Source organism: Carcharodon carcharias (genome assembly GCF_017639515.1).
Source record: "Carcharodon carcharias isolate sCarCar2 chromosome 37 unlocalized genomic scaffold, sCarCar2.pri SUPER_37_unloc_1, whole genome shotgun sequence".
NCBI classification, from domain to species: Eukaryota; Metazoa; Chordata; class Chondrichthyes; order Lamniformes; family Lamnidae; genus Carcharodon; species Carcharodon carcharias.
In genome coordinates this window covers 6,104,401-6,176,489 of record NW_024470758.1, presented here as the reverse complement: position 1 = coordinate 6,176,489, position 72,089 = coordinate 6,104,401, and the positions used below count along the sequence as shown (strand labels likewise).

Below are 72,089 nucleotides of genomic sequence, written 5' to 3'. Positions count from 1 at the left end.
TTGGGAAACAGGGCGCGCAAATGGTGGCTTAATTTTTTGGCAGAGAAGGGTGAAGTGATTCATTTTGGTCAGAAGAACACGGGGAGAAAAGAGAAAATAAAATTTACAATTCCAAAGAGGGTGCAGCACCAGAGGGGCATGATGTACACTGGCATAAATCATTGAAGATGGCAGGGCACATTCAAAGATCTGTTAATGAAGCATACAATATCCTGGGCTTCATGAATGGGAGAATAGATTACAAGAGCAAAGTGGTTATTTTGCAGTTGTAAAAGACAATAGTTCGGTCTCATCTGGATTATTGTGCCCAGTTCTGTGTATCACACTTTAGGAAAGATGTGAAGGCATTGGTAAGCATTCAATAAAGTTTCACGAGAATATTTTGCGGTTGAGGAACTTAAACTACGTCGATTGATTGGAGAAGTTGGGAGTATTTACCTTGGAGAATGGAAAGATGACTGGAGATTTCATAGAGTTCTTCACAGATCTGGGAGGCCTGGGGAGAAGATGGGTGATGTATTTGGACATCGGCTGCTTCAGTATCTAAGGAGTCCTGAATGGTGCTGAACAGTGCGCAATCATCAGTGAGCATCCCAATTCTGCTGGAAGGAAGGTCATTGATGAAGTAGCTGATGACGGTTGGGTTAGGACCTCACCTCGAGGAACTGCTGCAGTGATATGATGGAACTGAGATGATTGACTTCCAACAACCACAGCCATCTTCCTATGTACTAGGTATGACTCCAATCAGCAAAGACCTTTCCCTCAGATTCCCATTGACTCCAGTTTGCATGAGGCTGCTTGATGCAACACTCAGTCAAATGCTGTCTTGATGTCAAGGGCAGTCACTGTCACTTCTCCTCTGGAGTTAGGTCTTTGCTGGGGGACTGTGAGGAGGAAGTCGTTTTGTCTGCCCACCTAAGCTGAATGTATTGGTATTGAGGGTGGCAATCAGATTCTGAGGAGAGGGTGACAATCTTCCATTGAGTTTCAACGCTGCAGATAAGACCTTGCTGCTGTGTTCCCAAGAAGCGGTGATCTCATTCTTCGAGCAAAATGCTTAGATCGAAGACAAGTTGCTCCATTTAAAATCAAATGAAGATGTGGGTTGTTCAACACTGATTGACATTTATTAATTTCTGAGTCCTAGAATAAGAAAGTGGTTTGTAGCTGCAAATTAAAAAAACAAGTGGAATTCAGAAGACTCAGGCCAGGAGCTTCACAGTTTCCACTATTACATCCCTCAACATCATTAGGTGCATTCCACCCTGCCTGAGTGACGTTAAGAGTGGCCAAATTTCCTAGTGTATCTTCTTTAATACGGTTTATATGTTAAAAAAAGGTCATTTGCTAATTCCCAATAGAGGAATTAAGCACTTTTATTGAAGAGGGTTTAAAGGAGGGGAGCGAAGCATTTGTAATAAAGAAGTAGAATTAGTGAAAATAAAAGTAACAATAAATGGATTGGAGGGGTGGAGCTAATTTATGGACTAATTGGAGAATTCCAATAGCTTTATAAAAAGAACTCGGATAGGTGCGATTCAAGGAATTATAATGTTGTGATATAGCGTATTTGATCTTGGTGAGGGCTCGGTAAAATCGTTAATGAGAACGCCAAGACCTTAGAGGGCATGCAGCGGAAATTTACTGGAATGGGATCTGTGTTGAGGGAATCGGTATTCGAATGGGCTGGAAGGTAAAAACTGGAAATGCTCTTCTCATCGTGGAGAATGTTAAGGGAATATTTAGTACAGGTATTAAGATCAGCCCAGATTTATACTTCTTATACACATTAAATAATATTTTTTCCCAATGATGGAATGTTCGAAAACCAATAAACAGCTAAAAAAAATCTGCATGAATCTGCTTTTGTCCTCAAATTAATTCGTCAAGAAATGTTTCACACTGCTCCATTCTAAACAGTCCCTAATTGATGTGATAGAATTTATTCATTTATTTATATTATTTTTCTTACAGGAACTGCATTTCCAACATTGCACATTTGGCTACTCTTTCAAAACCGCCTTGCCAACTCGTCACAGCTGAAAGAAAGAACATAAGAACATGACTTAAAGCTTAGTTCGGAGCTGATGGGAGGATAAGATGAGGGATTGTGAAGCCGTTGTGTTTTACACACCTTGATTCGAATCACATTATTGTTGCTAGATATTGGATACATTTTTGTTAATTGCTTCTTCCTGTTTGGTTGCATTTTGCATAAAACAGGCCTGGAATCCGATGCTTGTCAATATCTCAGTGGAGATTCTTGAATTGTTCAGACTTCATCAAAAGTAATACTGAGCTATTACACTTCTTTACCCAGATTTTATTGGAATGATGATCAAATAGGATTCAGGAACGGCAGGTACATTTTTCCTTCCCTTCCATTTTTCGGATTTACACTGGCAGAAAGAGGAACAGGAAACGTTAATGGCGATGGAGCAGAAAAATACCATTGTTCTTATGGAACACATTTAGTTTGGCATTTTCTTGATAAGTCCAGCGAGTGAGCAAGTTTTAGTAAATTAATTTCAACGTGAAGGGCAATCGAATTAAACCTATGAAAGATAGACAAGATGGTTTATTTTTGTGGTGAGATGGTAGAAACTTTTGAGGAGCAGAGAGGTACAGAAATAATTAAAAACTAATGGACATGAATCTAGAAGTAATGTCACAAGGCTAATAGGATATGGAATAATGGGAATCATACTATAGTTATATAAAACTGTGCTCAGTTGATGATAACAGCCTCAGGAAGATGAGGCTTTGGAGTGGGAGCAGCAGAATTTCATCAAAGTGATTAGAGATTCGAATGGCGAGGACAGATTGCAATGACTAGCCCTGCAATGCCTTGAATATCAGAGATTAAACGGTGATCTCACTGAGATATGTTTGATGATTAAATTATTTGACAGGGTAGATAGAGAGAAACTACTACCTCTGTTGGGGAGTGAGGGGTATGTTGCCAGTGCTGGGGGTGGGGGAGTCCTCACCAAGGGGGCATATCTTTACAGTTAGAATGAAGCTTTCCAGGGGTGATTTCAGGAAGCACTTCTTCACAGAAAGGATGGTGGCAATATTGAACATTCTCCCTCAAGCAGCTGTTAAAGCTGGGGATCAACTGAAAATTTGCAAACTCAACCAGATTGCTCTTGTTTGTTAAGCGTATTAGGGATTACGAAACGAGGAGGTATAGATAGATCTAAATTACAGAGCAGTCATGAGTTCGTTAAGTTGCAGAACAGACTTGAGGGAAGATTAGTTTACTTCTGTTCCTAAATCCCGATCTTCATAATCCTGGACTGAGCACGTTTTCATATTATCACCTAGTCTGTACATGTTGCCTTTTAAGGTAATTCCTCCACCCCCTCTCCATAGAGAAAAAAAAAAACTAAACCTGGAAGGAACTGAAACGAGGTGTTAGCTTTTGTTGGTCCTATTATTCTCTTAGTATTAACAACCTCTAGTGCTAAATTACAATTTCACCACAATGCAGCTCCCAGAAAATCCTGCAGGGAATAAAATATATCCTCTCCAGCCTGCATTTATCAGATTTTACAAGCTGCCAACCCTTTGATAATCTCGTGTACTTTAAATCCTCACAAATCGGTCAATTGACAACTTCCATGGTGATTTTGGGAATAGTCAGCAGGGGAGCGGAATTAGAAACCAATTGTTTTCCCCCATGTTAATATTCTCTCAATGTCTACATCCCTCACTGACTGGATAGAGAAGTGAGCTTGTATTAATCATGTGATGGACAAACCTACTCCATGTTTCAAACTTTTTCGGTGTGTTTTTTTTTTATTTCAAATGGGAATGTTCCATTGAAACATGGGAAATGGTGTTCAAACTGCTCCCAGGTACTTCTATTAGCTGTGAAACAAGACAATTCTGATTCCCGCACAAAACAAAGCCAGGCAGAGGAGATACCTGTATCTCAATGATCACATATTGGAGCTGATGAAGGGTGTTTTATGAAGATTAATGTGTTCATGTGTGAATCTGGAAAGGGATTTTGGCTTTCTACATTAAACTTTGACACTTCAGTTCGTTCTTTGTGTGCAGGTGCTTCTGGTGATGTTACTGAGTCAAGAATGTTGCTCAGGAAAGCAGGAGGATTCACAGCACTTCTTTCAATAGTGCTGAGAAACCTTTTAACTCTTTAAAAACCTGCTGTCAGTTACTGATCAGGATTATGCTGAGCTGGGATAGAGAGGTTATTTAATTAATGGAATCATCACTTTTTACTGAAAGGTCCCTGACATGAATGCATAAACATTTTCATATATATTTTTTTTCTGATTCATTATGAAGTGATTTTTTGGGGTAAGTATAGTTGGGTCTATCTCCGTGCAATGTAATTACATTTGGAATCAAGTAGACTGATAGGGTTAACTCATTAAAATAACTTAGGTGCTTGGCCTGCTAATGGGTAAACATGGATGATGCTTAGTATGTAAGGAGTAAAGAGAATATACATTTTTAGATAAATGAAGAGATATTTGGATTTCAAAGGAATTTCAGTCTGTTTACAGCTAGCCAGATAAGCAAGGCTGAAGATAGTATATATTTTTCCCAAAGGTTATTATGCAGATTGTGGCAACATGATTTTTTATTATGGATTATGAGGAAGAGACAGTTTCAAAGACATGTAGGGCAATATGATTTACATATTAAAAATAGAGAAACATATATAAAGGAGAATGGAAGTTATCGTGGAAGAAGGCCATGTAATATCTAACAGGAGTGTGTGAAATAGCCGTATTGAAGCCTCGAGCATTTGTGCCTAAGTCTGCTGTCGAACTAAATGGGAGTTGGAGAAAAACCATATGGAATTCCACTGTCCAGGGTATTGTGAGCCTGCTGAGTCTTGCTGAGTCTGCTTTAAATCTAAAATGTATTTTGGACCGTTGCCATAAAGGAAGTAGAAGTCAGGTTAACTCGGAAATTGAGGAGTTAATATAGTAGTAATTGTAGCCTTTTGTATGTGCTTGACATCCTTTAGCTTCAAAAATATTTTAATTTATTTTTTAAAATCTCTAAAGGTCCTGGTGGACTTATTACTTCTGAATTCAGTGCACACATCTCATAATAAATACAAATTTCAAAACCGCTGTGATAGCGCAACCAATCATTATTCGTGGATTTGGTCCAATTGGAACAGATCAAATGCTACATCATAACAGCCCCTCACACACTCTGATGTATTAACGCCTATGCCCTTTATTGCTGAGGGACTTGTTGTAATTTTGAGTCCTCCCTGAGTTGAGATTTAAGTTGGATATCATGCTTTTAGGAGCCATACTGAAACTTGCTCAGAGTCAACGAACAGGCATATTCTGTCAGAAAGAGGTACAAGAAACACCCACAAATAACAGTGTGAGCACGTTTTGGGCTGATGATTGAGGGATAAATATCGGCCAGCAGTCGGGGAGATAACTCGACTGCTTGTGCGTCTTCAGCACAGCGCCATGGGATCACTTATGACAAAATGAGAGGGGACAGGGTCTCCATTTAACATCACTTTTTAAGGAGCGCAGCTCCAACGGTGCAGCTGTCCCTCGGTACTGTAGTGGAGCATCAACCTTCCTTGTTACAGATACATTTTGGCTTGGAATTTTAAGGCACACGCTTGTCTTTCAAAGCCAAGTGCGACCAGGTCAGCCCCAGTGAAAGTGTTTAAGACATCGTCCAATCCACAGTTCCATGACTGGGGCAATTATGAGGTCATCCCCTAGCAGGTCACGTGCCAGATGTGACCACAATGCATCACAACCAGATTTGTGACTTGATTCAAACCCAAAATCCTGTCACAATATCTTTTTTCAAATAAATCCGTCTGCTTGACAACACAGCTGTAAAGGTTTGTGCATGACCATGAGGAGCGCCAGGGAGACATGTACAAATCCTTATGCTTCAATGAAATAGATCAACAATCATTTAGAATGAAATCCTGTGAGGAATAGTCGAGTTATTACTGAGAAATCTGCTGAGAGGACATCATTGGACAACAGAGAAATCAGATGAAGGATCCGAATTATTCGACACCAGTGAACAAGTCAACATCAAAATTGAATTGGCTCTTGTGATGATGCATGAGTAAAAGCTGAGAGCTCTGTGCATTATCAGTTCATCAAGAAGAGATATTGGCTGGATAAAGCATTCCGTTTAGAACAGGATTTATTGAACATAGTGGAATAGACACGTCATTGAAGAACATGTCAGTCATCTCTCGATTTTTCTTTGAAAACTTCCAGTTTGCTGAAACATGGAATTGAACTAACTTATAATTACAGAACAAATGAGTTGGTAATTCAAACACAAACGGTACCTTCAGATAAATTAAGTGGAACAAATAAATTACAAATAAGAACTCGAGTGACCTGCTGCGAGCTGAAATACAGAGAGAGTGAATTGCAGAGCGAAGAGTTTAAAATGTGGATTCGGTGAGAGTAGGGATAAAGTGCAGAGGGGGACTGAGCTGCTGTGTAATCTTAACCGAGAGACAACAGCGAAGGTACAACCGGGAAGGAGCGGAATACTCAAAATAACGAGATTTTAAATTAAATAGACAGCTCATTTTAGTGAAATATTAGGACAGCTGAGAGATGTTGCTTGCACATCCTGTGCTCTGTGGGGAATCCAAATCAGGCTGATGATAAATTCAGTACTACATCAGAGAACCAAGCAGAATACAGAAAGTGCAGAGGAGAGCTGAAAAAGGAACTTAGGTCAGCAGAGAGAGTGCATGAGAAGAAAAATAGCACGGTAACACGTTGTTATTACTTGAATATTACCAACAAATGGCCAGTTACTGAAAGGGATGCTGATCAGGAGAGCCTGTTGAGGCAGAGAGGATGGCTGAATTACGACATGGCAGGAGGGATTAAATGACGAAAGAATTGGTGCTGCAAGGCAAAAGGGACAGGTAAAGGAACAAGTAACAAAAAGCTTAGATGTGTCTAAAGGAGTGTGAATGGAAGAATGATGAACAGCTGCTATCTGAAAGCAAAAGCAAAATGAGATTAAATCCAAATGTGCAAGGAGAAAGGAATCAAAATTGAGGGGGCTGCCGTAACAGTACTAAGGACATTAGAGTTTGGAGCAAGAGTAGGCCATTCATCCCCTAGAGCCTATTCTGCCATTAAACAAGATCATGGCTGATCTGGCTGCGGCCTCAACTCCACCTTCCTGTCTGTCTGCACTCCGTTGTAGAATCTGTCTAACTCCGACTTGAACATGTTCGTTGTTTCAGTCTCCGCTGCTCTCTGGGGAAAATAATTCAAAGACTAAGGATCCATTCCTCCTCATCTTCATCGTAAATAGGAGACCCATTTATTTTCTTTAAAATATGGCCCCTAGTTCAATTGGAAGTGTTATTCTTAGCACAACTGGGATTGTTTATTAAGTGTTGTTCAATGGTGGAATCAAAGTATGGGGAAATGAACTGTCTGGTGGAGTATATGGTAGGATTTACCCTCATGGTTCACTGTGTCCACATTGCATGGGCTACCAAAAACACAGAAAAGTGGTTTTCCTTTACAGCCTATCTCATTTCTGACTGATTTTTCACAACATGAATTGGCTAAATTGTTGAGTATTTTGCTATAGGGTTTGCATATCGATAGCAATGCCGTGTACATATGTTTGTTGTTCGATTTTGCTAGCCTTTTGATTAATGTACTACTTAAGGAAGCCATTCACATTTGCACCACACCATTATTTCATGATGATCTAGTCTCACCGCCATTGTCTGAGTCTGTATTCATCGAACATGTGAACTCAGAAACTCATGCAGTTTATTTCAGCTTTAATGACAATATCTATGCCTGAAGAGACTATGGGAACCCATGGGATCCCCTCTCAGCCGCGCTCTTGTAAACGTCTTTGCCCATTTCCACGAGAAACGTGTATTCAATGTAATAACCCCTCACCTCCTATCCTTTTCATATTTATGTTACATAGATGGCACGTTTTCTACATCTACATGTGTAGCTGCTGTCGGAATTTCCTGTGACATCTAAATGGGCTCCAACCTGCTCTATTCTCATTGAAACTGACCCGTCAAACGAGCCCCCCTTTCCTCAATGTACTAGTTGTGAAATCTGCCAATGCGTTGTCTAGTACTTTCTACTGCTAGCCCACTGCCACTGTTCAATGTACACGGTGGATACCTACAGTTCCATGAGCTGCAAGGTAGGTCTTGTGGGCAAAAACAAAGATAGGGGTCGGGACATTTTCTAATCATGCAAAATGGTGCCAAATTAGTGCCCCTCAAAGGTATCCTGCGGAATAATGGCTACATCGATAAGATAATTGCTCACTGTATATCACATAAACTCATGAATGGGACTAGTCCCGCTACTTTCTGAACTGGAAATGTGTTCAGTCCACCTCACAAAACCCTGGATGTGAACAACTAATGAAGCTCATCCGTTTCACGATGCTACTATGCAGTAGCAACACGAGTGACATTCTCCACTAACAGGATGCTGCTGTCAAGACTAAAAAATGATCTGCCAACAAGACAAATGACTAATGTAGTATATGACTTTCATTGCTGATGTGATGCGTGGTCTGTGGCCATATGCGCCAATGACTGTGAAGACTTCAGCTCTTCACAACAGGCAAGGTACTGGCCGTACACAACAAGCTCGTGCTTGAAATGCTCAGAAGCTGGCATCAAACATTGGATGTGATTTCACAGATGGACAGCACTTACTAACCATTGTGCTAAGAATTACAATAACAGCTGTCATGATCCCAGCTGATGATCATGCTACTCAAATGAAATCCCGGAGAGGCAACTCGCTGGTTAGAACAAAACACTTTTTTTTAAAGAAACCGTGGAGGAAAGTTTCTGAAGAAATTCACAGATGTCTGCTCATGAACTTTGAACACAAATAATTAAATATTTATTAAAACAAGAAAAACAAACTACATTAACCAGACAAAACAGTCAGAAAGATCTCAATACAAACAAAAGAAGGTGATTCAATTTCCCAATATTCCTTTGCCCAGCAATATCTTTACAGATGGATAAACCAGTGAAGAGTTACCACGGGCTTGTCACAAAGGCTTCTTTCTTGGGGCTGGCACACGTGCAAACTGTTTTCTTCTGGTGAATTATTGAACATTCACCTGGTCCTTCTGACTCACGCCTTTTCTCATCCAAAATAACCGTGATTTAAACTCACTATTTCAGCAACACCACTGAACTGATCACAATAGTGAATTATATAACTGACTCTGCAGTTGACTAGTGTCCCAGTAGTCTTATATTTTCTGTTCTCAAGAGCCTAAAAATCCTTATTTTAACTCTTTGAAGCACATTGAACTCGTCCTTGTCTTTTTCTTTCTAGGTGTTGCTTGAAAACTAGGTTGGAAGCAGCCCAATTTTTCTTCCATTTTGTGTTTCTTCCACCCTCCCCCAACCCTCCACCCCGCCCAAATCAATAAGCATCTAACCCCTTTACTGACCTGTTAGCCAGTGACCCACCCAGGCTTCTCAGCCCTAGAACTCATTAAAAAAACTCGTGAAGCTGGAACCACTCTGCATTCCTTACACAAAAAATACACACACATATAAATTTATATATACATATATGTATATATGCATATATGTCTATATATGTATATACATATATATATATACATCTTCATATCTAACTATGTACATAGTTACCAGCACATTTTGTGTTTCTTGTTCCCCAAAATCACGAAACATCCGACCCCTTTATTGACCTGTCAGCCAATTTCAAATGAAAGCTGTACATTGTCCCTAACACAACCAATTTAAAATTATCTGTCGTTCTCACTGTGTACCTCACATGCACATGCTAGGAGATACATACATTCACACAAAAGGCCACTAACATGACAAACAAAATGATGATGTCCACGCATTGCTCTCCCTGCAACTGATGGAAAACTTGGTGGACAATCATTCGCTGATTCATTCTAAGGGAAATGCCTGGACCAATCAGAATCGACTTGGCCAGTTTGAATTTAGACAAAAGCTTGGCAATTAACTCTCCCCTGTGGCATTGCCATGTCAATGCCTCTACCAATCAGCCTATACTTGTCAACAAATCAGCGTCCCCTTCTCATGCAATCTAAATTGTTGTTCCCTTCGAGATTTGGTAAACATGCGTCTGGCCTGAGAGTTAATATGTTCTCAATGAATGTTCTAATATTTATTAATATAATGTCAATTACATTGCTTAGGTTAAGCAATGCGGGTGAAGGGTATTATTTGTCATTGTGCACATATACATAGGGGATAGCTGGGACACTGGGTTGAGCGGCATCAGAGCTGTGGGAATAAACAAGTAAATACACTTTGTCAATAAATACAAGCTCTGTGTCTTGGTTTCGGTATCACCAACTGGTTTGGATCCTATTACACTGAAGAAGGCAAGACAAAAAAATTAAACATCATGCCTCTTTTATTCAGGAATAATCAAGTTCAGTATACCTAAGTGATGACTTCTATGAAGATCTGTTAAATTTCTAACTGTTCGTAATTTTGATGAAATCTCATGACCTGAAGCCACAGATGCTTCCTGGTCTGCTATGAATTTCCAGCATTTTCTGCGTTTAATTCAGATTTCCTGCATCCAGAATATTTTCCTTTTGTATTTCCATTATATTACATGTTGTTACCATGGGATTAATTCTATATCTGCCTGGCTGTTGCACCCTGTGTAGGATGTGAGGTGTACATGTCGGTCTCTAAAGGACATGAAAATTTAATTAAGTTTGAATGTCCATGGAAAAGGAATATTTGTGCAGACAGTTCCAGCCCTGACCCTTACAGATTCTGTCACACCAAATGAGATCATACAGACACAGGCCCTTTGCAGAGAGACAGGCAGATACTGCACAGACACGACTATCAGTCTAATTCTGGGCACCAATCCTTTGGAAATATTTCAAGTTTTTAGAAAGAATGCAAAAAAGCTTTACATGAATGGTTGTAAGGATGAAGGGTGTTAGTTACACGAATGGATTGGAGAGTCGGTAGTTAGTCTCCTTAGAGAAGAGGAAGGTGTGAGGAGATTTGCTAGAAGTATTCAAAATAATGAGTGTTCTCGACAGAGTAGATAGTGAGAAACTGTTCCTGTGGGCAGACGTCACCGATTTATGGTGGTTAGCAAAAGTACTAATGGAGGCACCAGGAAAACTCTTTTTACGCAGTAAACCAAAAGGATCTGCAATTCACTGAGAGCTTGCGAGAGACAGGAGTAAGTGGGATTGTCAGAAAGGAATTGAATTGGCACCTGAAAGGGGAACGTTTGCTGGGCTGTGAGAGAAGGGCTGGGGATCATAAGTAGCTGAGCGGCTCTGATGGAGAACGACAACAGACAAGAAGGGCTCAATAGCCTCTTGGTCTGCGGTAACAATGCTAATATTGTATTTACATAAGTGCAGGATACATTCTGTCTCACTGTCTCCCTGGTAAAGGATTTGAATGCCTGATTCATTATGTATCTGTCAGTCTGCAGGGAAGTGTTTGACTGTATGATTCACTCTGTATAGCTGTTTCTGGTACACCACGTGAATGTGGGATTCATCATGTATCTCTCAAACTCTGAAACACTTTGGAAATCTGCATTCATTTTACCCACAACATAATTCATTGGGCCATCTGGTCTAATTTATACATTATCCAACAAGGTCCTCCACCCATAATACTTCATGTAACATTGTCTGCTGATCCATTAAGTCCATTCTCCCTCCAATACTTACCTAGCTTTCCCTTAAATACAACAGTGCCAATCGCCCAACAGATCAAGACGGCAACAAGTTCCAAATACTACGGATTCCATAAGTTATATTGAATACTTTATTGGGTTTAACACTTAAATCTCTGTGTCGACCCTATTACATCCCACCATCTCTCCCTCATGTTGACCTGTTTCTGCAACGCCAACCGTTCATTTGAATTCGTTCCGCTCTGTTGCAGTTCTCTATTCTGGCCTATAGATGTCAGCACACACTGGTAGAGCGAAGTTTACAGATCAGGAAGGGACAGCAAAACTTGTTCACATTATAGTGGAAGGGAAAGGGAAGGGCTTAGAAATACTCATGGTGAATGCGGCATTTTATTATATTTTGTGATATAAACAGTAGCTATAAGGTTGTACTAAAGCCGTCAGCATGATGTGTGTGAGGGTGAGATGCATTCTTATTGGCCCTTCTCTGATCCAGTTTGTGAACGTGCGATTCATTCTGTATCTGTCACTCACTGGCACTGTGTGAAAGATATTCTGAGCCTGTCAGTCTTGATTACTGTATGTGACTGTGGATACATTCTCCGTGGGGCTCTATGTAAATGTTGAATTCATTCTGCATCTGTCAATCTCTGGTACAATATATCCGTCTCAGGTTCTACTAGCTTTCAGAGTTTTTCGAACTGATAATGAACTTGAGGTTTGAACTTGCATCTGAGATATATTTCAGGACACACGATTGGAATTAATAGTGCAAGTTATAAATCCATGATATGTGCGAATATTGTACTGGTAATTAACATGAATCTCAGTGTACATCATTGAGGTTAAGTCTGTAAGTTTGTGACTGGAAACATGTTAATATTATCTGATATTTAAACTGAAGCTAAGGCAGCACAACTGTAGGATTGACCCAGTGATAATTTGATAGCGGGTGAGAATTTCGACTGGGATTTACGGGCACCCCCGTCTGCAGGGCCGAGTTTGTGTGACATGGAGACAACATCTTTCTCTCCTACTCTGTTTTATTGATGGATGGAAAATGACTCTGGAATTATTTATGCTGTCTGAGACATTTAAAGTGATGACCTGTCTGTGTCTCTCTGCTCTGTCAGTGAAAATGTATATACTGTGTGTGGGATGGGGCTGGCGAAAGGCTTCATCCTAACTTTGCTGGAGGAAACATCACATTTATTCTTATCCCTTCCATTATTTGCCTGTTTGAAAAAAGTATATTTTTGAACTCAAGTACAGGTGAAGTAGAAGATAAAGATTCCGTAGGTTTGATCTCGCTATTAATGATTATTATGAATAGTTTGAGAGGCAATAGCCAGATTTAGCTCTGATTGGAAAGACCCTTCTCAACCCAATTATCAACTAATCAGAGAGCCAGGTGGAAGAAACTAAGTTCTGACCCGTTTACATTTTCATATTTGAAAAGCCCGCTAATTTCAGGTCATGTGAGAATAATTTATTTCCAGCTGTTTCTGGTACTGAATTTAACTGTGGGATTCGTTCTGTAACTTCTAGTTCCAGGAACTGTACATGAGTGAGATTTATCCTCTATCTCTCACTCTCCATTTTTTTCTGTGATGGTAGAATTCATTTTCTGCTTATTAATCTTGTACCAAGTGAGTGAAGGATTCACTCTGCATCTATAAGTCTCTGAATTGAATGTGTGTTGGATTTGTTTTGTGTCTGCCATTCTCTGTTTCTATATGCAAGGGCTGATATCAATCTATACCTCCCAGCCTCTGCTCTGCTCTGTGAGTGTGGTCACATTCACTGTATGTCACTGTTCTGTGTGACTGTGGGATTCAGTCCCTGATCTTAAACCCTTGGGACTCAGCAAGTGTGAGTGCAATCTGTATTTCTCCATCTCTCGTCCATTATTAGGTTAATTATGTAACTGTCATTCATTGGGGTTGTATTGTTATGGCCTTAATTCTGCTTCTGTTAGTCTCTGGTTTGGGACGTGATCGTGGGATATATTGTGTATCTGACAGACTCTGGTGCTGACTGTAACAGGTAATTTAACTTTGTATCCATCAGGCTTTATGTGAAAGAGCTTTTAATTGTGTATTTATCTGTCTGTTGGTACTGTGTGTGAGTATGAGATGAATTATGCACCTGTCAATCTATGGAACTAAAAGTAATTTAGTGATCCATTCCATCTGTCAGTCCCCAGAATTAAAAGTGAAGGTGGAGCTCATTCTGAAGCTGCCTGTTATCTGGAAGTGTGTGGGAGTTTGATGTCATCAATGCAGTCATCAGTCTTTGACGACATGTCTACTTTATCCATTCTTTATTTCCCAGTCTCGGGTCCTGTATCCAAGTGTTGATTTCTGTCTGTATCTGTCAGTTGAAGCACTGTGTATGAGTGCAGGATGAACTATATGAATGTCATTCTCTGCTACGATGTGTGTGTGACTCAATTTGCTTCAACATATCACCTGCGATTTTTTTAAAGTGTTCTATTCCGTGCTTCCTTTCAGTTTCCTGTGCAGTGTTGTAGTGTTGCATTCAATTTGTATGTGTCCATCTCTTGTGTTGGATGCGAATGTTATTCTTTCTGTATCAGTCAGTCCCAGGTAATTTACGTGAGAGTGGAATTATTTCAAACCCTAATGTCTCTGAGTATGGCGGTCAGTCTTTACTTGTCCATATCTGGAAATAATTGTGCGGCTGAAGTTGATTTTAGTTTTGTCTTCATCAATTGCTGTGTGTGAATGAGAGTTGTCTTGTGCCTGTCAGCCGGTGGCACATTAAATGACTGGTATTTGTCCATTTCTTATTGCCTTTCCCTGTGGGCAGTCCTGTGGGTTTTTTCTGCATTTCAGGGTTTGGTCCTCTGTATGAAGTGGAATTAATGCAGTATCAGTTTCTGGTGAGTGTGGAAATGCCCCTGTATTGGTTAGTCTCTCAGACAGAATATGAGTGCGCATTTATTCAGTTTTCATCAGTACCTGGCAGACAATGAGGGCGGGAATCATTCAATATCTGTCAGTTTCTGGTATTGTATGTGAATGGGCTGCTCATTCTGTGTAATTGCCTTGTAAATGGTGTGAGTGAGGAGTTTATTTGTACCTGTCACTATGCAATGCCTAATGGGATTATGAGATTCATTCTGTACTTGTCACCCTCTACTGCAATAAACAACTCTGGCCTTTGTTATACCATTGTCAGTCTCTGGTAGAGTGTGTGACAGTGGGCTACTTTCCGCATCTTTCAGTCAATGGCAATGCATATGAAAGTGCCTTTAATTCTCTATTTTTCAGACCCTGGATTGAATGTGTGTTTGGAATTCGATGTTCCTATGGCTGATTTCCATGCGAGTGGGAAATTCATTCTCTATCTATGTGTCTCTGCCATTGTATGCAAGTGTGGGATTTTTATGAATTTGTCCTTAACATGTGTATCCCGTCTTATTGTTATGGGGAATATTGGAACACAGTAAGAATCTATTGTAAGGGAATGAAATTGGTTGAACCTCCAAGCAGGCAGCGCCAGCAAGTACATAAACAGTTAATAGCCACCATATGAACCTTGTACACCCTCGGGGCCCGTGATTATCAGCAAAATCCTGGGAGCTTGGCTGCACATAGAGGAATGCAAATAAGGTAGATTGGGTGTCCTAGGAGTCAGACTGGAGACTTAGGTTAAAAAATAACTAAGATTGAGCATGATTTCAACAGATAAGGGAAGATCAGATTGTCCTGGCTTAGATAGGAGGAAAGGTCTCTGTCTGGGTGAAAACAGGGATGTACAATGCATGTTCCTGATACCAGAGATAACTGATTAATATAAACCTATATGTTGGCGAGATTGGAATCTGAACAATGTTCATTTACATGACCAGTAATGTATAAATATGCTGAATACTTGTAATTTAGCAGACAGCCACCTCAGGCTGTTTGAGGTGGATCGTTCCTTGCAATTGCTCGAATAAACGATCGTTAACCTGTACCTGGGCCTCCCGTGGTCCGTAGTCGACAGGATACTCGGATCGAATCCTCAGGACGGCTCTGCAAAGTGGGTGAGCATATTTTATTTACCACCCGTAGGTAGTGCAGTAAGCCTACGCGAGAATAGTCCGGTCGAGTATCGAAAGAACAGAGGGAGGAATCGGACAGGAGGCGCCGGGATAGGAGGCGGAGCAGCGCGGGCGGGTTACGATTTGAAATAACCATAGCCGAAGCCGCGCAGGGAAGCCAGACCCCTGCTGAAATAAATCGGCTGCACGTACCGCATGTGACTAAATTGTCAGAGCCGCGCGAACCAACCCCGCAGAGACAGACGCTGATATAAGAACAGAATGCGGTCAGGAAAACAGGGAAGCGCTATGGAATTCGATTGGGGAACCGCGGACTCCATCACCAGGTTCAAAATTACTTACCAAAATGCAAAAGGAAGGGTGGAATCCACAGGGAACGCCCGAAGAACAAACACCGTGGTGGGTGGAACAGAAAAAGGATAAAGAAAAAAAGAAGTGATGGTTATCATTACCTTGTATTTGCAGTGGTGTAGACGGATTAACACTAAGGTCCAGCAGATTAGAGAGGGAAAGGCAAAGACAGATCCAGGACAGATCAGATCAGTGGCAGCGAGGATGGAATGTTTAAATTGTGGAAAGGAGGGACACATGACCAGGGAATGCAGGAGACGGGAACGATGCCGGCGAATACGGGGTTGCGGTGTACGAACTGTAGGAAGACTGGAGACCTCCGGAATGATTGTTGGTCTCCAAGGGGTACACGGGAAGGCCAGGGCCCCAAGCAGTCCCGCGGGACTGAGGCTGACCCGGGTCAACAGCTGCTGACTGTGGCCGAGGCCTGGAGACTATTCCGAGACTTGTCAAGCCATACATAGGCAGCGCCGGCTCTCGGGATGTCCAGGGCTGGAGAAAAACGGATATTTATTGCGCTGTTCGGGTGCCGGCGGTGCAGAATGTTAATAGACACCGGGGCGTCCATTTGAATTACGGGCCTGGACCTACCAACTACTTGTGTTGCCATAATGATGACAGGAATAAGGAGGGTACATATGCGGGCGAGATAAAATGAGATTACTCCCTTAGAGATATGCGGGCTGATAGTCCCTATCCGGATTTGATTAGGTCAAACTAATGAAAGGATCATTATCGGAATGGATATTGTAAAAAGATTAGGAGTGGTAATCAGCCCACAGGATGGTTAGGTTATTATGCAAGGTCCACTTAAGAAGAATCGAGGACTGATTCTTCTGTGCAGTGTGGCTGCAGTGACAGAGTTAAACCCAGATCAATGGAAACAACATGGGCAACGGAGCATCCTGTATCGGCAAGTTGCCAGAGTCTGAGGACACAAACATGGTTGTGGTAGGTTTACAATGACCCCCTTACATAGTCCAGGGCCAGAACACCCTCCGAGGAAACAATATTTCATTAAATCAAAGACACAGAATGCCGTGTGGGAAATTATACAGAGTCTAGAGCGGGATGGGACAGTGCGGAGGACCTAGTCCACCGCCAATTCCGCTATTTGGCCCGCTAAGAAACCGGACGGGTCACATCGACTGACAATTGACTCTGCAGCTTTAAATAAGGTCACTGGGCAACACCCAAAATAGCAAGTCCCGCCACCTTATTCAACAACTTAGGATAGGGTCAAACCATGTTTTGGATGAGGAATCCCAGAAAAAATTCGTCTACACGATAGGACATTAACAATACATTTGCACTCGCTGGCCGCAGAGCTTCCACAATCGTCCGGCTATTTTTCACCGGGTAATGTCCGATACGTTGAGTCACGCAGAACTAGATGAGGGCAGCTACGTAATCCAATATGTGGACGATATTTTGATAGCCTCAGAAACGGCAAAGGGCCACATAGGGGCGCTGTTACACGCTTTGGAATTATTAGAAGCAGCCGGGTTTAAAGTCAGTGCAAAGAAAGCTCAGTTGGGGAAAATTGGAGGCGCAGTACGTGGGTAATGTGATATCGCAAGGGAAACGAGAGATTCCCCGCAGTATGAATGAAGCTGCTGAAAGAATGCCGAGACCCATAGATGTGCGAAGGCTTAGGCAAACCTTAGGGTTGTTTAATTGCTGAAGGACCTTTGTGCAGGATTCAGCGAAGTTAGCACCACCCATACAGGAGTTGATCAAAGGGGAGAAAGCATCGCAGGATTGTATAGAGTGGGCTGAAAAACAATAAATATGTTATACTGCGCTAAAACAAGCGCTCACTCGAGCGCCTGCCCTAGGGTTACCCTGTATGGGCAAAACATTTAATCTCTAGTCCCATAATGAGGGAGGGTTTTGCAGTGCGGTACTGACCCAAGAGCGCGGGATCGGATGAGACCCGTAGTGTATTTTTCAACGAAGCAGCCGCCTGTGGCTGGTGGGGTGCTTCGGTGCGTAGCAGGAGTTGACTGTGCTTCGTGGGCTGTGGGAGCCTGTGAGCCTGGGGACGTGGTATGACACGCAAGGCATACAGGAGCGGAATTAGTCAATACTAGAAAATTAAGAACGGTTTCAGATAGTAGAAGACCTGCCGGGGAGTCTATGTTGCTCCCACGAGACAAATCAATTGTAATAGTTCTGCGATTTAGGGACTAACCTAGAAGAATGGTTCCTGTCAGCAGGGAAGGAACATGTTATTGAACTGGAGCATGGTTGCTCGCGTGAGATAGATTAGGGGAATCCAAAGGCACTAAGGGAAAATGAGTTAGACGATGCAGAACTGTCCCCGTTCGTAGATGGGTCCAGTAGAAATGTGGATGCTATCCCGTGCACTGGGTGGGCAGTGGTTGATGGGGGAGGACAGAGGGTAGGGGAAATTTGATAAGTAATTTATCAGCTCAAGTAGCAGATCTAGTGGCACTGAAAGAAGCTTTGCATAAAACACAGGGTAAAAGGGTTAATAGGTAGGCCTTTGGGGCGGTAATGATTATTTGGTTGCCTGGAGCCACAGGGGTGGTGTCGCGTCGGGAGGAGGTCAAGTGCAGCATGAAGCAATAGTCAGAGACCTAGTAGAAGCCGCTAAACTATCCCTGCAAGCAGCAGTAATAACAATCAAACCTCATCGGAAGGTACCAGATTCCGTCGAACTGGACAACAAAAGCACGGACAAAGCGGCTAAAGAGGCCGCAGCTCCCAGCCCAGAGCATTCGATGGCGGTAACAGCGGCTGGGTTTGAGGAGGTGAATGTAGTGGATTTGCACCGGGATACTAAGAAAGAGGAGAGAACAGTGGAAGGGACAGGGTGCAATGGAATGCACGGATGAAGTGTGGTGGAAGGACGGGAAGATTGTAGCACCTCAATATAGCCAACAGAGTCTTATGAGAATATAACATGGGAGCTCTCGTCATGGAAGGGAAGCCACATTAGAACGGATGGGCAGATGCTGATGGTGGCGGGGAATGGGAAGAGATGTAGCTAAATATTGCCAGCAATGTCTAGTATGTGCCCAACATAAACCAGGTAAGCCCATCAAAATTTGCATGTCACACCAACATCGGCCGAGGGGCCCTTGGGAACAGTGACTTCACGGGACCCCTCCCTCTGAGCTGAGAGGAAAAAAAACTATTGCCTGGTTATTATCGATCATTTCACGAGATGGGTAGAGGTTTCCCGTGCGGGATTGCTCAGCCACAACTGTGGCCCGGATAATGTTACAGGAATTAATTCCACGCGGGGCAATACGCTTACAGATGGACTCATATCAGGGTGTGCAGTTTATGGGGTGCGTACTCAAATAAATATGTAGGTGGCTAGGAATTAAACAGATGTTTCATGTTTGCTATCATCCACAGAGCTCAGGCATCATTAAACAAATGAATAGGGCCTCATAGCGAGCATTGGCAAAGTCCATCCAGGATACGGGGCAAGGGTGGGCAGACTTGTTGCCCAGTATTCTGATGGGATTTTGGGCGATGCGTAATAGAATAACAGGGTTAACTCCATATGAGTTGATGACGGGAAGAGTGATGAGATTGCCAGGAGATGTCATAACTGGCAGTGAGGAAGTGGGGCCGATGAGGGAGAGAGTGAAGCAATTTGTCTGGGTGCTGTGTAGACAGCTTCAAGGGCTAAGGCAAGAGGCCAGGGATCAGCAGATTATAAGGGACTTGGAAGGGGAAGTCAGATCAGATCAGATCAAGCTGAAGTGCCTGGCATTGGAGAGAAAGCCAATGTTCAATTTGCCCCCGAGTAACCTGGGTTTGTACCCAAGTATGAGGTAATCTTGACCAGCGATACATGCGCTTGTGTGAACTTATGGGAAAGGGGTGCTGGAGGCACTGGTCACAATTAAAGCGTTTTCTAAACTGATTTTTATCCACAGAACCAACCTCAACAACAGACCGGTGACGTCTGGGACGGTTAACTGCTTAAGTTCACAGAATGTTAATTATAATGTCAGCACTCATTGGCATGGTGATACTGGCAACAAGGTCAGGATTGATCACTACTCATCCAGCACCACCGGAGGGACTTTGGTACAGTACGGACAGTGCCGAATGCGACACACAGCGGGGAATAATAAATGTAACAGTAGGGGAACAATTGATTTTGAATTGTAGCAAGGGTTTGCTTCAGATCGGGCGTGGAAGTGTGGAGGACATGACAGGTGCAAGCGGTTGGTGGGGGCTGTTTGCGAATGTTGGCTCTTATGTTAAATTCCCAAATCTAACTACTGTGTGTTTTAAGCATAAGGAGTGGGCAGGGCAGTTCGATTTTGTCTGTGAACTAGAAAGTCATGTTTACGTAGCGTGTTTGACAATGTACGAGACAATGGTTACTCATTCTCATGCTGGGGATTCTAAATGGAAAGTTTGTAGCCCAAACAATAACGATATACAGACTTGGGGAAACAGTGACAGAAGGTGGACGTGGGAGGTCCGCCCAAAAGAAAAAATTAGTACCACTATCCAGCCACCTCCAACAACCACCTCCACAGTCCAAGCAGAGGCAATGGAAGCCCCTCAACCCACACCAACCGACCCACCTTGTCCAGCTATGAATCCAGGTCCAGCGAATGGCCTCGTCTTGGTTAATCAGAATAAAGTGTTGTATGATAATGTACACCATGAGCTGGTACCCGTAGTCTTGAACATATCCGGTATTGCCCTGCCCCAATGGTGCTCAACCCAGACTCGAGCACTTTATACGGCTCTGATGGGCCAGTTGATGACTGAAGCAGTTCAGTTGAATGGTGGGCTGCGATCAGGTCCAGAGGGAAACCGGGATAAGCGCAGCCTGATGAATGATGCTGCCACGATATTCAACACAGGGACATCAATGGTTAATGCTATTGACCTAGCGACTGTTGACCAGAAGGTCCGTACCTTGAGCTCCAAGCTGAAGGAGATTTTAGGGCGGGGACAGGGAATTCATAACACCCAATTAAATACAGACCAGGACATGGTGCGGTTAATCCAAAACCTGGCTACCGTGCTCGAAGGTCATGCAGGGACTATCAATAAACTGATCGGGATAGGGAAAAATATTTCAGACGAAGCGAGCAGAAATGATGTTTGCAGCACCTATGGATCCTGGGCACTGGAACAAGCCCGAGAGAATTTAAGACAAATTAACGAAGGGGTAGTTCCTTTATGGGTAACTAACGAACATTTATTTAATCTTTCACGACATAAGGATCATGACTTGACTGGTTGCCAGCTCAGAGGTTTAACACATGTATATAGAATGAATGTCGAATGTATAATGAATAATAATATGTTCCTAGGCATTGTCTTAGTGATACCTGTTATACCTAAGTCAGCACCTGGCAGGACATTATATAGAGTAGAAAACATTGGGGTGATACGGGGGGATTATTATATTCGGTACCATGACATTCCACCGTATGCAGTAGACATAGAAGGGAATATAGTTAGCACCACATTAGAAGGGTGTAGTATAGAGACAACTGCAGTAGTATGCGCACATCCCATATATGAGACACAAGAAGCTAAGTGCGGATTTAAAGCAGAAGCAAATTGTACAATGGAAACAATATTGGCTGCAAAAGAACCAACCCATGTGGCATATATGGGGAATGGGAGATATTGTATTACCACGTGGCAGAAAAAGATCCAATATGGGAGCAACCGGATGTGCCCCATCCACAATCATTCAGTGTGCCTACACCCGCAGGTGCCAGCAAGGGTGGGAAAGGTGGAACTGGTCCAAATATACAAGAGAGGAACGGCTACTATTCAGGTCATGGAGAGCCTTAAGGATAACTTGACACGGTATTTGAACCAGTTCTCTTACGAAATTCCATTATTACCAGAGCACCTAGCCGTGATTCGAGGACAGTCTCAGCAGATATATAGAACTTACTACACACTGCAGCAACAGGTTGGAGCTTTAAAAGATGATATCAAGCAAATAGATTCCTCCACATGGTGGGAGGATCTGTGGAATTGGGGCTCAAACGTGCAAATACACCCCTGGATTAGAAATATCTCTCATGCCCTAGTTCTGCTTCAGCTGATATTAATTATATATCTAACATACTTGATTCATCGTACCAGAAGATCACAAAAAAGGTGGCGCTGGGGGGAGCTTTAACAGGTGGAAAAGGAATTTAGCAAGTTAGAGGTCTGAATTGAAGAGCCAGATGATCTGAACAGAATTTTTTACGTGCCAAAACTGGATACCTGGCCAGTATCAATGGGTTTCGGTATGTAAAGGGGGAGAGGACAGTACCACAATAGTTGGCTAAGTTGGGCCAGGCCAAGGGTCAAATGGGGGGACTGTTAGAGGGAATATAGGAATACAGTAAGAATCTATTTTAAGTGAATGAAATTGCTTGAATCTCCAAGCAGCGAGTGCCAGCCAGTACACAAACAGTTAAAAACCACATCCTCGAGGCCTGTGATCATCAGTACGGTCCTGGGAACCGGGCTGGACATAGAGGAATGCAAATAAGATAGATTAGGTGTCCTAGGAGTCAGACGGAAGACTTATGTTAAAAAACAGCCAAGTTTGAGCCTGTTTTCAACAGATAAGAGAAGAACAGATGGTCTGGCTTAGATAGGAGGAAAGGTCTCTGCCTGGGTGAAAACAGAGATGTACGATGCATGTTCCTGTTACCAGAGGTATCTGTTTAATGTAAACCTATATGTTGACGAGATTGAAATATGAACAATGTTCTTGTACGTGACCATTAATATATAAATTTGTATCACTGTGGAAACAAGCTGAAGTGACAACATATGCGTCGATCTGATACATGGACTGGTATGTAATTCCTGCAGTATGAAAACACTGAATTCATAGTTTAATTGTATGTTCTGGTACAACACTTAGTGAGATTTTGGAGCTAGTATTTAATGTGTAGCTCAGTCTACATTCTGGTTTGCTTATTGTAATTCATTCTGCATCTCACTGTAGGGAAAACATTGTCTGATGTAGTTAACAATTAGGATTTAATTTGTGCCCAAGGTAACATTCGCGTTTGAAGCTCTGGGTTTGTCCTATTTCGATATTCAAGTTGCTTTCATCCCCTGCAGATTGTTTGTTATTACACTGTCACTCATCCGGTTAAATTTTGACTTCCTGCAAGCTAGGATTTTAGTATTTGTTTAGATTTCACCTTTGTTTTCAACGTTGTAATTGAATTTGATTTCATCATGCTCACTTGTAATTAAATATTCCCTTTTTGTTGTATTATGAACCAAGTCCGACCCAATTGCTCAATACTAACTTTATTATGACCGACCATTTTGCCAGTCTGGAACACATGGTCCCTGGAATATATCTTGTGTTTAACCAAAACATTAACAGCTTTCTGGAGCAATGCAATCTATCAGAATATGAGTCTCGCTAAAACAACTGTATTTGTAATCTTCTAAAATCACTTAATTAGCACATTATGCCACTTCATTGCTTGTGCCAGGAGACATGTACAAAGCGATCATTTAATTTGTCGAATCATTCTGTTGCTGGTACGTTTCTAGCCATGGGATACCTGCTCATTGATTCCGACTATCTCTAATACTCCCTTTCAAACGATGCAAGACGGCTAGCCTTCTTCATTTTCCAATTGCCCCATTCTTTCCAAAGTCGTCATAACCTGGTATATTTAGCACCCACTTTTCTTTGCATGATGGAAATATTTCCACTCTTTGTATTGCTTTCATTACTCGTTTTGATACCCATGGTGATGATTTCCTAACCCCCGGAATTTTGGTCTAACCGCGACTAAGAATCAAGTAGGTCACCACTGCGATAGTCAGGGATTGAACGTGGGTTAACTGCTTAGACGGCGGCTATAATCATCAATATACCACCATCACTCACTTGTTAATCCAACGCTCAACATTTATTGAAGCACGACGCACAATATATCTTTCGTATTTTGTATTTGATTGAGAAACTGTTTTGCAATATTTCTCACCATGTTTATGTTATTTCAATCCAATACAACCTGTTCCCGAATTCAATTGCCACGTCACACGTCCCACGTGCAGCCTGCAGATCACAACAGTCTGCAATAAATTGGCCCATGCTGTTTCTCTGGACACATGAACAAGAAAGGATCTGTTGCTGCCCGGGCAGCGGGCCAGGCAAGTCGTTTTGATAGAGACAAAGATAGTGACCAACTACAACGGCGCCATGTAGATATCGACAAAGTACCGAACAATAAAAAATGTTAATTATCCTGGAAGCGATAATAACGCTCTCGCTCTGAAATAACTGCACCAACAAGTCCGTTAAGATAATTGAGTTGCTACAACTAATTCAATACCAAACGTTTAAATTTCACCCTTAGATCATTTTCAGTTCTCAGACTCACCACAGACCGCTCCCACCTTTGCAAAACATTTCGAATTCCCACTGAATATACTAAATTACAGGCCCACGATCCGATTTTCTCCCGATCTTATTCCCATCCATTTGCTTTACCTGCATGATAACTGCTTTAGAGGCTGATCTGTTTGTGATTTGTTTCTGCCTGCTCCTGACCTTCTGACCACCTTGCAGATTACAAATCTCTCTAACTCCACCTAGAAGATTACCAATTCCTAGTGCTCTCTGAGCAAGATAATTCCAACATCTAACAACCTTCTGGGGGAAGATCTTCCTCCTCATCCCCGCCTCAGTTGAGAGACTCCGTGTTTTTATGCTGTTCTAGACACACTGGCTTCACATCTACTCTGCGAACCCCCCTCAGAATCTTATATGTTTCAATAAGGTCGCCTCTCATTCTTCCAAACTCCAGCGAGGATAGGCCCAACTTGCTCAAACCATCATCATAAGGAAACCTCTTCGTCTCAGGAATCATAACAGTGACCCTTCATGGATCTGTTTCCAATGCAGATATATTCCTCTCTGATACTGTAAATATCCATGGGCACAACGATTGATTGCAATATCTGTGTATTCTATTGTAATACACTTGCCATATCTGAATCTCTTGGCTTATACATGGGGAAGTGTAATACTATGGTTTAGTGTGCTATTGATACATGGTTCATTATTGAAAGAATAAATCTCTCTCACACACATACACATTCAACCTCCCTCCCTCTCCCCCCAACTGCGCCCGTCACCCGCAGCCCACCTCCACCCTTCGGGGGCTCTCTCTGGTTGTGTTATTGTGGGTGATATGCACAAACTGATAGGAGCTGTAACACTGGCTCTGTGAACACTGCTGCCGTGTTACAGATGAGACGGTCATTGTCCCCTCTCCTCAGAAAATTCAGCTTTGACAGAGCACCTGGTTCTCTCCAATGAGAATCAAAGGGTCGTCAGAAACAGTCTGTCACTGCCAGAAAATTCACCATCAGCAAGTGCGCAACGATTATTGAACTGGCTGTCTCTGGTTATTGATGTTGTGATCTTTAGTTACACGTCATTGCAGGAGGAGAAAATAAAACAACAAAGTGCGGAGGTTCCGAGAGGAGATCATCTTCATCGTAAAGAAACATATTGATGTGTGTAATCGCAATAATAAACGAAAAACTGATCTGACTTGCTCTGGCCGTGGAATCTGTTCAACAGACGATCTGCGGGGACGAGGCCTTGGAGCGTTTAACAGTTACTGAGGAAGAAAACTACAACTAACCCCCTGGAATCTGGAGCAAAGGCAGAAACGTGGAAAAAAAATGTTCTGGAACATTTACATTTCGTAAAGGTTTTGGCCTGTGAATGTGCAGATGTGAATATTGTGTTAGAGAGAGTGTATAAAAGGGATTGGCGGGTTGATCCAATGTGTGTCCGTTCAGATCATGTGAGCACCGAGTCTCGTTTATGTAAAATAAAGAGTTTTTCCAAAAATGAATCCCCCTGTTCCCCTGCTGAGCCCCATGTTTAGATTTCAAGGCGATGTATGTTGTTAAATTGAAGCTATCAATCGAAATGTAGAGAACACGTCAACGATTGGGTGAGGGGGCGCGATCAGAGCAGCAGGAAAATGGGTTGACGTCAAAAATGGAGTCCTCAGGTCGAGTGAAATCTTTTCAACAGCAAACATGTTTGTCAGATTCAGGAAGGATGTATCCTGTGTCTCCGGAGAGCCCGAATTTCATTGGAATTGGGGAGTTTATGAGGAGAGAGAAACACAGAGAGGCTGGAGGAGCTGGGAGCTGACAGCAGGTTGTCTCTGCCCCGTCCGCTTTCTGCCTTTAAGTTGCTCTGAGCCGCCACCACTGGTTTCATTTCTGATCCAGTTCTGACTGTTAGAGAGATTTTACACAGAGTCTCGGATATGACTGATACTGCAGCCGCCGAAACAGCTCCTCCAGCCGCTGCCGCTCAAGTCAAACCTCCCAAGAAGAAGAAGGCGGCTCCCCGATCGAAGGCAGCCGGTCCCAAGTTAGGCGAACAGATCCTGAAGATTGTGGCGGGTTGCAGCGATCGCAAGGGGATGTCCCTGGCCGCGATAAAGAAAGCTTTGTCTGGCAGCGGTGTCGATGTGGGGAAGCTGGGCTCCCAGATCAGGTTAAGTATCAGGAGGAAGGTGGAGAGCGGCTCCCTGGTGCAGGTAAAGGGACAGGGCGCCTCCGGTTCCTTCAAAATCCCTAAGAAGGAATCCCAGGGGAAATTGGGAAAGAAGGAGAAGAAACCAACAGCCAAGAAATCTTTAGTAAAGAAACCAGCGGCCAAGAAGGTGAAAACAAAGAAACCAGCAGCCAAGAAATCTCCAGCCAGTAAAGTAGCAGCCAAGAAACCCCCAGCGAAGAAAGCAACAGTCAAGAAAGCAGCACCAGCAAAAAAGGCGGCGAAAGCAGCGGCTGGGAAAACGGCGGCGGTGAAGAAACCCAAGAGGCACAAGAAGGTGAATAAACCGTGGGCCAAGACCAAGTCTAAACCAGCAAAGAAAGCAGCGGCCAAACAGAAATAAAGTTTAATTGTAAACCTCGGAACCCAAAGGTTCTTCTGAGAGCCACCATGTCTCTCTGAACAGAGCTGATCCCGCAATAAAATGATTCCTGTCTCGCGGCAGCGCGCATTCTCAAAACAGATAATTACATATTCATGCAAAAGCAAAATCCGCAGATGCTGAATTTCAGCTGAATATTAGATTTATTAAATATCCACTTTCTCTCCCAATGCAGATGTTTGGTAGATTCAGTGTGAGACGTTAACACTGTTGGGTAAAGATCGCTTTATAACATCAATCTGAACACAGGATATTCCCCCAAACAGTTACAATAATGTGTTTGTAAACTGCTGGATCTCTGTGTGTATGAGTTTGATGATGTTACTCGAGGAGATTCTTGTTATAGAATAGACTGTGTTTACGTCGGAATATAACGAGAGCATATTTGAAAGCTCCGGGTTTGCGGAAACTCCTGACTGAAGCCCGGGACTGTAAGGGTTTGTGTGGAGTTTGTAAGAGTTTGTAAGACTGTAAGGGTTTGTGTGGAGTTTGTAAGAGTTTGTAAGACTGTAAGGGTTTGTGTGGAGTTTGTAAGAGTTTGTAAGACTGTAAGGGTTTGTGTGAAGTTTGTAAGAGTTTGTAAGACTGTAAGAGTTTGTGTGGAGTTTGTAACAGTTTGTAAGACTGTAAGGGTTTGTGTGAAGCTTGTAAGAGTTTGTAAGACTGTAAGAGTTTGTGTGGAGTTTGTAAGACTGTAAGGGTTTGTGTGGAGTTTGTAAGAGTTTGTAAGACTGTAAGGGTTTGTGTGAAGTTTGTAAGAGTTTGTAAGACTGTAAGAGTTTGTGTGGAGGGCTGGATTTCTGGTCCATTGGTAATAAACGGGTTGAAATTGGCGGTTGCAGAAACTGGAGGAGGAGCTGACAGATCAGGGGCTGTTCTCTGTCTGTCACTCCGGCTCTCTCCTCCCTCCCGCTCTCTGTGTGACTTTCACCCAGGTTCCTCCCCTCCCTGCTCGCACACCGCCCTTCTCAGTCAGGTTGGGGTGGGCTGCGTAGAATTCGAAAACAAATCAATTCTAATAGGCAGGGGGCGGACCTGGATTCCTCTGTTCTGTCCGTCACTCCGGCTCCTCCGCGCCCCGCATTTCAATCTCTGTTTCGTTCTCAGTCAGGTCGGGGCGGGGTCTGTAAAAGAGGAACGTGAAGCAGCTCATCTCTCATATTCTGCAGCGATCTGAGTGAAGAATCATCATGTCTGGCAGAGGGAAAGGAGGCAAAGGACTGGAGAAAGGTGGAGCAAAGCGGCACCGCAAAGTAGTTCGTGATAATATCCAGGGCATCACCAAACCATCAATCCGCCGCCTGGCTCGCCGTGGCGGTGTCAAGCGGATCTCGGGTTTGATCTATGAGGAGACTCGCGGGGTGGTGAAGGTTTTCCTGGAGAATGTGATCAGGGATGAGGTCACCTACACTGAACACACCAAGCGCAAGACGGTCACTGCCATGGATGTGATGTATGCTCTGAAACGCCAGGGCCGCACTCTCTATGGATTCGGCGGCTAAACAACTCGACCCTTTCTGCCAAGCACACATCAAAGGCTCTTTTCAGAGCCACCCACCGCCTCACAGAGAGAGCAGAGACCTGGGAACGGGAGCTGGGATGGGCTGTGATCGAGAATGTTAGTGCCTGATTTGTTCTGACGGGGAATGTGCTGAGAATCTCAGTTTGCTCGTTGTTTATTTACCCGGATGGCACATTCTGTACTGACAGTGAAAAGTCTCTCCACTGCTTCATGTTTACCAAAGGTTTTGTTTTAGATGAAAAATTAGTCAGGTAGTAATGACAGGACCCGGCAGTTCCTCTGACATCAGCCGTTCAATCCGCCAGTGGAGTTGAGGTTACCATCAGATCAGCCATGATCTCACTGAATGGCGGAGCAGGCTCGATGGGCTGAGTGGCCTCCTCCTGCTCCTAATTCCTATTCGCACGTATGTTCGTGAAGTTACTGACAGGTTTTGGGAAACTGAGCAGTTTCAGCTCAGTCACTCGGCGACCTGGAATTCCCGCAATCTGAGCGGCTGCAGCCAGACTCTGGCTCTGATTGGTCACCCTCTTCTTCGTCGAATTCTTAACCAATCGCAGAGTCATTAACAATAAATTGAAAGTTATAATTGGTTTACTTTCTTCCAATGTGAAAAGCCCGCCAATTACAATTTGAAAAATGCCAGAAAACCCATAACCTTAATTTTCAGGCACCATATGTTATTTTCTCACTTTATGATCTGTTATATTGTATCTCCTGTCACAAAATCCTTGTGCTATTTTAGGAACTGTTGGAATTTGTCAACCTCTTTTCAGGAATCGGAGTCTGTCAGACCAGGACCAGCGGGGAATTCGAGAAGCTCCCTTTCTCCGCTTTTTATCGACACGAACAGCCCAGAATGAGGGCAACGGGAAGGAGGCTGAATCCCCCTGCACCGGTTCCATTTTACCACCAACTCCAGACCTGTAAGCGTGCGGCGATGTTTAGGGTTAGTTGTGCTGTAGGGAGCCATGGCCAATCCTTCAATTGTTGCCTGGGAAATTCAGCACCGACTTTACACTGTTCAACAACAGTCCCTGTCCCAAAATCATCAGTTTCACCAGGATGATGCCGGTTTGAAAATTGTCGGGACAGGTTACATGTACTGGAATTTCATTGGGGTTAGGAAATAGTGAGTGAGAGTGAAAATGATATTTTTAATTTTAAAAAAAGGGGAAAACAAAGACTTCCTTTGTCGAGATGGAAAAGGGCTACCACAAATTGGTGGGTTTTTGAAATGGCCAATTAAAAATAACTGGAACTGAAACTGCGTTTCCTGGGGTTAATTCATTGATTAGATTTTGGATAAAACACTGCCTGGGCGAAAGACAGCAGCTATTTACTGTTCAGGGCGGTTCCTCACAGAGTTTAAAAAGGCGGATTGTAGAGCGGACTGCATTAATAGTCCTTGTATCTGGAATTGTGGTGAATCTGTTGAGAAAATGGCCAGGACCAAGCAGACAGCGCGCAAATCCACCGGAGGGAAAGCTCCCCGCAAACAGCTGGCTACCAAAGCGGCCCGGAAGAGCGCTCCAGCCACGGGCGGAGTGAAGAACCCTCATCGCTGCAGACCCGGCACTGTGGCTCTGAGGGAGATCCGCCGCTACCAGAAATCCACCGAGCTGCTCATCCGCAAACTGCCCTTCCAGCGCCTGGTGCGAGAGATCGCTCAGGACTTCAAGACAGACCTGCGCTTCCAGAGCTCGGCCGTCATGGCCCTGCAGGAGGCCAGCGAGGCTTACCTGGTGGGGCTCTTTGAGGACACCAACCTGTGCGCCATCCACGCCAAGCGAGTCACCATCATGCCCAAAGACATCCAGCTGGCCCGCCGCATCCGCGGGGAACGCGCCTAAAACCCGGCTTCAGCACCAAGTACAACAACGGCTCTTTTAAGAGCCATTAAATCGACAGATGAAAGAGCTGCGATCGCCTGTTAACCACTCCTTCACTTCGACATCGCGAAGACACACTTTACTCCCCTTTGCATCTGCTCTTTTTGGTCGACATTCTTGTAGAATTGTGAGATTACAGATGATGCCTTTGTCAACTGTAGGGTAAATTATACATTTTCAACGCAAATTTACTAGAACTGCGAACATCTTGATGCTAAATGTTTTTTTTTACAATGAATTGCGGCATTTACAATACGTGCAGATAAATTCCGTTCCCAGAGTGAGCTGCTCTTTATTAACGCAACGCTATGAGCAAACAGCGTGTCCTTTAAGAAACCCTGTCATGCAGATAGAATTGATGGCTGATTAGAATCACTTCCCTATTAAATAGTGGTGCACAATAACTTTCTAATTTAGCACGCAGCGGACAGACAATAGGCCACACTTTTACAGATAAAGTGGATGGCTCTGAAATGAGCCTTTATAAAAGAGCCACTCAGACACCCTGGCCTTCAATTCTTCACTTAACCAAAGCGGGAGATGTGTGAGGAAAGAAACAGCGCAATGCAAAGGGGGAACTGAAAATACATTAAAAAAATTCAAGAACAGATTACTTCACTATTACAATAATTAGTTGCCCTTTCTCAGGAGCCTGTGAACACGGCCCTCCGGGAACTGCAGTCCAGCCCGGGAGGAGCGAGACTTGGCCCTGGACTGAGCTTCACCGCCGGTCTTTCCTCTTCCAGACATTTCCACAATCTCACAAACACTTCCACAAAGAATGAGGAAATTATCTCACGTTCCTTTCTCTTATAACTTCGGGAGGAATGGTGCTGCAGGCATTGCTGATTGGTTAATTTGTGTGGCGTGTCATAACGTTGTTCAAATTACCAATCAGATATGTACTGAACTCACCAATACGGAGACTCAACGCAGTGAGGGTGGAAAATAACGGCGCCAAATTCCAACAGATTTTTGTTCAAATTTTAAAATCCCGCCAAATTTTCAAAAAAACCGACGGAACATTGTGTTAATTGGAAATAGGTAATTCAGGATTGAGTATACGAATGTTAGATATACTTAATCTCGCTCTCTCGTTCTCTGTTCTACGATTCAGCTCTATTTGTCTGTTTCTGATTTTCAGTCTGGGTTTATCTGAACCTGAAAACAAGCCGAAAATAACGGCTTGAAATTTACACTTTTCGAAATCGAAAAGGCGGCCGATAGATTTATGCAACAGGAAATGCATTTCATATAGGAAATCCCATTAGCAGTTGACATGGTCTGACGGCAAAGTTTGAAAATTGTCCGTCTCTGATGGGATTATTTCACGTTATATCCCAAGTTCCAGATTCGGTTTTATCATACGGAATCCACACAGGGTTAATCTCTTTCTTTAATGAAGCCCTTAAACCAGCCTGCAGACTCATTTGCATCTTTTTACAAACGGACGGTATATTGTAGATATTTCTGAGTCAAAAGCGGACATTTATGGTGTAAATTTGCCAGCGTTGATACTGAAGGTTCCTACAAAACCGGGGCTAATAGGAAATTAACTGATCGATTATTGAGACCAAACTTGACCAGAACTGGAAACTGACGCATTTGCGTTCAGTTCTCTCTCTTTCTCTTTCCCTCTCTTTTAAAAGGCAGGCAAAGAGGCCGAATAAATGCGTCTGAGACAAAACGCAGAGGGCGAGCGGACGGACATTCATTTATGGGGCGTTATTATATGGGTCCAAGAATTGAGCGACTGATATATCTACAGTAGCCCGAACATATTTATGTGAAATAAGATGAAAAGAACATAGCTCAAAATCTTTCGAATTTGAAATATGGCAAAATAAACATTGAGGTGATACAGCTTTTTCAAGGAGATTGTGGGTGGCTCTTAAAAGAGCCGTTGTGTTTTGAATGTTTTTTCAGTCCATTGTGGGGTTTTACTTGGAGCTGGTGTACTTGGTCACCGCCTTTGTCCCTTCCGACACGGCGTGCTTGGCCAGTTCCCCGGGCAGCAGCAGGCGCACGGCGGTCTGGATCTCCCGGGAGCTGATGGTGCTGCGTTTGTTGTAATGGGCCAGGCGGGAAGCCTCACCCGCGATGCGCTCGAAAATATCGCTCACGAACGAGTTCATGATGCTCATGGCCTTGGAGGAGATGCCGGTGTCGGGGTGAACCTGCTTCATCACTTTGTAGATGTAGATGGCGTAACTCTCCTTCCTCGACTTTCGCCGCTTCTTGCCGCCCTTTGCTACCGGTTTCTTAAAGGCTTTCTTGCCTCCCTTCTTGGGAGCTGGTTTCTTCTCATCAACCATCTTCCGTTTCAGACACAGAAATAAACCAAACCCCTTCCGAGCGCTGATTAATTAGGCAGTCTCCCAGATCTATGCTAATGAAGGTTTGGAAAACAGTGATTCTGATTGGACATTTTTAAAAACAATAACAGCCTCTTCTTTGATATTTTCCTGATTGCTGTCTATAAATATCCAATCAGATTTCGATTTCTCCACAAGTCATTTGTCCTTTTACTACAGCCACGCAATATATTTTACAAGGCTTCTCGCCAGCCAGTTTCTCACTGTGTAAAGATATACCGGGAAATGTTGCCTGGCCGTCGATGTGAGGGACCCTTCTACACAATGATTCCTTCTGTTACTCTGACGCCGGAATCCTTCTGGTAATCTGACGCTGTGCGAACATGAGCGACTTACTCAGTCGGATGCCGTGTGAGGTCAGGTCGAGGCATCGAATCAATGGGTGCATTCTGTTCTTGAAGCTGTGGTACAGTGTGTGTTTTGGATTTATTCTGTACCTGTCAGTTTATGGAACTAGAAATTAGAATCACCCTGTGTTTCTCAGTTTCGGGCACTGTGAATCAGTGTGCCATTGATCGTGTATCTTTCAGTCTGTGCTGCTATCCGAGTGTGCAATTCGCATTCACTCCCAGAACCCAATAATATTTTTGAGCTTAATGCTGGACATGCCAACATCTGATCCGCAATCAGAGTCTAGAATTCAGTCTGTATCTGTCAGTTTCTGGTAGTGAATGGGAAAGTGAGAGTCATAGACAATATCTGGGAATCTTTCAAACATATTCTACATTTGTTTATCTTCACTGCTGTATGTGAAGATTAATTTGGTTAATTCTGGTACTAACATAGTCAGGAACATAATAACCAGGAGCACTACTCCTCACAGACTGGCCAAAGACTGATTCGTATATCTTTTTAGCTGTTATTTCTGGACTCACTTCTCATTTTTAATCTGTGTATATGTGTGTTACATTTTTATTTATTTTTCTTGCAATTTAGTAACTAATAAACTCGCTCTTTCTTTAACTAAAAAAGATAAATAATTAAATAACCAGGAGCAGGAGTCGGCCCCTCAGTCACTCGAGCCTGCTCCGTCATTCAATGAGATCATGGCGAAGGGATAGACTGTGGCAGATATTTAAAGGGATATCTCAGAATTCATGGAATTTTTCGCTCTGATTGGAATGCGTATGTGCTCAGGGGAGGGCCCGCCGTCCATGATTTACTGAGAAAATTAGAGACAGAATCAAACTTCAAGGAAAATCGCAAAATTATGCAAAGATGGTTGGCAGGTCAGAAGATTGGAAATAATATAAAGAAAAGCAAGGAGTGACAAAAATATACATGAGGAGGGAAAATTAGAGTACGAGAGAAAGCTATCTAGTAATATAAAAAAGGATAGGAAGAATTTCTACAGATATTTAAATAAGAAAAAACCTAACAAAGTGAGCTTTGGTCCTATGGAAAGTGCGTCGGCAGAATTGAAAATAGAAAGTAGGGTAATGGCGGATGAATGGAACAGTTATTTTGCTTCGGTCTTCACTATAGACGACAAAAGTAATCTCCTGGAAAGAGCTGTAAATCAGGAAATGGAGGAAATTCCTGTAAATCAGGAAAAGGACGAACTCGGGGAAAATTATCTGGGAAGTGGTATTGAGGAAATTGGAAGAAGTGGCTAGTGAGATAGTTGATGCATCTGCTTTAATTTTCCATAATTCCCCAGAATTGGGGAAGCTTCAATTATATTGGAAAAAAGCAAATGTAACTCTTTTATTCAAAAACGGAGGGAGACAGAAAGCAGAAAACTAGAGGCCAGTTAGCCTAACTTCTGTCATCGGGAAAATATTAGAAGCTATCATTAAAAAAGTTATAGAAGTGCACTTAGAAACAAATCAAGGCAACCTGGCAGAGTTAGCATTGTTTTTTGAAAGGAAAATTATGTTTAACCAATTGGAGTTCTTTGAAGGGGTCACATGTTCTGCGGATAAAGGGTAACAGATGGATATACCGTACTTAGATTTCCAGAAGGCATTTGATAAATTACCACATCAAAGGTTACTGCGGAAAATAAAACCTCAAGGAGTAGGGGCTAACATATTGGCATGGATAGAAGATTGGTGAGCTAACAGGAAGTAGAGAGTTGGCATAAATTGGTCCTTTTTTGGTTAGCAGGATGTGACGAGTGGTGTGCCAGAGGGATCAGTGCTGGGCCCGCAACATTTTACAATTTCTGTAAATTACTTCGATGAAAGGACTGAAGCAATGGCTAATAAATTTGCTGATGACACAAAGATAGGTAGGAAATTAAATTATGAACAGGGCCTAAGGAGGCTACAAAGGGATATAGATATATTAAGTGATTAGGCAAAGCTCTGGCAAACGGAGTATAATGTGGGATAGCCTGAAATTGTTCATTTTGGCAGGAAGATAAAGAAAGAAGCTTATTATCTAAATGGTGAGAAATGACATAGCTCTGAGGTTCAGAGGGAATGGGTGTCCTCGTGCATGAACCAGAAAATGTTAGTATGCAGGTACAGTGGGTAATTCGGAGAGCTAATAGAATGTTATCATTTAACGTGAGGGAATTTTTTTTTACAAAAATAGGGAGCTTCTGCATCAGCTGTACAGGCCACTGGTGAGACCACATCTGGAGTCCTGTGTACAGGACTGTTCTCCTTATTTAAGGAAAGATTTAAATGTGCTAGAAGTAGTTCAGAGAAGGTTTACTAGACTAATACCAGGAATGGGCGAGTTGTGTTATGAAGAAAGATTGGATGTGTAGCCTATCTGTGTGACTAGAATTTAGAAGAGTAAGAGGCGATTAGATTGAAAACCTTCAAGATCCTGAGGGGTCTTAACAGGGCGAATATGGAGAGGATGTTTCCTCTTGTAGGAAAATCTAAAACTCGAGGCTCACTGTTTATAAATAAGGGGCAGCTCATTTATGACAGGGATGAGGAGATTTTGTTTTTTCTCTGGGCGCAGTGAATTTGGGCATTCTCTTCCTCAAAAGGCGGTGGAAGCAGAGTATTTGAATATTTTGAAGGTAGAACTAGATGTATGCTTGATTATTGAGGGGATGAAAGGCTATCGGGGGCAGACAGGAATATGGGGTTGAGGTTTACTTTTGCGAGATCTTCTTTCATGCCCTCAATTAAGTTTAAAATATTTGTCATGGATGCATTCGTTTCTCCCTCAAAATGAGTGTAAAATTCAATCACATTATGAACGCTGCTACCTAGGGGTGCCTACACTATGAGGGTATCAATTAATCCTGTCTCGTTGCTCAATACCAGGTCTAGTATAGCTTGCTCCCTGGTTGGCTCCAGAATGAGCTGTCCTAAGAACCTATCCCGAAAACATTCTATGAACTCCTCACCTACACTACTTTTGCCCATATGATTTTTCCAGTTTATATGTCGATTAAGATCCTCCATTATTATAGCTGTACCTGCCTGACAAGCTTCCAAGATCCATTCTGTTATCATCTCTCCTACCGTGTAGTTATATAGGAACCTGTTCATCACGTCCACAAGTGACTTCTTGCCTTTATCATTTCTCATCTCAACCCAAACCACTTCTATATCCCTGGCTTCTTGAACTTAGGTCATCCCTCTATAATGTGCCAGTACCATCATTAATTAACCTCTATCTCTTTTCCTAACTTTGTGTCATTCCTAAGTGTCACCAAACCTTCATTGCCCAGGCCCCAATCTATGTCATCCTGTAGCCATGACCCTGTAACAGCAATGAGATCATACTTATTTATTTCTATTTGCACTATCAGTTTATCTGTTATGTTTTGAATGCCACATGCATTTATATACAGAGAGTTTAGTTTTGTCCTTCCATTGTTTTTGCAGCATCTAGCCTTATCTGCTGATTTACTCTTAGGTTTATGGTATTTGTCCCTTCCTGTCATGGTCTGTTTATCATTTCCCATATTAATACATTTCTTTCTTGCGATGTCTCTACTCTTTGAAAATGTGATCGCTTCCACTATTCAGTTTAAAACCCTCTCTACTTCCCTAGTTATACAGCTTGCAAGGATACCAGTTCCAGCACAGTTCAGGTGTGGACCGTCCCAATAGTCTCTATCCCAATTTCCATAACACTGGTGCCAATGGTACATGAAGCTGCAACTCACTTTCTCCACACAAGTGTTTGAGCCACCATGCATTCATTTCTCTAATCTTATTTGTCCTCTGCCAATTTGAACATGGCTCAGGAAATAATCCTTTGAGCTTCTGCTTCTTAATTTCGTGCCTAACCCCTCATTCTGACTTTGCAGAGCCTACTTCCTTAACCTGCCCATGTTCTTGGTACTTACATGGACCACGATCTGCCTCCCACTGCATGTTGCTTTCCAGCCCTGAACTCATGTCCCAAACCCTAGCACCAGGTTGGCAACAGAGTGTATGGACTCTTCCTCTTTGCTACAGAGACCAGTGCCAATCCCACTCAATATACTGCTCCATACTACCACTATATTCCTTTTTATTCCCCCAACTTGAATGGCTTCCTGTACCACGGTGCCATGGTCAGTTTGTTCATCTAACCTGCAGCCACTTCCCTCATTCAAACAAGCTGAGAGAACATCAAACCTATTGGACCAATGCAGACTCCTGCCATCTGGGTCCCATTACCTGCCTCATTCGCAGTCGCACCCTCCTGTCTCTGACCAAATCAGAAGACCCTACTCTGAGATGTATTACTGGCCCCTGTATAAAGCATCAAGGTAACTTCCTCTCTCCCTGATGTGTCAGAGTCTGTAACTGATCCCCCCAGCTCAATAAATCTGAGTCGAATTTCCTCAAGCCATGTACACTTACTGTAGACGTTTGCTCTGGATCACAATGTTATCCAGGAGTTCCCATATGCTGCAGTTCTGACATATTACCCGTCATGCTATCCGTAATGCGTTTTGAATAATACATTAATTATATTTTTCTGTTATTTATGTTACTTTCTTATATATTTTATTAACTTCACCACAAATTTGTGTACTATTGTAAACATTGGGGATAGAATATATCTTACCCATGTGCCAGATATTCAACAAACAGCACGCTCCTTTCCCTGTAGTGGAGCGAGAACCAATTCTTATGGGGTGAGAAGGATAGAAGAAGGAAACAATGATCTGCTTTCCTCCCCCTCCCTTCACCGAGCTCCCATTTCACCAACTCCAAGTCTTCACTCAGTTAGCTCAGCTGTGCTCAGTTTGCCTTGGCTGTACTAAAGAACCCTGAATTTATAGTAAACTGAACTGCGGCAAAAGTAACCAGATGGAACTAGTTAACTAATTAACTACACAAATCCTACAGCTGAGAGTGAGGTTACCCTTTCTAAACTGAAAAAAAAATTAGCCTGCTCACACAATACTTTCCAGTTACTGCTAATTACAGGCTAGCTTAGATTTTAAGAGCAAACGTTCAGAACAAAATTAATACTTTCATGTCCCCCCTCACCAAACTCAAGCCTTTAGCCAGCTTGGTCACCTGCATTCTGTTTCGAACTGTATGTGTGAGTGGGAATAATTCTATCAATCTGAGGCAAAGCATATGGGAGTGGGATTAATTCTGTATGGCAGTGGTACTGTACTTGACAATGGGAGTCATTCTGTCAGACTTTGGTAGCACATATGAATGTGGGATTATTTCTATCAGTCCGTGGTAATGTACTTGAGAGTGGAATTAATTCTGTAAATCAGTAAGATGTTTGTGAGAATGAGATAATTCCGCCAGGTGGTGATACTGTATGTGAGAATAAGCTGGATTTTGTCTCAGTCATGCTCTAGTACTCTGCCTGAGTGTGACATTCATTCTGCAAATCTCAATCCCTGATGCTGTGCACAGCTGTGAGATTCATTTGTCTCTATGAAACCTTAGTTCTGAACGTATGTTCCTGAATGTTAAAAACAAAATCTGCGGATATTGGAAATCCAAAACAAAAACAGAATTACCTGGGAAAACTCAGCAGGTCTGGCAGCATCGGCGGAGAAGAAAAGAGTTGATTTTTCGAGTCCTCATAACCCTTCAACAGAACTGGGTGAATCCAAGGAGAAGGGTGAAATATAAGCTGGTTTAAGGTGGGGGGTGGGGGGGGTTGGGTGGGGGAGTTGGGTAGGGGGAGAGAAGTGGAGGGGGGGTGGTGTTGTTGTAGAGACAAGCAAGCAGTGATTGGAGCAGATAATCAAAATATTGGTTGGTGATAATATCACCACCTTCAACACCTCTGTGTTCTTTTGTTCTTTTGTCTGTGACATCTTTTGATTATCTGCTCCTATCACTGCTTGTTGTTTCCTACAACCACACCACCCCCCTCCACTTCTCTCCCCCCACCCAACCCACCCCCCCCCCCTCCCCCCCACACACACCTTAAGCCAGCTTATATTTCACCCCTCTCCTTGGATTAACCCAGTTCTGTTGAAGGGTCATGAAGACTCGAAATGTCAACACTTTTCTTCTCCACCGATGCTGCCAGACCTGCTGAGTTTTTCCAGGTAATTCTGTTTTTGTTCCTGAATGTTGTATGTTTAACGTCTGTGCCACTGTGTGAATTTCAGATTCTTTCTACATCTCTACATCTCTGGGACTGTTTGAGGTTCTTTCAATACCGAGTTCTACTGTGTGAGACATTAGATTCATTCTGCCATTCTCTATCTCTGGCACTGTCAGTGAGTGTGTGATTTATTCTGTTTCTGTATATCACTGATGATGTGAGTGCCTTGCCTTCATTCTGTATGTGTCAGTGCCTGGAAACGTGTTGGATTTGTTGGGTACTTCACAGTGTCTGGTTCTCTATGTGAATATGGAATTTATTCTGTCGCTCTCAATCTTTGATGTTGCTTGTGACTCTGGGATTAATTCTGTATCTATATTCAATAGTTATCTTAGGCATAGTGTTGGAAATGAGTTAACATCTTACATCTTTTTAGGAAGTAAAACTACCATCCCAATCCTTACTCAGTCTGGTTTATATGTGATCTCAGAACAAAGTAAGCAGCTTATACCTGAACTGCCATCTAAAATGTTTCAAGCAAACCATTCAGTTCTATTCAAGAAGTCTGCTCACCAATACGTTCTCCAGGGCAGTTAGGAATGGGCCCAAATCCTCTGATTTAAGACAAGAAAGTTCACATATCCAGCAGCCACCAGTCTGAAAATTTCACCATTCCAGTTTTAAGTTCAAATAATCATGTTCCATTCCTTCTTTTCAACAATACAACAAATGATTTTCAGTCTTATCAAGCGGCATTGATACATATAAATGCTTAAACGTGTCAGACTTATCAACTGAAATTTAAACCTGTAATTATCTGACATCACGATATGAATGATGAGCCTCAGTAATGAATAGTGCAAAATGGAAGCCTGGATGCAAATTAAATTCAATGATTGGAAATCAGGTGGAGTGTGTGTGTGTGTGAATCTGTCATTTGCATCCTGGACATTTCAGGCTTCTTACTAAGATTGTGAACGTGGAAAATGAGCTTCTAAACCACACAAACCACAGTCCTTGCCTAGAGATAAAAGAAGGAAACGTATTAAACTGGAACCAAATTAATTAATTGTTCATTTCAGAAGATAAATCAAATAAAAACAGGTATACTTCAGTCGGAGGATTGGAATAGGTAACAGACACAGCTGGGCGCAACCATAACTGCTATTAAAGAATGGAAAGGGTAATAGGGAAGTGAATGGGAGCTGATGGTATTCGGGTGGATTCCATGATAAAACTGAGGGTTTATAAAATCTGCTTTGTAACAGTTTGGCAGACTGAAGCTGATGGCGAATTATTCCTATTGTGGTTAAAACCCCATCAGTAATCAGCATTGGCTAAGGCAATTAAACCTGGAAAGCATTCATTTCCAGGGAATATGATTGATGTCTGTAAAGCAACCAATCCAGTACACGTGGATAGATTATTTGAGTTGGATAGGCAGGAGATGTATGTTTTCAAGAAGGAGTTAGATATAGCTCTTGGGGTGAAAGGGATGAAAGGATATGGGGAGAAAGCGGGAGCAGATGATCAGCCATGATCATGATGAATGGTGGAGCAGGTTCAAAGGGCCGAATGGCCTATCCCTGTTCCTATTTTCAGTGTTTCTAGGAGGGACATAGAAAAAAGGGAAATTAACAAAAAAAGGTTACACTAAGTCAAAGGAGGAAGAAGTTATAGGGCATGAGAAAAGGGGTGCTGATTGGCTGGCAAGCTGACTCCACTTGTTCGAGACATTGCCATGAAGAATTCACCAGGAAGCTGTGGCCCTGCATGTTTTTGTTTAATTCAAGGTAGGTGCAACACCTGTACATGTTCCTTTTGCCTGCAGATAACAGGGCCCTGCACATGAATATATGTAGCCTCTAGCATGTGCAAGTGAGCCACATTGTGAAGAAGAAGGATCTTCAGACATTTAGTTGAAGAAGTAGTGGCCATTTTCCTCAGAGGAGTGAAGCTTGAGAGGAGAGGGTGGAGGTATTCAAAATATGCTGACTCTGGTCACAACAGCTTGAGAAAAAATGTGCCAACTACTGGATGGGTCAAATACCAAAGGGCACAGATTAAGGTAATTGACAGAAACAGTGGATACTTTTTGGAGAAACTATTTCATGCAGCGAGTGGTTAAGATCTCAGATGTGGGTCCCGACGCAGAAACAATCGAGGTAGTCAGGAGATAATTGGGTTACTATCTGAAAAGGAAGAATGTGCAGGGTTGAGGACAGAAGGTGGGGAATGACACTGGATGTATTACTCACTTGAAGGCCTGTTGTCAACTCAAAGGGCTGTACCTCATTTTGTCCTGTGACATTAACACTGTGTGTGTGTGTGTGTGTGCATGTGCGTGCAAGTTTAGATGTGCTTGATTATGTTGATTATCCTTCTGTCAAAATCTGGTGCTGCATAAGAATGTGGAATTTGTTATGTTTCAGGCAGGAGTGCTACTGGATCTGAATGTGGGATTATCTGGATTATGTTGGTATGGTTCAGTCGTGTATGCAAATCTGAGAATCAGTCTGTAAGAAGCATTATTTAATAGTGTCTGTGTGTGTGTGTCATTCCGTGTGAATTTTTGATTATTCCTGACTTTCATTGGTACCATATGTGTGTGTCAGATTGGTTAGTGTCATTTGGGCTCAGGTATTGTGACTGAGTGTAGTAACTGGCTGGTAATGGACATGTGCTCAATAATGATTCGGAATCTATCAGTCTCTGCTACTCTATGGCAGTGTGGGTTGCATTACATAACCTTCAGTCTCTTACACTGTTTACCAATCTAGATTCATTCCATGTTAAGTTCAGTGCAGAAATAGGTCATTGATGCTGTTGGTTAAAGGAATAATTGTGAGTTTGGCCTCATATGAAATCCCACTCTGTGTCATCTTTTATGTGAAACTCCATTGATATGCAAGTGTAACTCAGTTTGTACTAATCAAACTAATGCTGTGTCATTCAACCTGTTTCTGAGTAAGAATTTTAACTTGGCTTTTGAGCTCAGTTTGCAGCGATAGAATTAGTACAACATCTAACAGTCTGAAACAAAAACAGAATTACCTGGAAAAACTCAGCAGGTCTGGCAGCATCGGCGGAGAAGAAAAGAGTTGATGTTTCGAGTCCTCATGACGAAGGGTCATGAGGACTCGAAACGTCAACTCTTTTCTTCTCCGCCGATGCTGCCAGACCTGCTGAGTTTTTCCAGGTAATTCTGTTTTTGTTTTGGATTTCCAGCATCCGCAGTTTTTTTGTTTTTTTTTATCTAACAGTCTGATACTGTATGGGTTTTTTGGACTGCTCTGTGATTTGTACCTCAATCTGTACCAGTCATTTTGATAAGATATCGCTTAGATTAATAATTTAGTGAGTTTCAATCTAGAATGTGAGTTTGTATCTTTGTAATTGCAGCTAAGAATGATTCCCTAATCAGTGCTGCCACCTCACCTGCCCTTTTTTCTTCCCTATCTATTTCTGAATACTGTATTTCTGAATATTCAGCACCTAATCCTCATTCCTTTATAAACCACGTTTCCTTCATTGCCACTATATCATATTCCCACATTGCTGTTTGTCCTTCAAGCTCATCAACCTCATTTATCACACTGTGTGTTTACATACATGCATTGTAAACTGGTCTTTGTATTCCTCATAGGGCTTCTTAATCTATTTCTAGCTAATATGGCATTGCTCCCTTCTCTAGTATTATCCATCACTCTCCCTCCTCTCTGTCCTTATTCCTTTCTGGTACTTCTATTAGCTGGTGACCAGCACCCTGCCAATTTAGAATAAATCTTCACCAACCACCCTAGTGAACCATAAACTAAAATTGGACTTGGTGCCTGTGCTTACAGAGTACAATGGATCAGAACTCCACCAAGTTAGCCTCTTGGCCACTTCTGTTCCCTGGGAGTGACACTGTACTTACTGTGTGTGAGGAGCTGGTTCTCTTCGCCTTGTGTTGTAGAATCACAACATTTATTCTGCTGCTTTCAAGTATTCGCCTTCCAGAAGGAAAATGAAAAGATTTTATTCTAATTTCAGAAGAGATGAGGTAGAAGATAGAAAGAAATCAAAACAATTATTAAATTAATAATCATTCTGAACAACGCAAAATCAGAGGTTCAAGAAGGCAGCTTACCACCACCATCCCAAGGGCAACTCGGCATGGGAAATAAATGCTTGCCCAGCCAGTGAAGCCCACATCCCGTGAATAAATAACGAAAGGTAAGACAAACAGAGAGTCTCTGAATCCACTGCAGTCCTGCAGCACTCAGCTGCTGAAAACCGGGGACGTTGTTCCTGTTACATCAATTTCCTGTCACCCAGAAACAACCCACTGCTCCAGGAGTGGGACTGAGTGACGGAGCAGGGACTATTGTGTAGGTCAGATTTCTAATTGCCGCTCCCATGGACTAAACGTTCAAGTGAGAGCAAACAGCCGCTGTTTAAAATGTGTCTGCATTAACGGCTGTTTTAAACCATCTTCTTCCACTCACGGGCAGTGCTGGGGAGGGCAACGCGCAGAATGCTGCACAAATTCCGGAAACACAAACATTGAAAAATTCGGCCCATCGTGTCTGCACGTACCTGACGTCACTTTCCAGCTCTTGCCCTGTGAATCCTGTAGGTTCCAGCAGCCCAGTGCAGGTCCAAGTGTTTGTTAAAGGCAGTGATGAGCTGTCCTCCCCCAGCTCTGCCTGGGACTGGAAGAAGATAGTTTCACACAGCCGCCAATGGAGGGATTCCGCTCCCGGAGGAAGGGAACAAACAGCAGCCTCCTGGGAGGAGGGAGACAGAATGGCAAGAAGCTGTTATTGAAAATCATTGCTGCTTACTGTCCCCAAAGGAACAATGAATATTTCTGATTGTGTTCCAACTTCCCCAGTTTGTTGCTTTTCGACAGTGAAGAGTGCGAACAGAGCTGAACAGTCAGGATGTGGGGAGTTAGACAAGCAGCAGTTATTACAGGCTCCAGCTGATAACTGGGACTGACACGTTTTTACCAGACTGATTTGTGTCTGTTGAATGCTTAATTAAAACTGAGCAATGAATGGAAATCCGACCTGAACGAAGGCCCCTGTTCCACCCGGCATTCCCATCAGCAGTGCAGGGTTTCGGTTGTACCTGCATCTAGCTGACAATTGACAATGTTTGTATTGCTGCAGTTTCTTTGTGGTTGTTCATTATGATTATGGACTGAGAGCCTTTGTATTTTCTCCCTTACCCGTATTTGTTGTAAACCAAGCACACTTTTCTACAGGGAAATCATTGGCGGGACCAGAATAAATGTGATGTTTCCTCCTCTGGTATCACAGTGATCAGTGCAGACATCACCTCACACACAGTATGTACATTCTAATTTACAGTGCATCAGTTGCACAGTCTCAGACAGTAGAACTGTTTCCAGCGGTACATTTTCAAACCAACAATTAAACAGAGCAGAAGAGACAGACATTGTTTCCATGTCACCCAACTCAGTACCACTGACAGGTAGATACATAAATCACAGTCCAAATTCTCACCCACTATCAGATTATCTGCGTGTCAGTTCTACATTGTGCAAGAGTTTGCTGTAATTAAATTAAATACCAAGGTAGAACTGAAAGATATTAGAACCTGAAATGCAGACTCACTTTCCAATTTGAAACTCACCCACACAATTAACCTCAAGGATGCAAAACAATTTATTAGTACAGACCGAGATAGAGACCACATACCAGTCCGAAAAGTTCAGAGTATCAGAATGGCAAATATTGTATTCATTCTCACAGAGCAAACTGAGCACAACAGACAAGTTTACAATTTCCACAGTCTGATTGAATGAAAATGTATCAATTTGATTATTACAGAGCGAATTACGCTTACACAGCAGTGGAGTGTTAGATACCTGAGCTTTCACAATTGTGTTCACACAGAAAGGGATTTAATACCAGGGCAAACTCACAATTACTTAGTTAAAACATACAGCATCACTGGCCTGTTTCTTATCTGAAATTTCAACATGGACTGAAGCTAGACTTGTAAACAGTCACAGAAACTGAAGGTTATGTAATGAATCCCACACTGTCACAGAGAAGCAGAGACTGACAGATTCAGAATGATTACCAACGACATGTCCAGTACCAGAAACTGACAGATACATACTGAATACTACACTCAAAATTCCTGAGCCTGAATAATATTTCATTTATCTCACACAGACATAAAGTACCACTGACATTGAAAGATAGTCACAAACTCACATCAAACACAAACACTCACACAGCCACACTCACACACACACATTATTAAAGAATGGGAGTTTCAGAATGGTTCCCATATTTACATTCAGGACCACTGAACTATAATAAAATAATCCCACACTCAAACCATGTACGATATCCTGACAGTTATAGAAAGAATCTTCCATCCACAGCCACACGTGTTACCAGTGACTGACAAATACAGCCAGAGTCCTACATGTAAATTCACTACCAGAGGCTGATTAATACAGGATTAATTACACAGATACACACAAATAAAGACAAACACAGCCCCATACATACACTCAACCAGAGACTAACAGATACAAAATGAATTTCCAGTGCCACTGAACAATTCATGTTGAATCCCAAACGCTCATTCTGTACCAGAGCCTGATAAATACAGAAAGAATGCCTTACAAACAGGATAAAGCTTCACAATTACATAATCAGACACCAATTACGAAAGACTGGCAGTTACTTAAGGAGAAAACACTCACAGTATCACGAAGTGGTAAATAAAGAATAAATTCCACAATCAAACATTACAAAGTCCAAAAGATACGGAATGAATCTCTTGCATGTACAGTATCAAAGACTGACTGATAAAAATTACGCATTCAAAAGTCACACTAATAGAATGCCAAATTGAGAATGAATCATCTTCTCACATTCAGGTTCATGAATCACAGATACAGGTTGAATCGCAGATCTACATCCTGTGCCAGGTGCTGACAGACATATAATTGCTTCCACCTTTAAATATAGTACCAGAGACTGACTGGTAGAGAATGAACCTGAATCTCACATCGAGCAGAATAGATGGACTGACGCATTAAACTTCTGAAATAAGAGCGCAAGTTGACTATTTGGCTATTCGACCTACTCCATCATTCATTAAGACTGATGTTCTACCTCAACTTCACTTTGCTGCACTCTCCTTACATCACTAGCATCCCAAATCTATTGACCTCTGTCTGGAACATACTCAATGGCTGTGCTTCAAAATCTCTCTGGGGTAGAGAATTCCAAAGCTTCTCAACACTTTCAGTGAAGAAATTTCTCCTCATATCATTCCAAAATGGCCAATGCTGTGATTTGAGACCACATGTTCTAGATTCCGGAGCCAGGAGAACTATTTTCTCAGCATCTACCCTAACAAGCCACTTAAGAGTTTTATATGTTTAATTTAGATCACCTCTCAGTCTTCTAAAATCCATGGAATATTAACCTAGTCTCCATAGAACCATAGAACACTACAGCACAGAAGGCAGGCCATTCGGCCCTTCCAGTCTGTGCCGAAATATTATTCCACTGGTCCCATTGACCTGCACCTAGTCCATAATCCTCCAGACCTCTCCCATCCATGTAACTATCTAATTTATTCTTAAAACTTTGGGGTGAGCCCACATTTACCACGTGAGATGGTAGCTCGTTCCACACTCTCACCACTCTCTAAGTGAAGAAGTCCCCCTAGATGTTCCCCCAAACCTTTCCCCTTTTACCCGAAAGCCATGTCCTCTCGTGTTTATTTTTCCTAATCTAAGTGGGAAGAGCCTACTCGCATTTACTCTGTCTATACCCCTCATAATTTTCTAAACTTCTATCATATCTCCCCTCATCCTTCTACGCTCCAATGAATTAAGTCCTAACTTGTTTAATCTTTCCCTGTAACTCAACTACTTAAGACCCAGCAACATCCTAGTAAATCTTCTCTGCACTCTCTCAATCTTAACTGATATCCTTCCTGTAGTTAGGCGACCAGAACTGCACACAATACTCCAAATTTGGCCTCACAAATGTCTTATACAACCTCACCATAACATCAAAACTCCTGTACTCAATACTTTGATTTATGAAGGCCAGTATGCCAAAAACTTTCTTTACAACCTTGTCTACCTTTGACGCCACTTTCAGGGAACAATGTATCTGAATTCCCAGATCCCTTTATTCCTCCGCACTCCTCAGTGCCCTACCATTTACTGTGTACGTCCTACCTTGGTTTGACCTTCCAAAATGTAACACCTCACACTTTTCAGCATTAAATTCCATCTGCCATTTTCTGGCCCATTTCTCCAGTTAGTCTCCTCAATCTTTCCTCACAAAAAAATCAATTTGTCACAGGAACCAATCTAGTGAACAATCATTGCCGTCCCACTAGAGCAACTATGCCCTTCCTGATGTAAGGCGACCATACGGCACATGGTACTCCAGGTGTAGCCACAGTTGTGCCCTGTGTAATTCGAAGAATTTTCACTCCTATAATCCAATCCTTTGGAACAAATGTAAACATAACATTTCCCTTCCTATCTGCTTGCTATACCTGCAGATAAACGTTCTGCAATTCATGGACAAGGACACCCAGCTCCGTCTGAGTGCAAACATGTTCCAATCTCTCACATTCACACATGTTATTTTTTCCCCCTACAAGACTGGGCACACTCACGCCACCAGGTTGTATTCTATCTGCCATGCTTTTGCCAACTCAGACAACCTGTCTATCTGCCTTCGCAGCATTTTTGTATCCTCCTCACTGATTAATTTCCCACCTAATTTTGTATCATCAACAAACTCGAATATATTTCAGTCAGTACCCAACTAAGTCATCAATATATGTTGTAAGTAACTGAAGACCATGTATTGTCAAGAGTAAGTTAGAGCCTGCCAATCCGAAAATGTCCTGATTATAAAAACAAAAAATTGCGGATGCTGGAAATCCAAAACAAAAACAGAATTACCTGGAAAAACTCAGCAGGTCTGGCAGCATCGGCGGAGAAGAAAAGAGTTGACGTTTCGAGTCCTCATGGCCCTTCAGCAGAATTGGGTGAATCCAAGAAGAGGGGTGAAATATAAGATTGCAGCTTAAACCAGCTTATATTTCACCCTTCTCCTTGGATTCACCCAGTTCTGCTGAAGGGTCATGAGGACTCGAAACGTCAACTTTTTTCTTCTCCGCCGATGCTGCCAGACCTGCTGAGTTTTCCCAGGGAATTCTGTTTTTGTTTTGAATGTCCCGATTATTCCTACACTCTTTTCTGTCCATTAACTAACCACTGATCTATGCTAATGTATGATCCCCAATCACAATTTCTAATTTTGTGTAATAAACTCCTGTGGGACCTTTGCAAATCGCTGAGCAAAATTATACCCCCCTCCTCCCTCCCCCGCAGATTGCAAGGCCCTGTGTTACCAAAACAAAACGAGAACCTTAAATACACATTCAATGACAAAGAGAAGAGGCAAACAGTACCTGCTTATAAAATATTACATCAATCCCAATATTGTACCCAGACTGCAGACTGAACTATGCATTACAGATCACTCCCCAAACCTCAGAATATCAACAAACTAGATGAAGCAGATCTTACACACCGGCCAATGTATCAGATTGTATGATATACAAACATTCAGGACTGTGTTCATAGAAATGGAATTTTAATCCAAAACTCTAACATAATAACTGTTTAATGCCCACAGCTATTAACTCCAGTTGAAACACATTTTATATTAAAAATAAGTCAGATTTACATTCATGATACATAGAATAGCATCTCGCAATCGTTAAAGCAGAGGGAGACCATTCGGTCCATAGTATCTGTGCCAGCTCTCTGCAAGAGCAGATGAGCTGCTCCCACTGACATATTCTTCCCCGCACGCCTGCTTAATTTTCCTTTTGTTCTTTTTTCTATTTCTCTCTTGACCAATGAGCCCAACTTATCTATTCACACAGACACAATTTGTTCTCCTATGGGCAGCAGTCATATCCATTCGACATCCATCCTTTCCCGAGGTTAATAGTCCCAGCTATTCTAAGCCAGTGCTGATTACTGATGAGGTTTCAACTGCAACATGGCTAACTCCATGTTGGGATTCACTTATCTGCCATCCTCTTCTCCATTATCCCTTTGCACTTCTAATTGCAGTTTTGGTTGCCCTGAGCTGTGTCTGGTACCCATCCCAATTCTCCTAATCAAGTATAACACCTTTCATTGGATTTACCTTAGCAAATGAGTAGGGATCAAGTGTGGTTTGTTTGGTTTTAAGCATCACTTTGCTTGATCTACTGAGGATGTAAATCAGAAATTCAGATTTGTTTTCTACCTGATTTCCAGGCAGTGAAATTAATTTCCATCCAGATTTCTGTTTTGCATGACCCAGTGGGGAATCTCCTCACTCACAACACAAGGTTTGCTAATTACAGGTCTAAAGAGCAGTTGATAAGTCTGACTTTTAAAACATTTATGTGTAGAAAGGCCAGTTGATAAGACTGCTCAATTTATAAGAAAGATTGTGAATCTGATATGAAAATGTGATCTTTACTCTGAAGTGGAGAAATTTTCAGGTAGACCCAATTCTGCAAACATCTAGAGAGTTAGTAATCACTGATCCCAGAGATGTGGAGACACAGAATGAATCTGACATTCACACAGTACCACAGACTAAGAAACACAGAATAATCTCAGAGCCAAAGACTGATATACCCAAAATGAATCCTTCATTACTGCAAAGCATCAGGAACTGAGGTGGAAAATGGCATCAACGCTTACACAGGGTACCAGAGTCCAACAGAAACAAAATGAATTGCAAGCTCCCATATAGTACCATTGATTGAGAGAGAACTTATCCCACTCATACCAATACTATCCATTGAGGCAAATTCTATATTTGTCTGTCTTTGCTGCTGTATGTGACAGTGGGATTACTTCTGACAAAAATTGTAGGAACTGGACTCATTGAGAATGAATCAGTACCAGAGACTGACCGATACAGACTGAATTTCACACTCCCATTCAGCAACGGATGTTGACAGGTACAGAGTTAATTTCCCATTCACACACAGTATCAGCCATTGACAGTGAATGAGACGTTCAGACTCAGAGACAGTACCACAGACTGAAAGACACAGAATCAATACAACTTTGATCTACAATGCCAAAGACTGACAAATAAAGAATCGCATTAACATACAGTTACAGAGATTGGCAGGTACAGAATGAGTCCAATACTTTTCGTGGCCGACAGGAACACATACTAATTTAATTCTACACTGGCTTGTAGTCTCAAGAAGCGAATCATTTCACTTACATGCACCAATAACGGACAGTGCACAATGAGCCTCAGGATATCAAGTGAATCCAACACTGTGACATGGTCCCATCAAGTCACAGATACAGAAGAAATCCAGCCCTCGCACACTGTACCACCGCCTTCCAAACGGTGAAGTAACCCCATATTCACACACAGTATCAGGGAGTGAATAAATCCCACAATCACAGACTTTATCAAAGCCTCACAATTCCTGAAGGAACCCTATATTCCCGTACAGTCCCTCGCACCGACAGCCAAGCAACATTTCCTGGTGTATCTTTACACACTGAGAAACACCGGCTGCAGAGCGACTTTGTAAAATGCATTTCCTGATTGTATTAAGGAGGCTTATGAGTGGTGGAGAAAACTAAATATGATTGGTCGATTTATCTATCCAATCAAAAAATTACAAATTAAGAAGCTGCTTTCTTTTAAAAATGTCCAATAAGAATTATTGTTTTCTCATTATTCTTTAGCATATATCTGTCAAACTGTGTATTTAATGAACGGACAGAAGGGGTTTGGTTTATTTCTGTGTCTGAAATTGAGATTAAAGATCGTTGAAGAGAAGAAGAAAGGCGCCAAGAAAATGGTGAGTAAACCGTCAGGAAAGGCCGGCAAGAAGAGGCAAAGGTCGAGGAAGGAGAGTTACATTCGAACACACCATTCTGCTCTCATGCCCACATGTCCGTTCATGACCCGCAACGTTCCAGTGAAGCCCAACACAAACTGAAGGAGCAACAGCTCATCCTCCGATTAGGCACCTAACAGCCTTCCGGACTTGACACTGAGTTCAACAACTTCAGGCCAAGAACTCTCTCCTCTATCTTCACCCCACTTTCATTCCCCATTTAAAAAAATATACATTTGTATCCACTTATTCTCATTTTTATTCCTTGTTTTATCCCCTTTTGATCCCTTTATCCATCCTTTTTCCCCAATCACTTCCCCCTCCCCCAAAAGGGCCCTCGGTTATTTGTTCAGTTATTCTTTCACAGAGTGCTTAAGCTTGTTCTGCTATTAACACATTCTGCTTTCTTAGCTTTACGCCACTGTCAGCACCTCCTTTAGCCCTTACTACCACCATTAACGCTCCCTTTGCCTTTTTGTCCAGGCCATTTTTGTCAATTTCTCCATAGCCACGACCTATCGCTGACCTTCTATCCAGCTTCACCTGCTCCACCCTTAAACAGTATCAATGTCGTCACATTTGTACCTCTCTTTAGCTCTGAAGACGTGTCATACAGACATGAACTCTGTTTCTCTCTCCACAGATGCTGAGAGACCCGCTGAGTTTTTCCAGCATTTTCTGTTTTTATTTCGGATTTCCAACATTCGCAGTATTTTTCCTTTAACAAAACCATTGTCGACTGTCGTCAAAATCCATCCATCACTAATGTCTTTTAGCTGGTCTGGCTGACATTTGTCTCCAGACCCCAGAGCCACAGTCCATTTAAATGCCCTATTAACAAGGGCAATTAGGGACGGACAACGTTGTGGGCAAAATCAGGGACTGAGAGTTACACAATGTATCTAACACTCACACAGATTACCACAGCCTGAAAGTAACAGAATTAAATCCATTCTCACATTCAGCACCAAAGACTGACAGATGCAGAATATGTTTCAAGGAGTCCCAGATATTGAGAGTGACTGCCACATTCTCATTCAAGACTAGAAACTGACAAATCCAGACTGAGTGCTACACTCAAGATGAGTGTCCGATGTTGGCATATCCAGAATTAATTCCACATTCAAACAAAGAACCGGGCTCTGACAAGTGAATAAGAAGTGCACACAGACTTAAAGATCTAGAAGCAATACCACACTGATCTTACAGTACCAGAGACTGTGCCAGACGGTTACAGAGACTGACAGGCAAAGAATCAATCCAACAATGACATATTGTGGTCCAGAATGACAGATGCAGCGTTAATCTCAAACTAGCACATAGTCGCAGGGAGAGAATGAACCCCCCACTCACACACATGCACCACGAACTGACAGATGCACAATGGGTCTCAAACACCACCACATTCAGATACTGAACCAAACCAGCAATCATATTCAGGCCCAGAAACGGACAGATACAGAATGAATCCCCCACACTCACACCCAGTATCAGAGAGTGAGTAAATCCCACACTCTCACACAGTATCAGAAAGTGTGAATCCAACACTCTCACACAGTATCAGAAAGTGAGTGAATCCAACACTCACACAAAGTATCAGAGAATGAGTAATTCCCACACTCACATGCAGTATCAGAGAGTGAATAAATCTCACACTTGCACATAGTATCAAAGAGTGAGTAACTCGCACAGTCCCACACACTATCAGGGAGTCAGTAAATACCACACTCTCACACACTATTGGAGAGTAAGTAAATCCCACACTTGCACACAGTATCAGAGAGTGAATAAATTCCACAAAATCACACATTAACAGAGAGTGAGTAAATCCCACACCCACAGTATCAGAGAGTGAGTAAATCCCACACTCACACACAGTATCAGAGAGTGCGTAAATCCCACACTCGCACACAGTAACTGAAAGTGAGTGAATCCAACACTCACACACAGAATCAGACAGTGAGTAAATCCCACATTCGGACACAATATCAGAGAGTGAGTAAACCCCACACTCTCGCTCACTATCAGAGAGTGAGTAAATCTCACAATCACATACACAATCAGAGTCTGTAAATCCCACGCACTCACATAGTATCATAGAGTGAGTAAATCCCACACTCACACACAGTATCAGAGAGTGAGTAAATCCCACACTCACGCAGTATCAGAGAGTGAGTAAATCCCACACTCACGCAGCATCAGAGAGTGAGTAAATCCCGCACTCACACACAGTATCAGAGAGTGAGTAAATCCCACGCTCACACACAGTATTAGAGAGTGAGTAAACCCCACACTGGCACACATTATCAGGCACTCTCTGCTCCAGAAGGAGTCCCACATTCCCCAAATGGTCTCTCTGTGGAGAAGGAAGGGGCAAATAATTGGTGGAAAAATCTAAATCTAATTAATCAGTTTACATATTCCATCAAAAAATTCCAAAATTAGATGATGATTTAGCTTTAAAACTGTCCAATCAGAATCACTTTCCCCCATTCCTCATTAGCATAGATCTGTGAGATTGTTTATTTAATTGATGCTCAGAAGGGGTTTGGTTTATTGCTCTGTCTGAAAGTGACTATGGTTGATGAGAAGAAACCAGCTCCTAAGAAGGGAGGTAAGAAAGCCTTAAAGAAACCGATAGCAAAGGGCGGCAAGAAGCGGCGAAAGTCGAGGAAGGAGAGTTACTCCATCTACATCTACAAAGTGATGAAGCAGGTTCACCCCGACACCGGCATCTCCTCCAAGGCCATGAGCATCATGAACTCGTTCGTGAGCGATATTTTCGAGCGCACCGCGGGTGAGGCTTCCCGCCTGGCCCATTACAACAAGCACAGCACCATCAGCTCCCGGGAGATCCAGACCGCCATGCGGAATAAAGAGAGTCTGAAGACACGATCCGGTCCCTGTTTTCAGCGAAGAGCGCTTGGTTCCGATTGAAGGTTAAACGGAATGTTTCCCTCCTGGGAAAGCGGGGAACAGGGATTGATTCCCGCCCGGGACAGTAAGAAAGGGACAGGAGAATGAACCAAATTAAAACAAAATGTTAAAACCCGCGCCTGCGATTGGTGACGGAACGAGCTGAATAAAACCAAATAAAGAGAAGAGGTTTGAATTCTCAGACCAAGGACAACATTGATTTGAATCCGCTCCTCTACTGCAATGAAATTGACGGGCTTTTTAAAATGGACACATTCTCTGACTCTGACGGTTATTGGCAAATCTCGTCCCCTTCTGCTTCCAGTGATCTGATTGGTAAATAATATAGGCAAATAAAGTGGATTGGTCAGAGACCAATCAGACCAATTCTCAGTTTATGAGAACAGTAAACGCTGAAGAAATTGTTAATTCTCTGTGAAAGTGTTTGTGAGATTGTGGAAATGTCTGGAAGAGGAAAGACCGGCGGTAAAGCTCACTCTAAGGCCGATTGAAGGTTAAACGGAATGTTTCCCTCCTGGGAAAGCGGGGAACAGGGATTGATTCCCGCCTGGGACAGTAAGAAAGGGACAGGAGAATGAACCAAATTAAAACAAAATGTTAAAACCCGCGCCTGCGATTGGTGACGGAACGAGCTGAATAAAACCAAATAAAGAGAAGAGCTCCTCCCGGGCTGGACTGCAGTTCCCGGTGGGCCGTGTTCACAGGCACCTGAGAAAGGGCAACTATGCTGAGCGTGTGGGTGCCGGAGCCCCGGTCTATCTGGCTGCTGTGCTGGAGTATCTGACGGCTGAAATCCTCGAGCTGGCCGGTAACGCGGCCCGGGACAACAAGAAGACCCGCATCATCCCCAGACACCTGCAGCTGGCCGTCCGCAACGACGAGGAGCTCAACAAGCTGCTGGGAGGGGTGACCATCGCTCAGGGCGGGGTGCTGCCTAATATCCAGGCCGTGCTGCTGCCCAAGAAAACCAGCGCCGCTGCGGGCTCGAAGACCAAGTGAAGCGGCCATTCTTTAATGTAATAACCCAAAGGCTCTTTTCAGAGCCTCTCACAGAGTCTGTGAAATGGCTGCTCACTGTCTGAGCTCATTTCACTCTGGCTCTGAAGAAGCGTCATGCCGATTAGGAACGGTAACTCTGTCCCCGCACAGATGCTGCCAGACATGCTGAGCTTTTCCAGCATTTTCGTTGACAATACTGGCTTTGCTGCAAAAGACACGAGTATGCAACAGCCCTACATGCCTTACAAGCCGTTTTCAATTCGGATTCTTTTCCTGATCTGTTTACAAGAGGCGGGTAGAAAGCTAATGATGGGCGAAATCACCGTGACTACCGGCAGTTCCGGGTCTCACACACAAACATCATGAGCTGTATTGGTTTTATTCATGTCACGGTTCAATAGATATTGAAGAGAAAATGTGGTGAGTCATTTTTCCACTATACTGTGGTGAGAGAGTGGGGTCTGGGGAGGTAATACACCGCTCCACTCCCCACTTAAAACATCAATAACCATAATAAATTAACTAATGACTGAAAGAGGACGAAACGATGCTAAAGTTGTGTTTGATTCATCTTTAGATTTCTCGCTCCCGTCTCCAGGTCAGTGCTCTTAATGTGACGTTTTGGGTGGCTCTGCAAAGAGCCTTTGTTGTGTGTTTGGTAGAAAGGGTCGAGTTGTTCAGCCGCCGAATCCATAGAGAGTGCGGCCCTGATGTTTCAGAGCGTACACCACATCCATGGCAGTGACCGTCTTGCGCTTGGCGTGTTCAGTGTAGGTGACCGCATCCCTGATCACATTCTCCAGGAAAACCTTCAGCACCCCGCGAGTCTCCTCATAGATCAAACCCGAGATCCGCTTGACACCGCCACGGCGAGCCAGGCGGCGGATTGCTGGTTTGGTGATGCCCTGGATATTATCACGAAGCACTTTGCGGTGCCGCTTTGCTCCGCCTTTACCCAGTCCTTTGCCTCCTTTTCCCTCTGCCAGACATGATGGTTCTTCACTCAGATCGCTGCAGAGTATGAGAGACGAGCTGCTTCACGTTCCTCTTTTATAGTGCCCGCCCCGACCTGACTGAGAAAGGGACAGAGAGTGAGAGGCGGGGCGGGGAAGAGACTGAGTGACAGACAGAATAGAGGAGCGTCTTTGATAATCCAGCTCCTCTTCCTACTTGTTTGTTTTCGAATTCTGGGCAACATTAGTGAATAAACAAACCTTACACAATGGAACATCTTATTTTTCTATAGTTAGAAATCTGGATCGTTTAAATCCAGATCTGTCAGCAATATCCCCGCCTAATTCCAGTCCCTTCTACAACCGGACACACAGTCTGCTTCCATTTCTCGGACAGCTTCTATTCCATTAACACACAGCTCCCCTCCCAGAAGCATTGAGACTTTTACTAACACCTCTTCCAGCTGAATTGGAGAATATAATGTGTTTGGGTTTGATTTGTGACGCGGAGTTGGGCCAAGGTTGAGTTTGAGAGATTTATAATCTACAAGGCAGTCAAGAGGTATGAGGAGCAGGCAGAGAAGGAGAACTAAGGTCACAAACATACCAGCCTCTAAACCAGTTAGTCTGCAGGTATAACAAATGATTGGGACAAAGGATTACGGGCCTGTAATTTAGTTTATTGAGCGGGAATTCGAAAAGTTTTGCAAAGATTGAACCGGTCAGTGAAAGTGTCTGTCTAAGAACTGGAAATGAATACCGGCTGAAATTTAAACGATTGGTATTGAATTTGTGACAGCAAATCAATTATTTTAAGGGAGGTGTTGGTGTAGATATTTCAGACAGAACTTCATCATCCCTTCCAGGATACGTTGCATTGTTTTTATTGTTCGGTACTTTGTGGATATCTACATGGAGCCGTTGTAGTTGATCACTATCTTTGTCTCTTTCACGGCCCGTTCCCCAGGCAGCAACAGACCTTTTCCTGTCTCGATGTGTCCACGGAAAGAGCAGGAGCCAATTTATTGTGGACTGGTGCCGTCTTCTCGCTGAACGTGAGACGTACAAAGTGGTAACTTCTTTGGGGACAGTTTAAATGAGTGTGAAACAACATAAACATGGTGAGAGTTATTGCAAAACAGTTTATCAATCAGACACACGATGCTAAAGATATAGTGTGTTTGGTGGTACTATAAATGCTGACTGTAATGACGTATTCGATGGTGGTATAGTGGTGAGTATAGCTGCCTTCCAAGCATTTGACTCAGGTTCGATTCCCGGCCATCGTGGTAGTGATTGATTTTCAACCTCATCCGTAGTCAGACCATAATTCTCTACCAATACGCGTTGGGATTCTTACCACGCTCTGTAAGATTGGTCTTATCGGCAACCTTGTAAACAGGGCCCGAGCCATTTGCTCACCGTGCAAGCTTGATGCTGAAATCGGGCTCATCAAAGGCATCCTGCAGGGTAATGGTTACTCTGATCAGATCATTTCGCGCTGTGTATCACACAAGCTCATGACTGGCCTGAGACCGTCACCTTCCACCCTGAAGTATATTCTCTATCAGTATAAATTGTTGGCTTCCACTTATCTTGGGAGTGCAGAAGGAAAAGCTTTGACATGTCTCTTTTTTCAGCCATTCTCAAGTACATTGGCGCTAATGTTCAATTTGTAAACCTGTTTCAGCTCTGCCAGTTTGGCTCAGTCAATCTCTGACTCATTTTCTTTTTGATCTTTGTTGGTTTGTGAAATAAGCTGCTCTCTGATTGGTTATAAAAATACCCAATGAGATTCCTAATACAGGCCTTTAAAAGTAGGCCATCTGCATTCCGCAGAAGATAGGAGAACGGTGACGACCGGAGGAATTCTTAATTCGTGGTGTAAGATTGTAGAAAAATCGACGAGAAAGCCTAGGACAAAGCCCAAGACAAAGCCAAGTCTCGCTCCTCCCGGGCTGGACTGCAGGTCCCCGCGGGCCGTGTACACAGGCTCCTGAGAAAGAGCAGCTATGCTGAGCGTGTGGCTGCTGGAGCACTCCGCTCTTCCGATTGTAACATTCCCGGCCGCTTTCAGGGGAGAGGGTCAGAAATCAGCCGTTTCTCTCTGTCCCGGTGAAGCCTGTGTGAAGGAGTCGGTCGGTAACCTATGTTATTGCGTTGCCAGTGAGCTGAGATTGGCTCTGTTTTAAATCGCTGCTTTGTTACCGCCGGTTACAGAAAAGAGATTGACACATTTAATCTGTTCCTAAAATAGCGCCAGGATTCTGTGTTGCAAAATGCAATATTACATCTCTTAAAGTGTGAGATTAAAATTGTTGCCTGGAAATTAAGCCGTTCGGCTAATATCTTTTTTCCCTCAAATTGGTGGGATTTTCGAATTTGAAAATATAAGCCAATCGGCACTTCCAATTCCTGCTACCTAGCTGTCCGATTGTTTGAAGATTAGGATTGAGAATGGCCTGACGAATCAGAGCTAGAGTCTGGCTAAAGCCTCTCAAACCAGTCACAATGAGTATTTATAGAGGTAAAACTGATGGAATCTGTATATTCTTCCTCACCTGTACTTGAGTCCTAAAATATGTTTTTTTTCCAACTGGCAAATAATTGACGGAACCAGAATAAATGTGGTGTTTCCTCCAGCCAAGTTATAATGAAGATTCCCGCCAGCTCCTCCCACACAATACGTACATTATCACTGACAGAGCGCAGAGACAGACAGGTCATCAATTTCACATTATCAGAGAGCAGAATTAGTTGTAGAGCCACATTTTCCATCCATTAATCAATCAGTGCAGGAAAGATAGACATTGCTTCCACGTTACCTCGACTCAGTACCACAGACGGGTAGTTCACATTCTCACCTATGATCCAATTTTCACCAGGTCAATCCCACAATATTACAGCTTCATCTACAAACTAAATGCCAAATAAAACTGATGCATGTTTCCAATTTCAAGTTTACAGTCTTAACCTTAATAATGTACACTGAGATACATGTTTGCAGCAATCCAATATTAGCACACAGTATTAGTTTATAAATTGCGGTATTAATTCCCACATTGTGCCCTGATACATACATTAGAAGCAAATCCAAATCTCAATTACTTTATCAGTTTGAGATGTTCTGAAAGCGAGTATAACCTGAAATCCAAACTCAGATTCTAGTTAAAACTCACCCTGATTAAGAAACTGAGATACAATATTAATTTGATGAGTATGAATTGAGCTATTAACTCCAGGCTAATTCTAAATCCTCACACAGTCTCAAATTAAAGATACTTTACCAATTCAGGACTGAGCTCCATTTTACATTTGTGTGGAAATTCTGACTCAGAATCAGACTCAATGACACATATCAAATTGTTTTGTACAAGCTGGAGTTACACTTGCGTACCTCTCCAGGACCAGACTGAAGGATACATTATCTTTCACAGTTGTGTTCATAATGACAGAGATTTAATACTCAGCCAAAGCTTACACACATTGTTTGCTTTACATCTACCACATCAGTGGCCTGTTGCTCTGCTGGAAATGTATGTGGAATGAATCCAAACTTATAATTAGTCCCAGAGACTGAAAATTATATAATGAATCCCACACTCAGACAGAACCAGAGAATAATTCCCAAGCACATTTTCAGTGCCAGATGCTGAAATGTACAAGCTGTGCACTGCACTCACACACATTACCTGAATCTGAGTGATACTAAATAAATATAACGCACCAGTTGTACTGCTGAGAGATTGAGAAAGAGTCCAAGCATCACATAGAGTAACAGATGCTGACGGATACAAATGGAAGACCACACACTGTAAATTCTACTTTCACATGTAATACCAATGATTGAAAAATTCTAATTGAATCTCACAATCTTTTACAATACCAAAGTTTGGCAGATGTAATATTAATCACACTGACATACAGAATGAATGTCATGCTTACAAACGGAGCCAAGTAATGAAAGAAGCATATGATCCCACGCTTACATTACAATATCACAGACACAGAGTGCCATTGACAGATCTGTATTGAATCTAACGCTCACACACGTTACGTGAATCTGACATGTGTGTAATGGATACAGAATGGATATTATACTCAAAATCCTGACTTGGAAATACATCGCTGTTCCTTCACTGTTGTTGGATCAAAATTCTGGAACTCCCTCCAAATAGTTCTGCGGATGTGCTTATAGCACATGCACTGCAGCAGATGAAGAAGTTAGCTCACCAGCATCTTCTGAAGGGCAACTAGGGATGGATTGCGGGCCCAGCCAGCGAAGCCAACACCCCGTGAATGAATAAAAAAGGGCACCAAAGACTGCAGATTAAGAATGCTTCCACGTTCACACACAGTAGTGCTGACTGATAGCGTTAAACAACCACACACACACACACGCACACCATTAAGAGATTCAGAATGAGTCCCAAAGGTATTTGCATTACCAGAAACTGACTGAGAACAAGACACTTGCACACCTACAGTTCGACTTCACAAAGTGTCCCGACGCTCATACAGTACCAGAAAATGTCATATGCTGTCTGAATATGACACAGATATATTGTACCAGAGAATGACAGTCACAGAATACCTGCAAAGCTCACTTTCAGTACCAGAAGCTGACTTATAGAGCAAAACCCTTCCACACATACAGCTCCACTGACAGTTGCACAATGTAACTCACCTCTCTCGGTATCAGAAAATGCAAGATAGGAATGGAATATAACACACATATACTGTATCAGAGAGTGGCTGTTACGTAGGGGAAGTTTCTGTCTTTCTTTTAGTAACATAATGCATCTCACACTCAAACACCATATCACAGTTTAGCATATACAAAGTCAACCTCATGCACACATACTGTACGAAGGCCCAATTCAGGTTTAGTCTCAAACTCGCATAGTGTCTCGGAGGTTGATAGATACAAAGTGAATGCAACAGACACACTCCGCAGAACAGACTGACAGATATCGAATGTATCCCTCACTCAAACACAATAGCAGAGACTTGAGATGCTGCACTATTTGGTTTTTGTACTGACAGATATAAAATATGTCACACAATAAAACCAGAGAGTGACATTTACAGAATGAACCCAAAATTCATATACAGCATCAGACTGAGATTTACAGAATTATACAACACAGTCATACAAAGACATGGGATGGAACCCACACTTACATGCAATACTACTGATAAAATGCAGAGTGAATTTTGGATCCATGTATCGCACTAAGAGACAAAGATCCAGAATTACGACCAAACACACAAATACTAACAGAAAACAACAGGCACAAAATTATTCCCATCCTCAAATAGTTTATCATGAACTGATAAAGAATTAAACCCACCCTCTCACACAATATCAGAGACTGACAGTTCTCGAATAAGTCCAACATTCACGTATGGCACCAGAGATTGATAGTTAAAGAATGATTCCACCCATCCCCCACGAACTACCTCTGAAAGATACATTGAATGTCATATGCACAAATAGTACAGAGGCCACCCGATGAAGTAAGAGCTCCCCAATCAATTCCAATTCTGGGGATAGATAAGTGCAGAGTGAATTCTGCCCTCACATAGACAGCCAGAGACTGAAAGATGCTAAATGAATTTGACACTCTCAAAAGGTTGCAGAGACTGACAGGAACGAACTTAACCCCACACTCTCATACAGTCTCAGAGATAGAGCACTACAGAATGCTTTCAACACTGATATAGAGTACCAGAGACATAGAAATACAGAATGAACACTACTTTGTCTTACAGTGTCAGAGACTGACCAATAAGAAATTATACTATACTCCTGTAGAATGTGGGAGACAGAGCGATGCAGTCTGAATTCTACTATCCTCACAATACCACTGAGTGAAACAGAATGAATTCCAAATTCACACAAAGTATCAGAGTCTGAGAGCTGAATTACGTTGCCAACACTCACATGGAATACCAGAGGCATTCAGATACTGAATTAATCCCACTTTCCCCAACAGGAACGGGGATTGGTAGATACAGAATGATTCCCGCATTGACATTTAGTATCAATGATCGCTAAAGAATTAATCCCTTCACCTGATTGTCACACTAGAACACGGAACTTCTAAACACAACATAAGACTTCTTAACACGATAGAGAACATCGTGAGACAAAGAAAAAGCATTTGCTAAACAGAAAACATCATCACAGAACAGCAGAGAATATCTTCACACGTGAGAGGACGCCTTTGCATGTCAGGGAACATTTTAATAGAACAGAGGATGCTTTTTCACAAGACGAATCATATTTACAGAAACGGGAACACATTTGCATGACAGGGAAGCATCTTACACAACAACAAGCAACATTTCTTAACAGCAGAGAGCACAGTTCCACAGCAGGAAATATATTTTTAAAAAGGGAAGCTCTTCAACACCATTATGCAACAGTACTCAAAAAGATCCACAGAGCAGGATGGCGCAGCAGAAGCGTGCTGGACCCATAACCCAGAGGTCGATGGATTGAAGCTATCCACTGCTGTTTGCATTCTCATTAATGCCTAAGGGAGCATTTCCTGTTGCCCACAATTATGTCTGTTATTTGCAACGGTTTCTTTCTTCCAGAGCAAAAATTCAATCTTCAATAAATCTCTGATATGGTGTTTATTCACAGATGGATACAAGCTGTAAATGCTGCAAGCACGTCCCAGCCAATGCTTTCCCTTTTCCCTCAGCCCATTCCTCCCAAAGAACTGGCACAGACACAATGGCCTGAGTGGCCACCTCCTCTTCACTATCACTGTGTGAATACCTAAAAAAAACTGGAAACAATAAAGTGAACCTCATATTTTAAATGTTAATTCATGGGATGCGTTAATTCGCAGGCTGGGCCAGCACTTATTGCCCAACCTGAGTTGCCTTTGAGAAGGTGATGGTGGGCTGACATCTTGAACCGCTGAGGCTCATGTGGTGTAGATACACCCACAGGGCTCTTAGGAAGGAAGCTCCAGGATTTTGACACAGCAATAATGAAGGAACGGTCGATATATTTCCAAGTCAGGATGATGAGTGACTCAGAAGGGAACTTAATTGCAGATTTTCCAGTCTAAAGGGTCTGCAGTAATTCGTCATCTTTATTCGAACAGCAGCATCCTCCCTGTGACATGAAACACCGAGAAGGACAAAACTATCAGCATAGCGGAGACAGCATCGCACCAAATACACAGTTCATCATTATCTGGACAGGAATCGTCATCACCACTTACAAACTGGTTTAAAAATGAAATTCCGTCTTTGTTATTAATAATATTAACAATAATAGTGAAGCTTCATTCCTTCGAGCTTCCATTAAGTACAGATGACACTAAATTAGCAATTGAGTGTTTTTGATTGTTTCCTGCCTTGTTTTACCAGTTAATAGCTGATCAGAATTTAACGTGCTCAGTTTACCAATCATTCCTTCCTTATTAGCCTTACTTGAGGTGATAACCAGCATGTATGTGACCTTTCTGCTCGAACTGAATGTCTGTCTCTAACATATTGCGGTCACTCATTGCCAGATGCTCATTCACAATCACATGGTTAAGCCATTCTAACTTCCAGTGAGTCTACAACCAACCTGCTGCTTGGCCTAAATAGCTAAGTGGTTATGGCACTGGGCTTATAACCCCAAGATCAAGAATTCAAACCTCACAATTGCAAACTATGAAACAATGTAACTTCATCTGAATAGGAACAGTTGGAAACGTGTTTGTACTCGAAAGAGTTACATCCAACCTGCTCAACCCTTCCCCATTATAAAATCCCCTCACTTGAGGAAATATCCCAGCCCCATTTCTGGGGAACTATCTCCAATGCAAGTATTTCCGTCCTCCAGTAAGCAAATCAAATCAGCACTCATTATTCAAGGTGTGGCCTTGCGAATGTACTGCACAGTTGCAGCACAACCTCTTTACTTTTCCATTCCACTCCCCTTACGATAAAGACCAATACTCCACATGCCTTCCTAGTTATTTGCCGCATCTGCATGCTAACTTTTTTTCAATGATTCTTGTACAGTGGCACCCCTATCCATCTGTATGGGAACATTCTGCAGTGTCACCATAATTTTTTCTGTAATTCATGTAAAAGGGTCCCTCTGTACCACAGGATTCTGCAGTCTTTCTCTATTTAAATAATATCCATCTCTCCAATGCTTCCTACAGAAGTGGTCTACTTCACATTTTCCTACATTATATGCCATTTTATACCCACTCACTTAAACATCCACATATCTTTGCAGACTCTCTGTATCCACATTACAATCTGTTTTGTTTCCTATATTTGTATTGTCAGCAAATGCAGTGACAATACAGTGAGTAACATCATGCACATCATTAACATCGATCGTAAATAGTAGAGGCCCCAGCTCTGAACTCTGTATCTGTCCACTAGTTATAGTTTGCCAACAACAAAATTGTCAAACATGATTTTCCTTTCATAAAACCAAGTTGACTCTGCCTGCTTATATTACGATTACATTGATTATATCTGAAATTATTGAACTTAATGTTGAGTCCAGAAGGCTGTAAGCAGCTTGATCAGAAGATGAGGTGTTGTTGCTCGAGCTCACACGAATGTCATTGGAACACCAGAGGAGACCAAATAAGGAAAGGTCAGTGGGAGGGCACGGTGGGGATTAAAATGACAGGTCATTAGAAGCTCAGTTTCATGTTGTAGACTAAATGGAGGTGCCCAACAAAGCCAGCCACTCAATATACCCAATAAGTAACAGGCCATATTGAGAACAATGAATACATTATACTAAATGAAAAAAAAATAATTTCAAATACATCACGATATCACTGGGACGTTGTTTAGGGCCTTGAACAGTGAAAAGAGAAAATGCAACATTCCATATGAGCACGTCTAAGATATCTACTGTATCCGTCACTAATGACCTCCCCCCCACCACCCCACCCTCTCCACACCCCACCACCCTTCCGAGTTTGACAGGGCATCAACTGTGCTTGGCCCAGATCAAGCTTTGAGTTCAATAAAAATCTGGAATTAAAAGTCTGATGATGACCATTGTCGATTGCTCTAAAAACCTATATTTAAGGAAGGAAATCTGTCACCATAACCTGTGTGGCCTGCACATGACGACAGACCGACAGCAATGTGGTTGCATCCTTAGCTGCCCCCTGTAATAAACTAGCAAGCCGCTCAGTTGTAACAAACCGCTTCAAAGCTGTTACAAAGCAAAGAAACTGAACGGACTAGCTGGAATCGACCTCGGCACTGGAAATGACAACTGCTACCTCAGCACTGTCAGCCCTGCAAAGTCCTCCTTACAGACATCTGGGGGCTGGTGCCAAAATTTGGAGAGCTGTCTCACATACTAGTCAAGCAACAGCCTGACAGTAAAGCTCACTGTATCATACCTTACAGATAAAGTCCCAGACACCACCATCTCCATCCCTGGAGATCAACAAGTCAGTCACAGACAACTTATGTCGCCATCAAAACATTCACCAGACTGAAGAGACAATCCCATCTGCAACCGCTGTTCCACCACCAAAATCCCTTCCACTTTTGATGCAAATGGAGCAGATACAAAAACTGTTTGTTACAACTGAGTGGCTTGCTAGGCTATTACAGGGGGCAACTTAAGATTCATACACATTGCTGTGGGTTTGTAGTCACGTGCAGGCCAGACCAGATAAGGGTGACAGATTTCCTTCCTTAAATGAAATTCGTAAGGGCTATAAGGCTGGGAACAGATGAAGCCCGTGGACAAAACAAAGAAAGTAGCAAGAAACTTAAGCAAGGAGTCAGGACCTTGGAAACATGGAACACTACTGCACAGAAAACAGGATATATGGCCCTTCTAGTCTGTGCTGAAATATTATTGCGCTAATTCCATTTACCTGCACCCAGTCCATAACCCTCCAGACCTCTCCCATCCATATATGTAATTTATTCTTAAAACTTAAGAGTGAGCTCGCATTTACCCCGTCAGATGATAGCTCGTTCCACACTCTCACCACTCTCTGAGTGAAGAAGTTCACCCTAATGTTCCTCCTAAACCTTTACCTTTTGACCCTAAAGCCATGTCCTCTCGTGTTTATTTCTCCTACTCTAAGTGGAAAGAACCTACTCGCATTTACTCTGTCTAAACCCCTCATAATTTTGTAAACTTCTATAATATCTCCCCTCATTCTTCTATGCTCCAAGGAATAACGTCCTAACCTGTTTAATCTTTCCCAGTAACTCAACTACTTAAGACCCGGCAACATCCTAGTAAATCTTCTCCGCACTCTCTCAATCTTATTGATATCCTTCCTGTAGTTAGGCGACCAGAACTGCACACAATACTCCAAAGTTGGCCTCACCAATGTCTTATACAACCTCACCATAACATCAAAACTCCTGTACTCAATACTCTGATTTATGAAGGCCAGTACGGCAAAAGCTGTCTTTACAACCCTGTGTACCTGTGACGCCACTTTCGGGGAACTATGTATCTGAACTCCCAGATCCCTTTGTTCCTCCACACTCCGCAGTGTCCTACCATTTACTGTGTATGTCCTACCTTGGTTTGACCTTCCAAAATGTAACACTTCACACTTTTCCGCATGAAATTCCATCTGCCATTTTCTGGCCCATTTTTCCAGTTGGTCCAGATCCCTCTGCAAGCTTTGAATGCCTTCCTCGCTCTCCACAATGCCTCCAATCTTAGTGTCATCAGCAAACTTGCTGATCCAATTCACCACATTATCATCCAAATCATTGATATAGACAACAAACAACAATGGTCCCAGCACAGATCCCTGAGGCAGACCACTAATCACAGACCTCCAGTCTGAGAAGCAATCAGCCACTACCACTCTCTGTCTTCTCCCACACAGCCAACTTCGAATCCAGTTTACAACCTTTACATGGATACCAAGTGTCTGAACCTTCTGAGCTAACCTCCCATGTGGCACCTTACCAAAGGCCTTATTAAAGTCCATGCAGACAACATCCACAGCCTTTCCTTCATCTACTTTCTTGGTAACCTCCTCTAATAACTCTACAAGGTTGGTTAAACACGACCTACCACGCAGAAAACCATGCTGACTATCCTTAATCAGCCCCTAGCTGTCCAAATAATTATATATCCGATCTCTCAGAACACCTTCCAATAATTTACCTACTGCTGACGTCAGGCTCACTGGCCTGTAATTAGCTGGTTTATTTTTGGAGCATTTTTTAAACAACAGAACAACATGAGCTACCCTCCAATCCTCCGGCACCTCACCCGTGGCTAAGGACATTTTAAATATTTGTTCCAGGGCCCCTGCAATTTCTACACTAGTCTCCTTCAAGGTCCGAGGGAATATCATGACGGGCCCGGGGAATTTTTCTACCCTTATTCGCTGTAAGGCAGCCAGCACCTGCTCCTCTTTAATCTCTATATGTTCCATGACACTACTACTTGTTTTCCTTCCTTCCTTATACACTATGCCAGTTTCCTGAGTAAATACTGATGCAAACAAAACTGTTTAAGATCTCCCCCCTTTCGTGAGGCTCCACACAGACGACCACTCTGATCTTCAAGGAGACCAATTGTGTCCTTTACTTCCCTTTTACTCTTAATATACTTGTAGAAACCCTTCGGGTTTGCCTTCACATTATCTGGCAAAGCAACCTCATGTCTTCTTTTTGCCTTCCTGATTTCCTTTTGTAGCATTTTCTTACATTTTCTATACTCTACAAGTACCTCATTTGCTCCTTGTTGCCTATAGCTGCTATACACCTCTCTCTTCTTAACTAGATCGCCAATATCTCTTGAAAACCAAGGTTCCCTATGCCTCTTAAGTTTGCCTTTAATCCCGACAGGAACATGCAAACACTGTACTCTCAAAATTTTGCCTTTGAATGCTTTCCGTTTCCTGAATACATCCTTGCCAGAAAACAACTTATCTCAATCCACTCTTCCTAGATCCTTTCTCATATCCACAAAATTGGCCTTTCTCCAATTTAGAATCTCAACTCGAGGTCCAGACCTATCCTTATCCGTAATTAGCTTAAAACTAATGACATTGTGGTCACTGGACCCAAAATGTTCGCCTACACATACACCTGTCACCTGACCTGTCTGGTTCCCTAATAGGAGATCAAGTATTGCATCCTTCTCGTTGGTACCACTATATATTGATTTAGAAAACATTCCTGAACACATTTGACAAACTCCAAGCCATCCATCCCTTTTGCAGTATGGGAGTCCCAGTCAATATGTGGAAAGTTAAAATCTATCACAACTTTATGTTTCTTACATCAGTCTGCTATCCCTCTATAGATTTGCTCCTCCAATTCTCTCTGACTATTGGGTGGTCTATAATACAACCCTATTAGAGTGGTCACACATTTCCCGTTCCTCAGCTCCACCCATATGGCCTCTGTAGATGAGCCCTCTGGGCTGTCCTGCTTACACACAGCTGCGAAATTTTCCCTGACTAGTAATGCCACTTCTTCCCCTTTCTTCCCTCCCCCACTATCCCGTCTGAAACAACAGAACCCCGGAACATTGAGCTGACAGTCCTGCCCCTCCTGCAACCAAGTCTCACTAATAGCAATAATGTCCTAATCCCACTCCCTAAGATCATCTGCCTTTCCGTCAATACTCCTTCCATTGAAATACATGCATCTGAGAACATTTCTATCACGTACAGACCCTTGATTTCTATCTATACTTGCATTCCTCACTTGACCTTTATCCTCCTCCACCTCACTATCTGCTCTAACACTCTGGTTCCCCTACCCCTGCAAATCTAGTTTAAACGCCCTGGAGCAGCACTAGCAAACCTCCATTTGGAGGGTTAAAAGGGGTTATGAAAAGTCACTGGCAACCAGGATTAAGGAAAATCCCAAGGCCTTTTATACATATGTAAAGGGCAAGAGGGTAGACAGAGAAAGGGTGGGCCTATTCATGAACAGAGGTGGGAATCTGTGTGTGGAGCCAGTGGAACTGGGAGAGACACTGAATGAATACTTCTCATCAGTATTCACCAAACAGAAGGACTTAGCGGTCAATTTGTCCATGGAAGAGTATGTAGATAGACTGGATCATGTTGAGATCAAAAATGAAGAGGTGTTAGGAGTCTTGAAGAATATTAAAGTGGATATGTCCCCAGGGCCAGATGGGATCTACCCCAGGGTACTGAGGGAGGCAAGGGAAGAGATTGTTGGGGCCTTGACAGAAATCTTTGTATCCTCACTGGAAACAGGTGAGATCCCAGAGGACTGGAGAATGGCCAATGTTGTTCTATTGTTTAAGAAGGGTAGCAGGGATAATCCAGGAAATTAAAAGCCAGTGAGTCTTATGTCAGTGGTAGGGAAATTATTGGAGAAGATTCTTCGTGATAGGATTTACTACCATTTGGAAGCAAATAGGCGTATTAGTGTGAGGCAGCATGGTTTTGTGAAAGGGTGGTCGTGACACACTAACCTGATCGAGTTTTTCGAGGAAGTGACAAAGATGATCGATGATGGAAAGGCAGTGGATGTTATCTACGTGGATTTCAGTAAGGCCTTTGACAAGGTCCCTCATGGCAGACTTGTACAGAAAGTAAAGTCGCACGGGTTCAGAGGTGAGCTGGCAGATGGATACAGAATTAGCTTGGTAATAGAAGAAAGAGGGTAGCAGTGCAAGGGTGCTTTTCTGAATGGGGAGAGCTAACTAGTGGAGTTCCGTAGCGATCAATGTTGGGACCTTTGCTGTTTGTTGTATACATAAATGATTTGGAGCAAGATGTAACTGGGCTAATTAGTAAGTTTGCAGACGACACCAACGTTGGAGGAGTTGCAGATAGTGAAGAGGCTTGTCAAGAATACAACGGGATAGAGATTGGTTGGAGACTTGGGTGGAAAAATGGCAGATGGAGTTTAATCCGTGCAAATGCGAGGTAATGCATTTTAGAAGGTCTAATACAGCCAGGGATTACACAGTAAATGGCAAAACCCTAAAGTGCATCGATGGGTAGAGGGATATGGGTGTACAGGTCCACAGGTCACTGAAAGTTGCAACGCAGGTTGATAAGGTAGTCAGGAAGGCATATGGTATGCTTGCCTTCATTGGCAGGGGTATTAAGTATAAAAGCTGGGAAGTCATGCTGCAGCTGTATAGAACCTTGGTGGACCACACTTGGAATATTGCATGCAATTCTGGTCACCGCATTATGAGAAGGATATGGAGGCGTTGGAGAGGGTGCACAGGAGGTTAGTCAGGAGGCTGCCTCGTCTGGAGGTTGTTAACTATGAGGAGAGGTTGGAGAAACTCGGATTGTTCTCACTACAGCAACGGAGATTGAGGGGCGACTTGATAGAAATTTACAAAATTATGAGTGGCATGGACAGAGTAGATAGCCAGAACCTTTTTCCCAGGGTGGAAGAGACAATTACTAGGGGACATAGATTTAAGGTGAGAGGAGAGATCTATAAAGGTGTAGTGCGGGGTAAGTTTTGTACACAGAGGGTAATAAGTGTCTGGAATTCACTGCCAGAGGAGGTGGTGGAAGCAGGTACGATCGTGGTGTTTAAGAGGCAGCTTGACACATGCATGAATAGGATGGGAATAGAGGGATATGGACTCCAGAATTGCAAAATGTTTTAGTTGACGAGCAATATGGTCGGCGCAGGCTAGGAGGGCCGAAGGGCCTGTCCCTGTGCTATACACTTCTTTGTTCTTTGTTCCTTGTTCTTTATACCTCCTCAAAATCCAAGTATTTCTTCCAAGTGAAACAGATGAATTTGCAGGCGGTAGTGTTCCATCAACTCATCAGTTGAAGGTTGAGCTTTTTCTTCCAAATATATCAGAGCTCTTTTTCAGTGTGGAATCTTATTTGATATCGCCTAACTTCTCTTTTGCTGAGATACGTGGAAGGTGGTTTCTGGACTGAATGACAGGAGTCCGCTGAACTTTTAACAAAATATTGAAACATTTATTAAACAAGAAAAGACGAAGTACATTACACTACTTCTTTACCAATACTATACCTTTACCGATATACCCAAACTCATGAAGATAACAGAAGTTATAAAACATATTTCGTACTCTAACGTTCACATCAAGCATACAGTACATGTAACTTAATGGGTGAGCTTCAGTCCGACACACCACACTGCAAATCCAAATTTCTCCGGTTTTTCATTAACCCCCCAAATGTTCAAAAGCACAGTGAACCAACAAGTCTCACTGAAACTCTGTATTCCTCACAAAGGTTTCCAATCTTCACATTCGAAAAACTCGCTTTAGAAGTCTTCCCCAAAGAACGCTTTCTCTCAGATGTCTTCAACAAGGATCCAACTCCAGGGTTTCAACCTCTCCTTTCAAGGTTCTTTTCTCCTGGATCTCTCCGTACACTCAAGCTTCACCTTCCACACGGACACTCTCGGGTATTAGGCCACGCTAAACAGAACAACATTGCTCCAAAGGTTCATAGTAAGGAGTCACTAACCGTTGGCTGTCAACTCAGATCTTCTGGCTTCTTGCAAGTCCATCACGTTCTACGCCTGCTCCGCGCTGCTCTGAGTCCGCTCCTCAATCTTCATTGAACAGGGTCTATTTCAGATTCCTGTCCTTCACCCTCAATTTGATTGTCTTCCTGAGACCTCTTTCTGTACCAGTCCCTGGTTTGGGACTGCTCCTTTGTTTTAGGACCTAGTCTTGTGTCCAGCTTCTTCTGGCACTTTCTTCCAAATGGCGCTCTCTTCTATGTCACCTGCGCGTCTTTTCACGCTGCTTTAGTTTTGGACATACTTTCACTTCTGCCCAGGCGCACAGGTAACTTCCAACCTGAAAAAATATAGAGAAAGAACTGCGCATGTGTGCAATCTCGTGTTCGGTCCTGCGGCCGAGAAAATGCACCAAATGCGCATGTGCAAGTATTTGCCTACCA

The 72,089-nt window shown here is 42.7% G+C and overlaps 6 protein-coding genes across 6 annotated transcripts; 5 read left to right on the top strand and 1 right to left on the bottom strand.

Moving 5' to 3' along the window:
- Positions 1 to 26,441: 26,441 nt before the first annotated feature.
- LOC121274511 (histone H1-like) lies at positions 26,442 to 27,077 on the top strand. The gene has a single exon (XM_041181848.1). The coding sequence runs from the start codon at positions 26,442 to 26,444 to the stop codon at positions 27,075 to 27,077; it is 636 nt and encodes a 211-aa protein (XP_041037782.1).
- A 1,229-nt stretch (positions 27,078 to 28,306) lies between these two features.
- On the top strand, positions 28,307 to 28,618 carry LOC121274487 (histone H4-like). The gene has a single exon (XM_041181826.1). It carries the CDS (start codon positions 28,307 to 28,309, stop codon positions 28,616 to 28,618), a length of 312 nt encoding a protein of 103 aa, XP_041037760.1.
- Positions 28,619 to 30,080: 1,462 nt separating this feature from the next.
- On the top strand, positions 30,081 to 30,514 carry LOC121274600 (histone H3-like). Its single transcript, XM_041181938.1, has one exon. It carries the CDS (start codon positions 30,081 to 30,083, stop codon positions 30,489 to 30,491), a length of 411 nt encoding a protein of 136 aa, XP_041037872.1. The 3' UTR covers positions 30,492 to 30,514.
- A 1,924-nt stretch (positions 30,515 to 32,438) lies between these two features.
- On the bottom strand, positions 32,439 to 32,846 carry LOC121274581 (late histone H2B.L4-like). The gene has a single exon (XM_041181910.1). The coding sequence runs from the start codon at positions 32,843 to 32,845 to the stop codon at positions 32,471 to 32,473; it is 375 nt and encodes a 124-aa protein (XP_041037844.1). The 5' UTR covers position 32,846; the 3' UTR covers positions 32,439 to 32,470.
- A 21,025-nt stretch (positions 32,847 to 53,871) lies between these two features.
- On the top strand, positions 53,872 to 54,235 carry LOC121274510 (histone H2B 1.1-like). Its single transcript, XM_041181847.1, has one exon. It carries the CDS (start codon positions 53,876 to 53,878, stop codon positions 54,233 to 54,235), a length of 360 nt encoding a protein of 119 aa, XP_041037781.1. The 5' UTR covers positions 53,872 to 53,875.
- Positions 54,236 to 54,247: 12 nt separating this feature from the next.
- On the top strand, positions 54,248 to 55,264 carry LOC121274509 (histone H2A, sperm-like). The gene is made up of 2 exons (XM_041181845.1): positions 54,248 to 54,299; positions 54,888 to 55,264. The coding sequence occupies exons 1-2, from the start codon at positions 54,248 to 54,250 to the stop codon at positions 55,232 to 55,234; spliced, it is 399 nt and encodes a 132-aa protein (XP_041037779.1). The 3' UTR covers positions 55,235 to 55,264.
- Positions 55,265 to 72,089: the final 16,825 nt, after the last annotated feature.

Excerpts from the sequence above, each read along its gene's own strand:
- LOC121274511 (XM_041181848.1), top strand. The coding sequence starts at position 26,442 with ATGACTGATACTGCAGCCGCCGAAACAGCTCCTCCAGCCGCTGCCGCT.
- LOC121274487 (XM_041181826.1), top strand. The coding sequence starts at position 28,307 with ATGTCTGGCAGAGGGAAAGGAGGCAAAGGACTGGAGAAAGGTGGAGCA.
- LOC121274600 (XM_041181938.1), top strand. The coding sequence starts at position 30,081 with ATGGCCAGGACCAAGCAGACAGCGCGCAAATCCACCGGAGGGAAAGCT.
- LOC121274581 (XM_041181910.1), bottom strand. The coding sequence starts at position 32,845 with ATGGTTGATGAGAAGAAACCAGCTCCCAAGAAGGGAGGCAAGAAAGCC.
- LOC121274510 (XM_041181847.1), top strand. The coding sequence starts at position 53,876 with ATGGTTGATGAGAAGAAACCAGCTCCTAAGAAGGGAGGTAAGAAAGCC.
- LOC121274509 (XM_041181845.1), top strand. The coding sequence starts at position 54,248 with ATGTTTCCCTCCTGGGAAAGCGGGGAACAGGGATTGATTCCCGCCCGG. Across the intron at positions 54,300-54,887 it reads ATTGATTCCCGCCCGGGACA|AGAAGAGCTCCTCCCGGGCT; the intron begins GTAAGAAAGGGA and ends AACCAAATAAAG.